General features: G+C 39.3%; 1 protein-coding gene and 1 pseudogene across 4 annotated transcripts; one reads left to right on the top strand and one right to left on the bottom strand.

Moving 5' to 3' along the window:
- Positions 1-8,983: 8,983 nt before the first annotated feature.
- LOC113612274 (protein SMG5 pseudogene) lies at positions 8,984-12,089 on the bottom strand (annotated as a pseudogene).
- A 5,220-nt stretch (positions 12,090-17,309) lies between these two features.
- LOC113612314 (zinc finger protein OZF-like) lies at positions 17,310-49,585 on the top strand. Of its 4 annotated transcripts, XM_027092118.1 has the most exons (6): positions 17,310-17,418; positions 20,403-20,600; positions 21,744-21,802; positions 23,766-23,892; positions 42,271-42,363; positions 47,130-49,585. In XM_027092118.1, exons 3-6 carry the CDS (start codon positions 21,788-21,790, stop codon positions 48,215-48,217), a joined length of 1,323 nt encoding a protein of 440 aa, XP_026947919.1. In that variant the 5' UTR covers positions 17,310-17,418; positions 20,403-20,600; positions 21,744-21,787; the 3' UTR covers positions 48,218-49,585. The 4 variants fall into 4 exon arrangements, with proteins under 4 accessions (XP_026947919.1, XP_026947918.1, XP_026947916.1 ...); XM_027092117.1 differs by lacking the exon at positions 17,310-17,418 and having other exon boundaries at positions 20,403-20,528; XM_027092115.1 differs by lacking the exon at positions 17,310-17,418 and having other exon boundaries at positions 20,403-20,528; positions 23,741-23,892.
- Positions 49,586-72,089: the final 22,504 nt, after the last annotated feature.

Here is a 72,089-nt window from a genome sequence, read left to right as displayed (position 1 = left end):
ATTGCATTTAACCAGTACTCTTAGAAATATATTTTACATGTGTCTGTAAACACTGATTTACATTTAATAGAGTGTGGGGAACTTGCAATAACACTGGTCTCAAATTCACATTCAAGTAGCTCTATTAGGAACAGCTATTATACATTTATCTTTAATACTATTTTACAAGCATATTAGCTTAGTGAACACATACATTTCTTGAAGAAATACTGTTCCAAAGTTCTCATGCATATATAACTCTTAGAAACCCTTTTTACATGTTTACATAATTTACAAGTTTTACATAATTTACTGTGTTGAACATATCCATTCTGTGAAATAACTTATCAAATTTGAATGCAAGAAGCACTTAGAAACATATTGTTTACATGTGTCTTTAATCACTGTTTTACATGATCTGCCATGCAGCTATTTCATGAAATAATATAATAAAATTTCAATGCAATTAGCACTGTTAAAAATCTATACATTTGCCTAGAATCACTGTTTTACATGCATTACATCCTTTTTTTGAAATAACACTTCTTAACATTGCATGCAAAAAGCACTCTAGCAATATCTTTTGTACACCATTAATCAGGGAAGGGCAAATAAAAACCACAATGATAAACCACCACACCTCTCAATTTATCATGAAGGTAAACTTCTTACTAACAACTTTTTTAATGTGCATAAACAGTGATTTAAATGGAGAACAGTGTTGTTGTGTTTTTTAATTTTTATTGGAGTACAGTTCATTTACAATGTTGTGTTAGTTTCTGCTGTATGACAAAGAGAATCTGTTATACCTATACATATATCCACTCTGTTTTAGATTCTCTTCCCATATAGGTCATTACAGAGTACTGAGTAGAGCTTCCTGTGCTATACAGTAGGTCGTTATTAGTCATCTATTTTCTGTATAGTAGTGTGTATATGTCAATCCCAATCTCCCAAATTTATCCCTCCCCCCCTTACCCCCGGTAACCATAAGTTTGTTTTCTACATCTGTAACTCTATTCTTGTTTTATAGATAAGTTTATTTTTACCCTTTTTTTAGATTCCATATGTAAGCGATACCATATGTTGTTTGTCTTTTTCTCTGTCTAACTTACTTCACACAGTATGACAATCTCTAGGTCCATCCATGTGAGAACAATGTTCTTAACACAGCTACTCCTTGAAGGAACACTGATCTCAAATCTGCATGCAAGTAGCACTCTTAGAAACATCTTTTATAATTTCTCTCTCAACACAGTTTACAAGCATTACAGTGTGGTGAACTCATCTGTCCTGTCCTGGAAATAACACTGTTTTCAAGTATGGACACCAAGTAGCATTCTCGAACCTCTTTTAAACTTTTTTTTAGCTTTGTTTTTATGTAGTACAGTATGATGAACACATCTCTTCCTAAAATAAGACTCATCTCAATTTTCCATGCAAGTAGCACTATTATATACAATTCTTACACTTGTTTTAAAACATGATTTACATGGATAACATTGTTGTGAATGCATTTATACCTAGATAACACCATTTTCAACTTCCCATGCAAATAGTACTTTTAGAAACATCTTTTATACATGTATCTTTAAACACTGCTTTGCAAGCAGTACATTGTGGTGAACGTATCTATCCCTTGATAGAACACTGTTCTCAACTTCACAAGTAAGGGGCACTCTTAGAAACATCTTTTATACCTGTGTCTATAAAACCATTTTACATCTATTACACGTGGTAAATACATCTATTTCTTGAAATAACTCTATCAACTAGAGGTGAAATAGCACTCTTAGATACATCTTTTATACATGGCTCTTTAAACACACTCTTTTATAATCATTACAAATGGGGAACACAGTCATTCACTGAAGTAACATTATTCTCAACTTCTCACAGAGGAAATACTGTAAGAAGCATCTTTTGTAAATGTGCACTTAAACAATGCACATATAGGCAGTCCAGTGTGGCAAACACATTCATTCACTGAAATAACCTTTCTCACACCTTCTCGACAAAGTGGCCCTTTTAGAAACATGTTTATAACATTTGTCTCTAATGTTTACCATGCAGACCAATGTGGCAAATATTCATTGAAATAATGCTGTTCTAAAATTTGCACACTAGTAATGTTACATGAAATTTTTTCACACGTGTCTTTAATAGTGATTTAAATACAGACAATTGGATGGACAATCATTCACTGAAATATTTTTTCAAATTCACATGAAAGTAGTACTGTGAAACATTTATATATATGTGTATTTAAACAGCAATTTATATATGGAGTGAGCTGATGAACACATTTATTCTTTAAAATAATACAGTCCTCATAGGAGCTCATATGAGCTTTGTTAGAAATATTTGTTTAAATATATCTACAGGTCTTCCCTGGTGATGCAGTGGTTAAGAATCCGTCTGCCAATGCAGGGGACACAGATTCGATCCCTGGTCCAGGAAGATCCCACATACAGTGGAGCAACTAAGCCCGTGCACTACAATTACTGATCCTGAGCTCTAGAGCCCGCGTGCCACAACGACTGAGCCCGCATGCCACAACTACTGAAGCCTGCGTGCCTAGAGCCTGTGCTGCACAATGAGAAGCCCGTGCACAGCAACGAAGACCCAGTGCAGCCAAAGATAAAATAAATAAATAAAATTCTAAAAAAATGCTATGTCATGTTAAAAGAAATATATATGTGTGTATATATATATATATATATATATATATACACACACACAAAGCTTCTTTCCAACCCAGGTGTGGCTTCTTCAATGGACCAAGCTGCAACATAGTATTGATTTGACAGAGCCTCTGCTTCAATGATGTCTGTCTCACAGTGGCTCCAATAATCTCTATACAGCAAAATAAAGCCAAACTCTGGAAACAAACAAACAAACAAAAACAAAAAACCCCCCTTCTTTCCATATAGAACAGTGTGGTGAACAATTCCTTCACTGAGAAAAATTGTTCACTATTTTTTGCAGATTATTGAGATTTAATTGCCAAATAACATTGTGTACTTTAAGGTGTACAATGTGGAGATTTGATACATGTGTATATTGTGAAATGATTACCACAATAAGTTTAGTTAACATATCTATCACCTCACATAGTTATCTCTGTATAGTCATCTCTGTTTTCCATGATGATAACTTGTAACCTCTACCCTCTTAGTATATTTCAAGTATATAGTATTGTTAACTATAGTCACATTGCTGTATATTACACCCTAGAACTTATTCATCTAAAAATTGGAAGTTTGTTCCCTTTGACCATCTTAGCCTCTCCAACCCATATTCCTTACCTTTCCCTGCCAAATACCACCTACTCTCTGTTTCTATGACTTAAGGTTTCTTAGATTTCATCATAAGTTAAGTGCTACAATATGCATCTTTCTCTGTCTGACTTATTTCACTTAGCATAATGCCCTCAAGGTACATCAATGTTGTTGCAAATGGCAGACATTTATATGGTTGAAATATATTCCATTATATATATATATACATATATATATATATATATACACACACATAATTTTCTTTATTCATTTATTGATCAGTGGACACTTAGGTTATTTTCATAATTTGACTACTGTAAATAATGCTTAAAGAACATGGAGGAGCAGACATCTCTTTGAGAGAGTGACTTCATTTGTTAAGAATGGACACCCAGAGAGGAACTGCTAGATCATATGGTAATTCTATTTTTAATTTTTAGGGGAAACTTCATACTATTTTCCAGTGGGTGCACCAATTTACTTTCCGACCAGCAGTGTACAAAAGTTCCCTTTTCTCCACATCGTTGCCAACACTTGTTACCTCCTGTCATTTTTATAATAGCCATTCTAACCAGGTGTGAGGTGATATTTCTTTGAGGTTTTGATTTTCATTTCAGTGATGATTACTGACATTGAGCAACTTTTCATGTATCTTTTGGCCATTTGTATGTCTTCTTTGTGAAAAAAAAGTCTATCCAGGTCTTTTATCCATTTTTTAACCAGATTATTTATTTATTATCATTATCACTGTTATTATTTGATATTGAGCTGTATGAGTTTCTTATATATATTAGAATTAACCCCTTATTAGATGTGGCTTGCAAATATTTGCACCCATTCTGTCAGTTGCCTTTCATTTTCTTACTTCCTTTGTTGTGTGTAGAAGCTGTGCAGAAGTTTGATGTAGTTCCACTTGTTTATTTTGGCTATTGTGTTTGTGCTTTGGTGTTGTACACATAAAATCATGGCCAAGACCAATGGCAAGAAGCTTTTCCCTGTGTTTTCTCTGAGGAGTTTTATGGTTTCAGGTCTTACATTTAAGTCTTAATCCATTTGAAGTTAATTTTTGAGTGATTTAAGAAAAGGATCCAGTGTCATTATTTTGCATGCAAATATCCACTTTTTCAAATACTATGTACTGAAGAGACTATCTTTTCCCCATTATATGTTCACAGTTCCCTTCTCAAATATTAGTAAGCCATATACACATGAGATTTTTTCCTGTGCTCTCAATTCTGTTTCATTATCTACATGTGCATTTTTATGCCAGTACCATTCTGTTTTGATTAGTATTGCATTTTAATAGAGTTTGAAATCAGAAAGTGTGAAGCCTCCAGCTTTTTAAAAATTATTTCTCTGGATTACTTTGTCTATTGGGGGTCTGTTGTGGTTCCAGATTAATTTTAGCAATTTTATATTTCTGTGAAAAATGTAATTGACTCTTTGATAGGGGTTGCACTGAATCTATAGATGCCTTTGTATTGTAGGGACAGTATAACAATAACAATTCTTAGGAATGGATAAAGAAGATGGGGCACATATATACAATGGAATATTACTCAGCCATAAAAAGAAATGAGATTGAGTTATTTGTAGTGAGGTGGATGGACCTAGAGTCTGACATACACAGTGAAGTAAGTCAGAAAGAGAAAAACAAATACCGTATGCTAACACATATATATGGAATCTAAAAAAAAAAAAAAAAAGGTTCTGAAGAACCTAGGGGCAGTATAGGAATAAAGACGCAGACGTAGAGCATGGACTTGAGGACATTGGGAGGGGGAAGGGTAAGTTGGGACGAAGTGAAAGAGTGACATGGACTTATAAATGCTACCAAATGTAAAATAGATAGCTAGTGGGAAGCAGATGCATAGCACAGGGAGATCAGCTCGGTGCTTTGTGACCATCTAGAGGGGTGGGATAGGGAGGGTGGGGGGGGAGACGCAAGAGGGAGGAGATATGGGGATATATGTATATGTATAGCTGATTCACTTTGTTATAAAGCAGAAACTAACACACCATTGTAAAGCAATTATACTCCAATAAAGATGTTAAAAAACCAATTCTTCCAATACATGAATGTATCTTTCTGTTTATTTATGACTTCTTCAGTTTCTTTCATCAAAGTCTTATAGTTCTCAGAGTACAGATTTTTGCCACCTTGGTTAAGTTTATTCCTAAGTATATTATTATTTTTGATGCTACTGTAATGGGATTATTTTCTTTATTTCTTTTTCAGATAGTTTTTTCCTAGTGTAATGAAATGCAGCTACATTGTTTTCTATATTCTGTATCTTGTTACTTCATTAAATTTGTTTATTAGTTCTAAATGTTTTTTGCATAGGAGTATTTAGGATATTCTACATATATAATAATATGTCATCTGCAAAAGCCAATTTTACTTCTTCCCTTCCAGTTTGGATGCCTGTTCCTTCTTTTTCTCTTCTAATTGCTCTGGCCAGAACTACCAATACATTGTTGAGAGGACAGGTGTAAGTGGCATCCTTCTCTTTTCCAGGGGAAAAGATTTCAAACTTTTTCTGTGGAGTAAGATGTTAGCAGTGGGTTTGTCATATATGACCTTTATTATTTTGTGGGATATTCCTTCTATGTCCACTTGTTGAGAGTTTTTATCATGAAATAATTTTTAATTTTGTCCAATTCTTTTTCTGAATTTATTGAGATGATAATATGATTTTTAACTTTCCATTAAAGTGGTGTATCACATTTATTAATTTGTATATTTTGTACCTTCCTTGCATCCAGGGATAAATCCTACTTTATCAGGGTGCGTGTTCCTTTTATTGTGTGACTGATTTGGATTACTAGTATTTTGTTGATGATTTGCATCTATATTCATCAGGAATATTGGTTTGTGATTTTTGTTTCTAGCCATGTCCTTATCAGGTTTTGGAAGCAGGGTAATTCTGACCTCAAAAAAAATGAGTTTGGGAATGTTTTCTCCTCTACAATATTTTGGAAGAATTTGGAAAGACTGGCACTACTTCTTCTTTAAATGCTTTGTAGAATTCACCTGGAAAGCCATCTGCTCCTGGGCTTTTCTGGTTGGGAGGTTTTTTTTTTGTTTTTTTTTTTTTTGCGGTACGTGGGCCTCTCACTGCCGTGGCCTCTCCCGTTGCAGAGCACAGGCTCCGGACGCGCAGGCCCAGCGGCCATGGCTCACGGGCCCAGGCGCTCCGCGTCATGTGGGATCTTCCCGGACCGGGGTAGGAAACCGTGTCCCCTGCATCGGCAGGGGGACTCCCAACCACCGCGCCACCAGGGAAGCCCGGGAGGTTTTTGAATAGTGAGTCATTCTCACTACTCATTATAGGTCTGGTCAAATTTTCTCTTTCATCCTAATTCAGTCTTGGTAGCTTGTATGTTTCTTGGAATTTATCCATTTCTTCTAGGTAATCCTATTTATTAGCATATAAATGCCTATAGTAGTCTCCTATAATCCTTTGTATTTCTGTGGTGTCAGTTACAAAGTCTGCTCGTATTCCTGGTGTTAGTTTAGCTGAAGTTTTGTTGATTTTCCTTATTTTTTTTAAACTAGCTCTTCATTTGTTGATTTGTCTATTGTTTATCTGATTTTCACTTATTTTTGCTCTGATCTTCATAATTTTCTTCTGCTAAACTTGGGTTTGAGTGTTTTCTTTTTTCTAATTCCTTGAGGTAAAAAGTTACATTGTTTACTTGAGATCTCTTTTTATCCTTAATGTAGGCATTTTTCACTATAAACTTCTCTGTTAGGAGCACTTTTGCTGAATTTCATTAGTTTTGCCATGTTGTATTTCTGTTTTTATGTATGTCAGAGTGTTTTTTACGTCTCTTTTTATTATTTTTTGATCCATTGGTTATTCAGGAGTATGTGTTTTAAAAATTTATACATATGTGCACATTTCCAGGTTTCCTCCTATTATTGATCTCTAGTTTCATATCATTGTGGTAAAAAAAAATAGTACTTAACATGATTTAAATATTTTAATTTTGCTAAGACTTGCTTTGTAACCTATCATATGCTTTTTCCTGGAGAACATTTCATGTATCCTTGAGAAAATGTCTATTCTGTCGGTGCTGGAAAGAATGCTCTGTGTATACCTGTTAGGTCCATTTAGTCTAAGTAGAGCATAAGTGTGCTCTTTCTTTATTGATTTTCTGTATGGATCATATATCTGTTGTCGAAAATGCGGTAATGAAATTCATACTATTATTGTATTGCTGTCCAATTTCTCCCTTCAGATCTGTTAGTATTGACTTAATATATTTAGGTGTGCCAATGTCAGTTGTATAAAATTTACAAGTGTTAAATCCCTTGCTGAATTGACCCTTCAATATTATATAATGACTTTCTGTGTCTCATGTTAAATTTTAGGCATAAAGTCTATTTTTTCTGTTATAAGTATAGCTACCCTTGCTCATTTTTGTTTTTGTGGTTTTGTTTTTGTTTTAGGTTTCAGGTGGGGGTGGGTCTTTATTCAGTGATGCTTTAGTCTCAGTCTCTGCCAGGGACTGGAAATGGGGGTGATCACACTGCCCCCAGGTTGTCCCAGACTTACCGTCTCAGAGGAAAGAGGCAGGATGCCTGCTGTCCTCTGAGAACAGCCTGGGAAGCTAGGCTAGCACTGGGGCTGGGGGGAACAGCAGAGCTGAGATCCCCACCTTCAACCCCCAGTCCGAGCTCTATGTGCAGCCTGAGGGGGAGGGGCTGAGGCAATCCTGGCCAAAGCCTCCCACACACAGCCCTGCTCTTGCTGTTCCACTCATGATCTCTGCTCCCACATTCACCTCGACGCTCCAAAAGCTAGACCCGTGCTCAGCTCCTCCAGGCCTTTAGTCCTGGGGAAGGACAAAAGTAGGGAAGCCTATCAGGGCAGAGGGCCCCTGGCCGGGCAGCTTCAAGGGATGTCTCCTTTCTGCTGCCCATCGGAACATAGGCCCCTCCCTAGAGAGTAAGGGAGGTGATGGCCTCAAACATCGCCCCCCCCCCCTCCTCTTACTGGCATCCCGCTCTGTCCCAGCACAGCAACCCAGAGTACAAAGTGCAGTGACCATGGGGCTGGTGGGCACAGGAGCCCTCACTGGCATACAGGCCTGACTGCCTGAAGCCGTCATGGGCCTGCTCCCTGCACTAGAAGCCAGATGAAGGGAGACAGAAATGAGAAGTGGGGTAGTGGATGTGCAGCCCCTGCAGCAAGATGGATCTAAGCTCTGCCCTGCTATTGGTGCAGGCAGCTCCAGGCCCCTCTTTCTTAAGAGTCCCCAAGGCTCCAGAGCTGCCCAGCTTTTGCAAAGGGAGATGAGAGGGGGATGGGTGGGCCTCGAGGAGAGGAAGGGTCTGCAGAGAACCACCCAGACATCTGGTGTTACCCCTCTACCCGCAAGGCCAGAGGGCCCAAACTCCTGGCACCAACCACCCTATGCCTTGGGTGAGGAAGAAGGGCCCCTTCTGCTGTCCCTTCCCCCCAGCAGTCCAGGAACTACTCCAATGAAACAAAGACACCCGTGCCTACCACCTGCCCCTGGGGAAAGCAGGGGGGCTGAGGCAGGAAGGCTGGCTAGGGGCCCACAGGCCTCTCCTGCTCCAAGCACTTTCCTTGCTTTCCTGACGTTATCTTGGGAACAGGGGAACCCCCACCCTCCCAGCTGGCTCCTGGGCCCTTCCTGCAGCCTGTGTGCAGCTGGGCTTCCTTCCTGTGTACAATGTGTGAGTCTGCGTGTGGTGGGGTGACTACATGTGGTGGTCCTGGCTGCCAGGGAGGGCAGGAGAGATGTGGAGTCAGCCCGCTGCAGGGCCTGGGGGTCGGTCTCAGCCAATCTCCTTCCACTGCTTGTAAAAGTCCAGAGCATTCTTAATATCCACACTGGCATGTGCAGTGGCCTGCAAGGCTGCCTGCATAGGGCCTGAGAGCATGCTGGGGTTGTCCAGTGGAAGGCCTGTGATGATGGTCACCAGGCCACTCGGGTCCTCCTCACCTGCCCTCTGGGCCAGAGTCAGCTGTTTGCAGCTGTCCAGGATCTTATAGAGCACCCAGGCATCTGCATCCTGCCTCTTCAGCTTATGCCACTTGAAGCTCTTCCCCACCTCTTTCTGGCAGCCAATGTTCCTGTTCCCTTTTTTAAACTCTGCCTCCAGGTATTGGATTCCATCCTGGGCCCCTGGGTGTTCCTTCTTCAGCAAATCTAGGCCATCGATCACTGTCATTGGGATGATGACAATGAAGAGGCCACTGGTGGCCAGCTGGCAGATGATAGGGTGGTGGTGGCAGAGGGCTTGGGTGTTGGGGACGAGGGAGGGAGACATTGCTGACCAGGCCTTGGGCTGCTGCAGGCTCCCTTCCAGCTGAGAGACCTCAAGCTGAAGTCATAGCTGGGCCATGTCTCTCATTAGCCCATTCCGCTGCGCTTCCTCCTGTGCCATGAGGAACTGGGCCCGGGCCTGCTGCAGCAGGCTCTCTTGCTCAGACTGGGAGATGCTGACAAAGATGCTGACCTCTGGGTTGAACAGTAGGATGTTGCCATGCAGGCGGGCAATGAAGTGGCCGAAGCTGTGGATGCAGCAGATGTGCACGACTGTCTCCTCTAAGCTGCTGAGCAAGAGCTGATCTGTGTCAAAGTTAAAGCATCTGAGCAGCCTGGAGGGGAGGCAGATTGTGAAGTGCCATGTCCTCTGGGAGCAGCAGGCTAGACGGGAGGTCAGGCAGTTCACAACCTTCAAGAAGATCCTGGACCTTGGGACACAGGACCAGGCCAGACTCTTGGAGTTCTCCAGCAGCTGGCAACAGATTCAGCAACACAGACAGGCAGTTCCACAGACTTAGAGAGCTCTACGCACATACAATGATGAGGCTGCGGTTGGTTTGCAGCCAGTCCAGGAAGACTTTCACAGCAGGAAGCTGGCCTTTGGCCATGAGGACTTGCAGCTTCTCCTGGATGCTGCGCTCATTCCAACAGGCGCGCCCACTGTTGGACTCACTTCCCTCCGACTCACAGCCCTCTTCAGAGGCTGGCTCTGAGGGCTTGTCCACATCCCCTCTGACACAGGGCCTGGGGCTGGCCAATGTGGGAGCTTTGGTGGTGGGCTGGAGGAGCAGGTTGCTGAAGGTGGGGGCCAGTTGGAAGCAGCGTTTAGTCTGCAACATCTGGGTGGACATCGCTTGTAGATTGCTGGCAATGCTGGCCTTGCTGGGGTCCAGTGGGCCATTGAAGGATTCAGGAGCCTCTGACCTGGCCCAAGGTGGCTCCAGGGCTGGGGACCATGTCCCTTCCTCATCCTCCTTATCTTCCAGGTCTGATCTGGACTCTTGGCTCTTCATTTCTGAATCTGTCTTGGCATCAAAGGCCGTTCCCCCACCTTCAAGACTCTTGTCAGAGCCACTGTCCAAGCCCTCGCTGGCCTGGACTGAGTCATGGCTCAAGTCCTAGTCAAAGCCTTCACTCATGTCACTGTCATCACCAGCTGTGGGTGGGCGGCAGACGCAGGAGAGGTGGGAGAACTTCTGGTTCTTTCTGGCTTCGCCCTCTTGAGGTGCTGCAGGAAGAGGCTCAAGACCCTCCTTCTCCAAGGGTCCCTTGGACTCTGGTTCATATGTGCCATCGCTCTGGAATGCCGGGACAGGAGTCTCGCCCTCTTCCAGCTCAGCTTGCTGCCCTATGTGGACATGACTGACGAGGTAGGAGAAGAGGGCCAGGGTGAAGGCAATAGCTGCACTCTACTGCTTGGATCTGCTCTCTTCAAGCTGTGCACACACATGAGGCAGATGACGACCATTTGAAAGATGAGAAGGTCTGGGAGGAAATCATATCCACTCTCATCCTCACTGGCCAGGCTGGGGTTGGGTGGGGAGGGCAGGTAGAAGAGACAGAGGCGGAAGTCCTTCAGGACTGACTGGCAAAGTGACATCAGCTTTGAGTCCAGGGAGCTACTTTTGGGCTGCAGGAGGCTTTGCAGATACATAAAGTTCACCAGCAACCTCTTAATATCTTTATATCGCTTCTTGTTGGGAGAGCGTTTCCTAGTCTCGCACTTCTTCAGCTGTGGTACATTTTGGCTGCCTTGTCACACAGCCGCTTGAGATTCCCATAGGCCCCCTCAAAGGACACTTCCGACTAGGTGCAGCACAGGTAGCAATACATGGCTTCCACATTATAGTACTTGCTGCCTGCAGGGGTGCCCAGCTGGATGAAGGCGTTCCAATCTGGGGAGCCACTGACAGGGCTTGGTAGTAAAATCTCTCAGCTAGCAGCTCAGAGTTTATGCCAGCTAATTCATTCTGATATCATGACAAATCCCCCAGGTACACTAGCCATTGGTGGCATGCCGTCTGTGCTCAATCCATCTACTTCCCTGAGGCAGACACTGGCTTCCTGCATCCTATGAGGGGGGTTGGTGACATGGGTCCAGTCGATGCAGCATTGCAGTTCTAGCTGGTAGTGGGACTGGATATAGAGAAGGAGATGCTGGTAGAAGCCAATCCCAGCGACCAGGTGTGTCCTGTAGGCACATTCTAAGGTGCTCCGGCTGTGGATATGCTTTTGGTTAGACTTGATGAGCTGGATAACTTCGTAGCATACCTTTCTCCACAGCAGCTCCTTAGCCTTCCTCCCATAGTCCACCGGGTGCTTGACGCAGAGGTCACGCAGCTTGCTCCTCGGGCTAATGTTCTCTGGTTTGAACACTTCTTGATAAGCGGTTTTGTTGCAAAGGATGAGGTCAAGTCGATGCACAGCCTTTACCACAGCCCGGATAAAGCTGCTTAGTGTTGGGGACCTTTGCTTCACGGGCTCGCTGCTCTCCCGTTTGGCGGGGGGTGAGCCTTGGCTCATGGTGCCTGGGCCCGAGGATGGCTCCCGGTCACAGGCCCCCGCTACACCTACCACTATCTCCACCACTGCCGTCTTTCTGGCCGCGGCAGCAGCCGGCCCTGCTCCGCCGCCATCGAAGGGAGATGGCTGCCCGCGACTGCCTACCCTTGCTCGTTTTTGGTTTTCATTTTTATGGAATATATTTTTTCCATCTCCTCATTTTTATTTGTCATGAAAGCTGAAAAAAAATCTCTTTAGGTGGAATACAGTTAGTCTTTTTAAAAATTCGTTCAATCACTCTGTCCTTTAATTGGAAATGTTAATCTATTTACATTTAGAGTATTTATTTATATGTAAGAACTTACTAATGAAATCTTGTTAATTTTTTCTGGCTGTTTTGTAGTCTTCCTGTTCCTTTCCTTGTCTCTTGATGTCTTTCTTTGTGAACTGATGATTTCCTGTAGAGGAATGTTTGGTTTTCTTTCGTTTTTCTCTTGTGTATCTACTGTAGGTCTTTGCTTTGTGGTGACTGTGAAGCTGATAAGCCATGAACAGCTTATATATATAACAGTCTATTTTAGGCTGCAACAACCTAACTATTCACATACAAAATTCTACCCTTTTACTCCCTTCCCCCAACAGTTTATGATTTGAGGTCACAGTTGATGTATTTTTATATTGTTTATCTATAGCAAATTAGTGTGTAAGTGTAGTTATTTTTAATGCTTCTGTCCTTTAACATTTGTATGATTAATTAACACACCATCATATTTATGCATTGTTGTAATCCTATTTCACTGTATACTTGCCTTACCAATATGTTTTGTATTTTTTGTTTTAATGTTCTTAGTGTTTTTTCATTTAACCTTGAGGAACTCCCTTTGGCAGTGTAAGCAGTGTAGGTCTGCCAGTTGTGTACTCCATTAGATTTTCCTTGTTTGAGAGTCTTTATCACTCCATTTCTGAAAGACAACTTTTCAGGTAAACTATTTTTGGTTGATTTTTTTTTTCTTTCAGCATGTTGAATTTATCATCCCACTCTCTCATACCCTGCGAAGTTTATTTTGAGGTATCTGCTGATAGTTTTACGGGGGGGTGGTTTCCACTGCATGTGATGCTTTTTTTTCCCTTGTTGCTTTTAAAACTTTCTCTTTACCTTTGATTTTAGGCAGTTTTATCACAATGCTTGTTGGAAAAGATCCCTCTGGGTTGGATCTGTTTGGGGACTTACGAGCTTTGTAAACTTGGATGTCCAAATCTCTCTGCAGAGATGGAAAGTTCTCAGCCATTATTTCCTTAAATATACTTTCTACCCCTTTCTTTGTCTCATCCTCTGGGACCACAGTTATGCATAGATTATTACTTGTAATGGTTTCCTATAGTTCACAAAGGCTTTCTTCGCTTTTTGGGGGGGTTCTTTTTGTAAGCTAACATATGATGTATCATACAAAATGTTCAATATGCACTTGAAGAAAAGTGTGTGTTCTGGGCTTTCTGGGTGGAGCGTCCTGTATATATCTTTTAGGTCTAATTGTTTTATATTGTTCAAATTTTCTATTTCCTTATTAATCCTTGGGCTGGTTGTTCTACTATTGAATATGGGATATTGAAATCTTGCTCTCTAACTGTGGACGTGTCTATATCTCCCTTCAATTTTGTCGACACTTGCCTTGTATACTTTGGAGCTCTGAGGTTTGTTGTGCACATATCTATAGTTATTGTATATTCTCAGTGAAATATTTCTTTTACCGATACATAATGTTCTTATTTTTCTCTTTCACCAGTTTTAGATTTAACATCTATTTTGTCTGATATTAATATATAGCCATGCAGCTCTTTTGGTTACTATTTGCATAGGATATCTTTTCCATCCTTTCACTTTTAACTTATGTGTGTCCTTAGATCTAAAGTGAGTCTGCTGTATATAGTATATCCTTTTTGTAAACATCAACTGTGCAAAACTATGCCTTGTGCTTCAGAATTTTAATCCACTTATATTTAATTACTGTTAAGAAATAATTCTTTTGTTATTTTTCCATAAATAAAGTAATTATTTGTTTTCTGTAATTCTTATGGCTTTTTGTGGTAACTCATTTTGTCTATGACTACCTTCCCTTGTGTTTAGTTAATTATTTGTAGTCACATGTGTCAGCTGCCTTCTAACTCCTTTTACAGATATTTTCTTTGTGGCTACCATAAGGGTTACATATAACATCCTAAAGTTATAGTTCTCTATTTTGAATTGAAACAATATAAATGTAACTGCACACAAAACTACCCCTTTATAATTCCATCTCCCTGCACTTTATGTTACTGATGTCATAAGTTACATCTTTATATTTTCTGTACTCATTAGCACAGTTTTATAATGACATTCATGCATTTTTTTTTAAATCCTGTAGAAAATAAAAAGTAAAGTTATAAACAAAATTATAATTTTTAAAAATTTTCTCATGGGTATACCTTTACTGGAGATTGTTATATGTTCATATGTTCATATGTTTCAAATTACTCCCTAGTGTCCTTTCATTATAATCTGGAGGAGTCCCATCAGCATTTTTTAGGGTAGTCTAGTGATCATGAGTTCCCTCAGTTTTTGTTTAACAGGGAATATGTTAATATCTTACACATTTATAAAGACATTTTTTTCTGGATATAAAACTCTCAATTAGATATAAAATTATCAGTTGATAAGATTTTTTTCCCCTTTCAATACTTTCTATATAGCATCCAATGCCTTCTGGCCTCCAAGATTTCTGCTGAGAAATTCGTTGATAATCTTAATGAGGATGGATACCTTGTTCGTGACAAGTCACTTTTTTCCTACTACTTTCAAGATTATCTCTTTTTCTTTGTCTTTCAACAGTTTAATTTTAATGTATCTCAGTGTGGGCCTCTTTGGGTTTATCCTCTTGGTAGATGATTGAGTTTCTTGAATTTGTACATACCTCCTTTTCTCTAATTTGGGAGATTTTTGGCCCTCATCCTTCAAGTAATCTCTCTGCTCTTTTCTCTCTTCTTCATCTGGGACTCACATAATGCATACATAGGTACACTTGATGTTTTAAATAACTTGATGTTTTAAATAACTAATTTTTTAATGAGTCTCACTCTAGCTTCTCCTTGGAGCTATGTAATTTATTATATGGGTCCACCAATAATCTAGTTCTCCAGAGAATGCAAATCTAAGATCTGCAGGTCTTAAAAAATTAACCTTAGTAAAGCAGTTTGGTCACTGAATTCAGCTCTCTTCAGAAAGGATTAATTTCCTCCACGCACCTCCTGCATAATGATCAGGATGAAAAGAATATGGGGTTATATGGACCTATTTTGAAATTTAGGTTCTGCCCTGATAATTCTAGTTTAGGTTACCCCCTTCTTTTACTTGAAAGCTCCCTGAGGGTGCAACACTCTTATAGTCTTGAGTGGTTATACACATATATGGAGGTGACTAAATCCTATGTCAGGTTCTTTCCCTGAAGTTTGTCAGAATACTCAGATAAAATGATTATTTTAATTGTTATTTTTTACAGAGGGATGTCTAATCTGTGATTTGGTTTCACCCTACTTTCTAACTAATAATTTTCAGGAAAAAGGGCCCCTGAGAGTAGCTGTGATTAAATTCAAAAAGCAAATACAAATGAAACACAAATTCTTTAAAAAATAAAATCAAGAGGTATTTTTTTTTAAATTTTATTTATTTATTTATGGCTGTGTTGGGTCTTCGTTTCTGTGTGAGGGCTTTCTCTAGTTGTGGCAAGCGGGGGCCACTCTTCATCGCGGTGCGCAGGCCTCTCACTATCACAGCCTCTCTTGTTGAGGAGCACAGGCTCCAGACGCGCAGGCTCAGTAGTTGTGGCTCACGGACCTAGTTGCTCTGCAGCATGTGGGATCCTCCCAGACCAGTGCTCGAACCCATGTCCCCTGCATTGGCAGGCAGATTCTCAACCACTGCGCCACCAGGGAAGCCCCAAGAGGTATTTTTAAAAAACTTTATTTTTTCATCATTTTGAAAGATTTTGCTGTTCTCCCCAACTGCCAAGTTGACAGGTTTTTTTTTTAGTCCCTTCCTTTCTTTCTTTTCTTTCTTTTTTCTTCTTGCTTTGTTTCTGACAAGAAATTTGTCATCTTTATCTTAGCTTCCTTGTACAGATTATTTTTTTCTCCAGCTGCTTTTATTTTTTAAAGCTTTTTTAAAAAATTAATTTATTTTATTTTATTTATTTTTGGCTGCGTTGGGTCTTTGTGGCTGTGCACGGCCTTTCTCTAGCTGTGGCAAGGAGGGGCTACTCTTCATTGCGGTGCACAGGCTTCTCGTTGTGGTGGCTTCTTTTGCTGCAGAGCACAGGCTCTAGGCGCATGGGCTTCAGTAGCTGCAGCACCGTGGGCTCAGTAGTTGTGGCTCACGGGCTCTACAGCGCAGGCTCAGTAGTTGTGGCACACAGGCTTAGTTGCTCCGCGGCATGTGGGATCTTCCTGGACTGGGGATCAAGCCCATGTCCCCTGCATTGGCAGGTGGATTCTTAACCTCTGTGCCACCAGGGGAGCCTCCAGCTGCTTTTAATATTTTATATTTATCACTGGTTTTGAGCAATTTGATTATGATATACTTTGGTGTAGCTTTATGTTTCTTATGCTTGACATAAACTTCATGGATGTATGGATTTACAGTTTGAAAAGTTTTCAAGTATTATTTCTCTAAATTTTCTCTCCCATATCCCTCACACTCCTACAGGAACTCCAATTGCATATTTACCTGGTCACTTGAAGTTTTTCTACCATTTGCTGTTTATTGTTAATTTTTTTCTCTTTTTTTTTCTTATGTCTTTTCCCTAGAAATTCATAATGTGCTGTTGATCCCATCAACTGTATTTTTATATCAAGCATTGTAGTTTTCATCTACATCTAGAAGTTCAGTTTGAATCTTTTATCTCCCATGCCTCTACTTAACTTTTTGAATGTACAGAATACAGTGACAATAACTGTTTTAAAACCCTTCTCCTAATTCTAACACCCGTATATGATTAGCAACAATTTTAATTGGTTTATTTTGCTCAGCATGGATCCCATTTTCTTGAATCTTTACAAATCTGATCATTTTTAATTGGATTAGAGACTCGTTGGGTGGTGGATATTTTGTAGTCAAAAAAATATTCTTGAGCTTGGTTCTGAGATGTATTTATGTTATTTGTAAACGGTTTGATCTTTTTGTGTTTTGCCATTAAGGTTTGTTAAGTGAGATGAGAGCAAGGCTCTTCTTTGGACTATCTTGTCCTGAACAAAGGGCCAGCCATGACCAAGCACCTCAACCTAAGGGAGCAGCACCAATTTGGTCAGGACTTTCTCCCAGGTTAGTGCCATACTCTCTTGCTCGCTTGCTGTGACTCCAACTAATAGACTAATCCTGAACAGAAAACCAAGAGCAGAGTAAACGGATTTTTATTTCTTTTTCCCTACTGTCAACACAGCATCTAGAATAATAGGTGTCACACAGCAGGTTTTATGAATACACAGAAAAGATATTTCATATATAATATATATAATATATGAGATGAGATGTATATGTACTTTATCTCCGTTAGTAATCTTTACTTAAATTCAATTATGACTTATTTAATAAAGCTCCATCAGCCTTTTTGTGCTTATTACTTTTAATTCATTAGAGAGGTGTATTAGTTTGCTAGGTCTGCCATAACAAAATGGTGCAGACTAAGGGCTCAAGCAACAGAAATATATTTTCTTACAGTTAGAGAGTCTAGAAGTTCATAATCAAGGTGTCCTTAATTTTGGTGTCTTCTGTGGAATCTCTCCTTGGCTTGCAGGTGGTTGTCTCCTTTTTTAAATTGAAATATATTTGACATATAACATTATGTAAATTTAAGTTGTAAAACATGTTGATTTGATAGGTTTATGTATTGTAGTATGATTGCTGTTGTAGGGACAATCAGCACCTTGATCATGTTACATGATTATCTTTTTTTTTTTTTTTTTTGGTGATTGGAATAATTAAGATCTAGTCTCTTAGCAAGTTTGACGATTACAATACAATATTGTTGTTTGTATTCACTATATTGTGCTTTAGATCTCTGGGACTTTTTCAGTGTTGCCCTCTTATTGTGTCTTCATATGGTCTTTCTTCTGTAGGTATGCATTCCTTGTGTATCCAAAGCTTCTTATAAGAACACCAGTTGGATTGGATTAGAGCTTACCTTAACAGCCTCATTTTAACTTAATTACTTCTCTGAAGGCCCTAACTCTGAATATAGTTACATAGTAGGGTACTCAGGCTTAGGGCTTCAACATATTAATTTGGAAGATGGGTACAATTCAGCCCATAATAGAGGACAAATTATGATAAAATTGAAAATGAGTAACTTGTCATTTTGTGCATGAAAATCCAAGACTATTAATATTAAAATTAGTTAAAAAATAAATTAGAGGATGAAGGAGAAAATATTGTTAATATATCAAAACAAACATCTCTCCTATGTGCAAATAAATACTTGTTATACCATATGTGAGAGTGTTTTATTTACTGTAATAGGATTCAAATTGAAAGAACTTAATAAATGTTTACCTATATGTAAGTCTATATGAAGAAAAGTATTAACCTGCATAAGAGAGTTAAAGAAGAGAGAGGATATATAGTGGGCAGGATTATATTAGTGGCAGACAGGATAATGTCACTATTTCACTTTTGTAAAGATATCTTTTCTTGCAGGCATGCAGGGTGCAGCCCAGCAATGTAGTTCTAAATAGTTTGACCTGATGATATGATTACATTTTAATTAAGGGTCAAAATAAGCTGTAAATAAGTAGAAAAAAGGAAAGCTTCTATCTGAAAAATGTATTTGTGTGGTGTACTGCACTGAATAAAGTTGAGGCTAATTAACATTGGTTATATTTGGGAAGGAGATGGAGAGTGGGAACTTCCTCCAATTATCCCATCAAGCACTACTCTTTTGATGAAACTGATCTTGTGTTTTTGTATAATTGAAAACAAAATGTTCAAATATATTTATATACATTAAAGAACACAGGAAATACTCCATAAAATGTTGAAAGAATAATGATTTTTCAACAGCCTTGCTCAGGTCAGAATTGGTGGTGTATGAAAAAAATACTTGCAAAGTATATTGAGTATTTTGCTAGGCCTATGTCATGAGGAGGGCCATCTAATTTGCATAAAACAAACATGGTTGGGCTATCAGTGCATTATACTGTCATATTTAGATTTAGTGTTAGAAGGTCAGGCATTTTTACCTAGAAAATCATTGCCAAATGCAAGTTCATGTACCTGATGCACAGTAAGGCCAAACAGACCAAAACATTGATGTTTGGAGCAGGTAAAGATTTACTGCAGTGGTCAAGCAAGGAGAATGAACAGGTGGCTCATGCTCAAAAGACCTGAACTCCTAGATGATTTTGAGGAAAGAGTTTTATAGGCATATTTGGGGTCGGAGCCTGCATGGTATCTACTTTGCTTGGTGATGAGGTGACTGGGTGCTCTTCAGGAATATTGTGCTCAACCTGAAGTTACCATCCTCCTGCAGAGAGGGGGCTTTAGATCCTGCAGCAAAACTCAAAGATATTTTATGTATAATCCCTTGAAGAGGAACCAGGTCCCTGTTTTATAGCTGCAGTATTGTTTCTTGACTGCTTCTCTTTGCTTCTGCACTCCCTCCGTTCCCTGGTTAGTAACTGTTTGAATCTGTCCTTTGGAACTCAGCGATGGTCTAGGAGCTGAAACCTTTTTCCTACAAAGATGCAAGGGACAGGGAAGGGCTTTTGTATCCAGAAGAGCCCTGTAGCGTCCTACTTGGTTTCAAAATTGCAGTAAATGAAAAAGAAGTCTGTTCCATTATGACTAAACCAGTGAACTCGCTTTTGAGAAAATACGCTATTTGTCTTTCACAAAGGACGCCCCCTTGATGCCAAGTAGGTTAATTAATGCAGAGACGGAAAATTCTATTCCATTAGGAGGATATTTTCTCGGGACTATCAGGATCTACCAATCTGGAGAATCTGGTATCAGTCATGACCTTTACCTGCTTGCCTTGGTACACCCACATAGGCCAGGTATGGAGATAGTTCAAGAACCACAGTGCGGAGAAACACCCAATCCGGGGTCTCGGAGAACCCAGGACCACGGAACAAGCATTTCCCCCGTATTTCTACTCTGCTGCAATAAATGGATTGCTCTGTTCAAGACACCCCAGGGCGCGGGGAGCGACGGGAAATGTAGTCTTTCTCCCTCCACAGCCCTCCTGGTTTCTGGGGCTTCCTCTGCGCCTGTGCAACATAGGCCCCGCCTCATCTCTTCCGCCCTCGCAGGCCTCGTGGTGTGAAGAACCTGGAGCTTCGGCCCTCGCAGGTGCGGGATCTGCACGGTGGAGACGGGAACTTCGCGTGGCCCGGAGCTTTGCTGAGAGCGGCGTTCTCGTGGCGGGGGCGGAAGTGGTACGTCTCGGGCCTTCTGGTCCAGGCGGGACTGCAGTGCCCGGGTCTGGCCTGGACGTCGGCCCTGGGAAGGTGGGTGGGGCGATCCCGGTTCGGGCCTTGTGGTCTCGGGGGCAGGTGCCGCTGAGACCCGTTAGGAGCGGGGACGGTGCGTGTGGGGATGGAAAGCCCGGCCCCGCCTGCATCTGACGGGGGGACGCCGGGGCGGACAGTGGGAGGGAAGGCGCGGTGGTCACGCTGGCCGTGAGCGGGCCAGAAAGCGCGGGCGGAGAGTGTGCTGGGCAGCCCTGCTCTGGAGCGTGAGAGACCCGGTCAGTTACAGCCGTGTCACCGGTACTGTGGGCGGGAGAAGTAACCTGGGGACGAGTCAGGTCTGCAAAGGAGGCTATGAATAATGCCTGCTTCCTGGCGTTGTTCTTAGAATTCGATGTGGTGTCATTTGGAAAAAGAGGCAAGTGCCAGGTACTAACCGCCGAAAAAGTGACAGTAGATGTTGTTCAGAAGACACTTCGTTCTTTTCCTTGGGTGGTTTACAGAAGCCTCCCAATTATCTCGTGATAGCGGTATGAGCATCTGCATTAAACACACGTTAAGCAAAAAGCAGATCTGAGTCTCAGGGTGGTGAGGTGGTCCTGAGTTTGAGAGCGCCTGTGACTTCTCCAGGCCCACCCGGAATGTGACAGAGCCAGGAGTCGAACAGTCGTTCATACCGTTCAGTCATCAGAAGAAACTTATCAAGAGTCCCTTTTGAGAAAATGCAGCCCACTTCAATAATGTTTTTAAAAATTGTCTTAAAGCTTGCCATCCTTTTTACTGGGCTTCCTGTGGATTTTCTAACTCCAGGGGTAAACAATATTGCTAGGAAAACAAAGTAAGGATGCAGGCAGTGTCTTTTCTTCTACTGTTAATTTTAATGAAACGTGTCGTTCTTTGGTGTATTTTAGTATGTTAGTTTTTTGTTTGTATTGTTTAAATTAGTAAAAAAAATTATTTTTACCAACTGAGAAGTGGTAGGTTTAAGCCCCATGATCATTTCAAACTGGAAGATGGACAAGTGGTGCTTCCACAGGGTACTTCCCTTGCCTTTTCAAGGGCCAACGTGAGTCCTTAGGGAGGCTGCCCCTCAGCTGGGCTGCTGAGGTGATTGGGAGGTGAATGTAGGAACCATAAGGCAGGCCAGGTGTTCTGACCTTTTCCTCTTTCTGTCCCCCCCAACTGAATCTTCACCGTCCTCTACACTCTCCCAAGACCTACTGAAAATGAACATATCTGAGGTGAGCGCTTTATTCATCCCCCTGTTAGTGGTATGATAGATTCAACTCTTGATTTCAGATTGCTCTCAGATTCTGTTACACATCTTTTATCAGTGTAAGTTATTTCCCTTTTATAATCAGTTTTACTTGGGTCATGAATGTACCCTGAATTATATCGAATACCTTTTTGTATCTATTGGAGTAAAGCTACAGCTTATTTTTTTTAATCTCCAAATATTAGAGGTAGAAAGTAGCTTAAATGGATTTTAGAATGTTAACTTACTCTTGAATTCTTGTATAGACCCTACTTGGTAGTGGGTGTGAGCCTTTTTTGTTTTAAATTTGTAACTGACATCTTTTTGCTATTATCATATTTGAACTTTTATTCTGTATTCACACACTACATTAGCCTATAATTTTGTTTTCTTATGTCCCTGACTAACTGCGGTATCTTGGTTATATTAGTCTTCGGGGCTCTTTCTGCTTTTTTCTCCTCTCCTCTCCTTTCCCTTCCCCCTTCCTTCTTTTATCCTTTCTCTCTCTCTCTCTCTCTCTCTCTCTGTCTCTCTCTGTGTCTATTTCATATGAGAAAATCATCTGTTATAGACTTCCTGAAACTCACCTCTAAAACTGGACTTTGTGAGTACATCTGCTTTTTGTGTGTTGATGTAGATTACTGAGTCACTTTATTTAAACAGTCATGGATCTAGTCTGGTTTTCTATTTTTTTTATTATTTTCAGAGAAAATTGTACATTTTTGTCTGTTTTTGCAATGTATTTTCATGACCTTGTTGATAGTTTTCTCTTATATTTGTTGTTACATCAATAATTTCTGTTTTCATATATTTAAATTTTCTACTTAACACAGGGAATGCTGATCAGAAAACAACCAAACGTGTTAACGGATCGGCCCTGTCATAAATCTAGAATTTCAGAGCCTGCTGTTGGGCTTGGAAATTTGTACTGTTAGTATATTCTAAATACTGAGTTGAGGGAGCATGCACTCAACCATTTTGCTGGTTCCAACTTCAGTACACCAGCTGTCAATTTCTTTTTTAGATAGGTGATATATTCACGTGACTCTAAAATCTAAACAGAAAGCATATTCATTAAGGTCTTGATCAGTTTGAATTAATTATTTTTTGTGGTGCAAAGTATGAATCAAGGTTATTGTTATTATTTTTCTAATGGAGTTTTTTAGTCTAACATGATTTGTGTCAGAATATACTTTCTCCATTGAATTGCCCAGACACCTAAATTAAATAATTGTGTGTGTGCATTATGTTTGTATATATCATTTTTATACTTTTTCTTTTGATCTCTGTGTTTCATTTTCATTAATATCACATACTTTCTTTGTCTTAAGCTCTATGGTATGTCTTGAAATCAAGTAATACCAGTCCTCTGACTTTGTTCTTTTTCAAAACTGTTTTCATATTCTAGATTGTTTGCTTTCTATGTAAATATTAGAATTAACTTGTGATTCTAAAAATCCTGGTAAGCTTTTGATTATGATTTCATTGAATCTATAGATTTCTTTGTGGAGAACTGACAATCTCCATCATACTATATCTCCTAATCTATGAATTCAATATTCATCTCTGTTTACTAGGTTGGTTAGAGAATTTTGAGCTGAGAAAAGACATGACCTGACTTATAATTTAATAATAACTCTGAGAGTGGGCCCTAGTGAGATAGTGGTGGAAATAAATGATATAGCAGGACTTTCAGTAATCCTTTCAAGAAATGGTGATGTTAGCAGTTGTACTTTGAAGTGATCAAATTTTGGATGGAATTTAAAGGCAGAGCCAAAACTCTGAAAATGCCTGCTTCCCTAGGACATCACAGATAATGTGTGTACTGTCAGATATTTTTGATTTTTCATAATGTGAAAAAATTTCAGTTTTCATCTTACATTCCAAAGGTATTATCCATGTCACCTAATTTTGAATTCTTCAGATTGATGAGAAATGTGCTTTCACAGACATCAGTGTCATTCAAGGACGTGACTGTGGAGTTTACCCTGGAGGAGTGGCAGTGTATGAGCTCTGCTGAGAGGACCCTGTACAGAGATGTGATGCTGGAGAACTACAGCCACCTTGTCTCATTGGGTGAGCCTACTTTATCATGCGACTGCCTACAGTGTATTTGATTTTCTGTTTCTTCTCCTGTTTTTTTTAAAAAATCATCTATATTGAGGTATAATTAACAGAAAATAAAACTCAACAAGTTTCTATGTATAATTCAGTGACTTTTGAAAAATGTGTACGGCTATACCACCAAAATCATACAGGTATTTCTATCATGTGAAAATTTTCCTTATGGCCTTTCTCAGTCAGTCCTCTCTTCCCACCCATTTTATGATAATCACTGATCCTCTTTCTATTTCAATACTTTTGCCTTTTTTGAAAGTTCATATAAATGGAATCACACTTTATATCCTGTCTGTATGGCTTCTTTCCCTTAGCATAATTCTTTGGAGATTCATGGATATTGTTGTGTGTGTCTGTATTTATTCTTTATAGTGATGAGTAATGTTTCGTTCTTTGGCGTGTATTTTCAGTTGTTGATAAGACATGAGGTCCTCTTTGCTTTGGTGCTATGATAAGCAAAGGTGCTATGAATATTTAAGTCCAAGTCTGTGTGTGGCTATGTTTTCATACCTTTGTGTAAAGACCCTAGTTGTTGTTTCCTGGGTCTTATGTATACCTACAGGAAAACCTGGTTTTATCGTGCTTTACTTTATTAGGCTTCTCAGCTGTTACTTTTTGTTACAAATGGAAAGTTTGTGGCAGCCCCTTGGGTCCAGCCACGTCTATTGCTGCCAGTTTTCAAACAGCGTTTGCTCACTTTGTGTCTCTGTGTCATGTTTTGGTAATTCTCACAACATTTCAAACTCTTTCATTATTATACTTGTTATGGTGATCTGTTGTAATTGTTTTGGGGCACCATGAATTGCACCCGTATGAGATGGCAAACTTCATTGATAAATATGTGTGTGTCTTGACTGCTCCGCTGACTGGCCATTCCCCCATCTCTCTCTTTCTCTTCAGGCCTCCTATTTCCTGAGACATAATAATATTGAAATTAGGCCAATTAATAACCCTGCAATGGCTTGTAAGTGTTCAAATGAAAGGAAGAGTTACATGCCACTTACTTTAAATTAAAAAATAGAAATTATTAGTAAGGAAGGCATGTTGAAAGCCGAGATATTCTGAAAGCTAGGCTGATCGCACCAGTTAGCCAAGTTGTGAATGCAAAAGAAAAGTTCTTGAAGGAAAATTAAAGTGATAACTCGAGTGAACAACATGAATGATAAGAAAGTGAAACAGCTTGATTACTGATATGGAAAATATTTTAGTGTCTTGGATAAAAGGTCAAACAACATTCCCTTAAGCCAAAGTGTAATCCAGGGCAAGGTCCTAACTCTCTTCAATTCTGTAAAGGCTGAGAGAGGCAAGCAACCTGCAGAAGAGTTTGAATCTATTATAGGTTGGTTCATGAGGGTTAAGGAAAGAAGCCATCTCTATCAGATGAACGTGCAAGGGGGAGCAGCAAGTGCTGATGGAAAAGCTGCAGCAAGTTATCCAGAAGATCTAGTTAAGATGATTAATGAAGGTGGCTACATGACACAACAGAGTTTTAATGTAGATGAAATACTCTTCTATTGGAAAAAATGCCGTCTAGGACTTTCATACGTAGAGAGGAGAAGTCAATGCCTGGCTTCAAAGCTTCAAGGACTCTCTTGTTGCGAGCTAATGCAGCTGGTGACTTTAATTTAAATCCAGGGCTCATTTACCATTCCAGAAATTCTAGGGGCCTTAGGAATTATGCTGAATTTACTTTGCCTGTGCTCTGGAAATGGAACAATGAAGCCTGGATGACAGCACATATGTTGACAACATGATTTACTGAGTATTTTAAGCCTATTGTTAGACCTACTGCTCAGAAAAAAGATTTCTTTCAAAACATGCTCATTGGTTATGCACCTGGTCATTCAAGAGCTCTGATGGAGATGTACAATGTGATTAGTATATTTATGCTTGCTAACACAACATCCATTCTGCAGCCCATGTGTTGAGTTGTTTTGACTTTCAAGTCTTATTATTTAAAAAATATATTTTGTAAAGCTATGGCTGCCATAGGTAATGATTCCTCTGTGGGTCTGGGCAGAGTCAATTGAGAACCTTCTGGAAAGGATTGACCATTCTAGATGACATTAAGAACATTTGTGATTCATGGGAGGAGTTTACAATATCAGCCTGAACAGGAGTTTGGAAGAAGTTGATTTCAGTCATTATGGATGACTTTGAGGGGTTCCAAACTTGAGTGTAGGAAGTGACTGCAGATGGGTGGAAGAAGCAGAAGAATCAGAATTAGAAGCAGATCCTGAAGATGTGACTGAGCTACTGCAATCCCATGATAAAAATTTAATGGATGAGGAGTTGCTTCTTGAAGGGGCAAAGAAAGTGGTTTCTTGAGATGAAATCTACTGGTGAAGACACTCTGAAGATCCTTCAAAGGACAACAAAGGATTTAGAATATTACACATTTAGTTAATAAAGTAGTAGCAGGGTTTGAGAGGATTGACTAGTTTTGAAAGAAGTTTTACTGTCTGTAAAATGCTGTCAATTCGCTTTGCATATTACGGAGAAATAATTTATGAAAGGAAGAGTCAATTGATGTGACAAACTTCATTGTTGTCTTGTTTTAAGAAACTGCCACAGCCACCCCAGCCTTCAGTAACCACCACCATTATTAGTCAGCAGCATCAACACTGAGGCAAACCCTCCACCAGCAAGATTACCATGCACTGAAGGCTCAGTGATGGTTAGCATTTTTTAGCAATAAAGTGTTATTTTAAATTAAGATATGTACATTGTTTTTTAAGACATAATGCTGTTGCAAACTTACTAGTCTACTCTGTGTGTAAACACAGATTTTCTATGTATTGGGAAACCAAACAATTTGTGCGACTCACTTTATTGTGATATTCACTGTATTGCTGTGATCTGCAACCACACCTGCAGTGTCTCTGACATATGCCTGTATATGAAGAAGAAAACAATAACTGCCAAATGTTTTTAAAGTGCATGTGTCATTTACGTGGGCATTAGTAACTTATAGTAATTCTAGTTGCTCCAAATATTCACCATCATTTTGTGATGTAAACCCGATGAGTTTTTATCCTTTTAGTGGGGGTCTGTTGTATCTACTTGGGTTTCATTTATCATTTCTCTTTGACTAATGACGATGAACAACTTTTGTATGCTATTTGTTCATTCACATAGCTTTTAAAAAAGTAAGTTCAGATCCTTAGCCCATTTGTTTTGTTGAGTTTTTCAGCTTATAATTCAGTTGAAAGAGTTCTTTATACAATCTTGATAGAAGACTTTTATAAGATACACATGTTGAAAATTTTTTCTCCTAATCTGTGGTTGATCTTTTTAGTTGTGAAACAGTTGGGCAAAAGGTTTTCATGTTGATGAAGTCCAATCTATCATTTCCTTTACTTTCCTATTCTATTCCCCCCACCCCCTGTTTCATAATTTGCCTAACAAAGGTCATTCAGATTTTCTCCTCTGTTTTTTTCTAGAAATATCCTTGGTTTAGATTTTACATTTAAGTCTTTGACTTTTTCCGGTTAATCTGTGTAAATGGTGTGAAATATAGATTGTGATTCATTTTTGCAGCTAAAGGTCTGCTTGGCTCACTGGTTATCCTTTTCCTATTCAGTTGCCTTGGCACCTTTTGAAATAAATTGTACATATATGCATAGGCTTCTCTCAATATCATTCTGGTTTATTGATCTAAATACCTATCTTAATAGGTATGCACTATTTGACTAGTGCACTAGTCATGCACTATTTTGATTTATCTGTCTGTGCAGTAAGTTTTTACATCAGAAGGAATAAGTCCTCTTAACTTTTTCTTTTGGCTATTACAGTTTGTTTTTCTTTCCCTATAAATTTTAAAAAATTTTATTTTTTCTGGAAACCCTAGTGGTGTTTTATAAGGATTGTGTTGAATGTTTAGAAGATTTGGGGGAAAATTTACATCTAATAATATTGAATTTTCTGATGTGTGAACAATGTCCTTACTTTTCCTTAGCATTTAATGTTCCTTTGCAGTGTGTTACAGTTTTCACTTATGTGTCTTCAGCCTTTTTTGTGAGATGTATCCTTAAATCTTTTGATGCTATCTGTAATGATACTTTTAAAAACTTCAATTTCCAATTTTTTTTTGGATTTAAGTAGAAATATAATTCATGTTCATTGATGTTGTTTATCTCTGTTTTGCTAACTTCACTTGTTACTTCTACTAGATGTCTTGAAGATTTCTTAGACTATTATATATATTAAATAATATGATTTGTAAATAAAGATATTTTTCTAATCTCTATGCATTTTAATTTCTTTTTTGAACAGGCCAGGATTTAATGTGAAGAATTTATTTATTATTTACAACTAAGTATGATGTTAGTCATAGGCCTTAAATAGTTGCTCATTGTCACCTATTTCTTTTCTTTCTATTCCTAGTGCTGTAAAATTAATATCATTTCTTCCTTAAAAGTTCATACTAGAATTCATTACAGAAGCAATCTGGACCTGGAATTTTCTTTGTTGGAATTTTTTTTCTAATAACAACTTGATTGAGGTAGAATTCGTGTACCAAAAGTTCACCCTTTTAATTTACACAATTCAGTATATGTATATATATATATATATATATATATATCTCGTGTGTGTGTGTGTGTGTGTGTGTGTGTGGTACGCGGGCCTCTCACTGTTGTGGCCTCTCCCGTTGCAGAGCACAGGCTCCAGACGCACAGGCTCAGCGGCCATGGCTCACAGGCCTAGCCACTCCATGGCATGTGGGATCTTCCCAGACTGAGGCAGGAACCCGTGTCCCCTGCATCGGCAGGTGGACTTCAACCACTGCGCCACCAGGGAAGCCCCACAATTCAGTATTTTTTAATATGTTCACAGAGATATGGAACTATCACCACTATTTAGTTTTAGTATATTTTCATCACCCCTAGAAGAAACCCTAATCTACTAATCTACTCTGTGTCTATAGAGATTTGCCTATTTTGGAGGTTTCATATAAGTAGAATCACAAAATATATAGCTTTTTCTGAGCGGCTTCTTCTACTTAACATGATCTTTTTTTTTTTTATTTTGCGGTACGCGGGCCTCTCCCATTGTGGAGCACAGGCTCTGGACGCGCAGGCCCAGCGGCCATGGCTCACGGGCCCAGCCGCTCCACGGCACGTGGGACCCTCCCAGACCGGGGCACGAACCCGTGTCCCCTGCATCAGCAGGCGGACTCTCAACCACTGCGCCACCAGGGAAGCCCAGCATGATCTTTTTAAGGTTCATCAGTGTTATAATATGTATCCGTAATCAAATTCAATTTCTGGTTAAGTAATATTTGATTTTATGGCTATATCACATTTTTTTTTCCGTTGGTGGGCTTTGGGTTGTTTCCATTTTGACTGTTAATGAATAATGCTGCTAGACCAGTTGTGTTTTTGTGTGCATAGTTTTCCATTCTACTTTGTATATACTTAGCGTAGAATTACTGGGTGATATGGTAACTCTGTTTTAACAATTTTAGGAACTGCTAAAAGAACTTCTCAAAGCAGTGGTACTTCTTTTACCACCCCACCAGCAATGAATGAGGGTTCCTGTTTTTCCACATGTACCTGCATAATTGTTACTGTCTGTTTTTTTTTTTTAGCCCTCCTAAAAAAGTGGAGTGTGAAGTGGGATTTCATTATAGTTATGAGTTGTATCTCTCTAATTTTGAGCATTTTAATGTGTTAATTGCTTATTAGCTGTTTGTGTATATTCCTTGGAGAAATGTCTGTTCACATCCCATTCTCCATTTATAAGTTGGGTTATTTGTCTTCATTGTTGACTTTTAAGATTTTTTAATATAATCTGGATACAAGTCTCTTTATCAGTTATATGTTTTGTAAATATTTTCTTCCATTCTGTGAGTTGTCTTTTCACTTTCTACATGGAGCTCTTTGAATCGCAGAAGTTTTTTATTTTGATAATATCCAGCTGGCCTATTTTCTCTTTTCCTCTTTTTGTCAAATCTCAGAAAACTTTGCCTAACTCAAAGTCAAAAACATTTACTCCTATTTTTTTCTGTATATTTTATAATTTTTTTCTCTACATTCAGGTCTGTTACTCATTTTGAGTTAATTTTTATAGATGGTATGTGTTACAACTTTATTCTTTTGCATGTGAATAGTGAAGTGTTTTCCAACATCATTTGTTGAAAAGACTATATTTTTCTGATTGAATTGTAGCCCCCTTGTTGAAATTCAGTTGTCCATAGATGTAAGGGTTTATTTCTGTCCTCTCACTTCTATTCCATTGGTCTCTATTTTTATTTTTATAATGTTTATTCTCACACCAGTACTACCTTAATAGTATAGTATGATATTGTGATTTATAATAAGAAAGAAGATTTGGTCTTCATCCCTGTTCCTGGCACAGAGTTCTAAATCCCTTGAGATTTCCTAAATGTAAGAGAGACTGAGGTGTCTTTTGTTATTAGTAACAAGCCCCTTTCAACCATGCCGTAGTTCATGTTAATGAGGTAGCATTTGGAAACCCCCTGAGGATGTAGGCTTGTTGCCAGGAATACCAATCAAGTGATTTGAGGGTTGGGACATTCAGGCCCACCCCCAGACCTCCAGGGCTTGACTTAATTACTAACAACAGTTATTCCTACAAATGAAATCTCCATAAAAATTTCTGAACTCTAGGGTTCAGAGAGCTTTGTTGTTGCTGAACACTTGTAGGTGGTGGGAGGCTGATGCTCCTGGACAGGGCATGGAAGCTTTGCCCTATGCAGCTTTTTTGTCTGGCTGTTTCTGAGTTGTATGCTTTGTAATAAACCTGGCAATCTATTAATAGTAAGCAAACTGTTTTCCTGAGTTCTGTGAGCCATTCTAGCAAATTAAACCTGAGGACCAGGATGTGGGAACCTCCCATTTATAGCTAGCTGGTCAGAAGCACAGGTAGCAACCTGGACTTGTAATTGACGTCTAAAGTGTGAGGAGAGGCAATCTTGCCAGACTGAACCCCTAGCCTGTGGGATCTGATGCAAACTCCAAGTAGATATGTCAGAACTGAATTGAATGTAGGACACCTTGCTCGTATTGCAGTTGCCTGGTAGTGGGAAAAACCTCTACACATTCAGTGACCAGCAGTGAAGTAGTATTGAGAATACATAAGTATTTTGTGAGTAGAGACAGTAATATAGATGAGAAACAGGAGTGTTTTCTATAACAGAGTAATTGAAATTGAATAGTGTGAGCCCTCCAAGTTTTTTCTTTATCAAGGTTGTTTTAGCTATTCTGGGTAACTTGCATTTCCATAATTTTAGGATTGGTTTGTCAATTTCTGTAAAAGAGTAGAGCTGAGATTTTGAGAGGGTTTGACTGTAGCTCAACTCCTGGAGTATTGCCATCTTGACAACTTTAATTCTTCTGATCCATGAACATTGAGATTATCTGTCTTTCCATTTATTTAGGCCTTTTAAAATTTATTGCAATGATATTTTGTTGCTTTAAATGGGCAAGGTTTATACTTTTGTTAAAGCTATTCTAAGTATTTTATTCTGTTTGATGCTATTGTAAATGGAATTGTTTTCTTTATTTCATATTTGGATTGCTCATTGCTAGTACATAGAAATACAGCTGAGGTTTGCATATTTATCTTGTATTCTGCAACCTTGATGAACCTGGTTATTAACTTTCAGAAGTTTATTTATTTATTTCTGGATACCTTAGGATTTTCTATACTGATTTGGTTTACCTTGCCCTTCCTTTCTTTGCTGTTTTATGATAAAATTTAAGCTCATGAATTGAGACTTGGTTTTGCTTTATTATTTTTATTTATTTATTTTTAATTAATTATTTTTGGCTGCGTTGGGTCTTCGTTGCCACATGCAGCGTTTCTCTAGTTGCAGTAAGCGGGGCCTACTCTTCGTTGTGTTGTGTGGGCTTCTCGTTGTGGTGCGCGGGCTTCTCATTGAGGTGGCTTCTCTTGTTGCGGAGCACGGGCTCTAGGCGCGCAGGCTTCAGTAGTTGCGGCATGTGGGCCCAGTAGTTGTGGATCGCAGGCTCAGTAGTTGTGGCACATGGGCTTAGTTGCTCTGCAGTGTGTGGGATCTGCCTGGATCAGGGCTCGAACCCGTGTCCCCTGCATTGACAGGCGAATTCTTAACCACTGCGCCACCCGGTTTTGCTTTTTTAATGTAAGCATAAGGCTCTCTATTTTCCTTTGAAAACTGCTTTAGCTGCATCACACAAGTTTTGATGTTGTGTTTTTATTTTCATTTAATCCAAGATATTTTTTAAAATGTCCAGTGATTTCTTGTTTGATCCATTGGTTTTGTAGAATTTGTTTACTTTCCAACTATTTGTTTCATAATTTCTTATTGTTATAATTTTTATATCCTTTGTTTGTGTGTCACTCTGGATAATATTTCATGCATGGTTCAGTCTTATTGAATGTATTGAAATTTGTCTTAGGGCCTAGCATATGATCCTGGGGAATGTTCCATATGTGACTGAAAAGAGTACTTTTTCTTGATGGAGATTAGTTCCAGTGGGCTGATCATGTTGCTGAAGGCTTTTATATCCTTTTAATATCTTATCTACTTGTTTTATTAAATATTGAGAAAGGAATGTGAGTATCTAAGTATAATTTGTGTGTTATCTTTTTTAACAAGATTTGCTTCAGGCATTTTGAAGCTCTGTTTTTAAGTGGCAAAGCACTTAGGATTGTTACATCCTCCTGATGAATTTTCCCTTTTAGCATTTTGCATTGTTTATTTTTATTCCTGGTAGTATTTCTTTTCCTGAATTTTGTTTGGTACTGTATAGTCAGTCAGACTATCATTTGCTTATTGTGTGCTTCGTGTGATATATAGTTTTTCTGTCCTTTTATTTCTAACCTGTGTCTTTACATTCACAGTCAGTTTCTAAGAGAGAGTAGGTTTGTTTTACTTTTTATTCGCTCTGACAATTTTTGTGTTTTAGCAAAATGTTCATATCACTTATATTTAATGCTATCTTTGTGGTTGAATTTGAAACCTTCTTGCTGTTTACCTTCTAGTTTTTTGTCTTTTTTTACCCCCTCTTTCCTACCTTCTCTGTGATTAACTCGTTCCCCCCCCCCCCCCCCTTGTTTTTTTTTCTTTGGCTGTGCTGTGTGGCATGCAGGATCTCAGTTCCCTGACCAGGGATTGAACCTGGGCCCTCAGCAGTGAAAGAACAAGTCCTAAGCACTGGACCACCAGGGAATTCCCTTAACTACTTATTTTTAATGAATCTCCTTTAAACACTTTTTGGCTTCTGAGATATACTTGTTTGTATTTTTAGTGGTTTCTAAATATACATCTCTGAAGTGTCAGTCTGCCTTCAAATATCTTGTTACTTCAACTTTGTTATTACAGAATATTTTCCTTTTCTGTCTTTCATCCTTTGTGTTCTTGTTGTCATTTATTTTACTTCTACATATCTTATAATCCACATAATACATTGTTTTCTTCTTATAAAATGTTATTTGCACTTTAAGATATTTTTAAAACAAGAACAATGTGTTTTATTTATATATTATCCATTTACTTTTCTCTTTATTTCTTTTGTGTAGATTCATATTTACACTTGGTATAATTTTTTAAAATCCAGATGACTTAACTTTTCTTTTAGATCTGGTCAGCTGGCAATGGGTTTTATTTATTCATTTGTCTAAAAGTGTCATTATATTTTTGGATGAGTACTAGCACTTTGAATTTGCTCAGGATTCCAGACACTGGTTTGGGGAGACAAGAGGAACCTAACTTGATTGGGGCAGGTGAAAGTTAATACTTAATTTTAGGTCCTTTATTTAGCAGAGAAAGTTAGTAAGAATAATGTACTGAATTTGTAAGATAAGCATGAACAGTTTGAAAATCTCATGTTTGGGCATACTGACTTTTTTTTAAAAGCTGCCATTTAGAATAAGTCACAGGGGAACAGAAATGTTTGCCATTCTAATATTAATATTAGACTTTAATATTAGACTTTTGAATCATCTGGGAAAATTTGTTAGAAATGCAGATTCTCATGTCACCCCAGAACATTAGACATTCTAATATTAATATTAGACTCTAATATTAGACTTTTGAATCATCTGGGAAAATTTGTTAGAAATGCAGATTCTCATATGTCACCGCAGAACCACAACTTAAGAACCACTAGAGTAATAGAATGCTCAGTTGGCCGGGTGCCCTTTGAAATTAATGAGGAATTCCTGAAGGCACTGAATATGGCAGGTCTATTAGGACCATATGGCCCTTTGACTTGGGAGTCCCAGTGACCTTCTCAGAGTGCCTTTGAGGTCAAAAGCTGCCATAACGGCACTAAGGTATTAGCCTTTTGCACCATTCACAAGCAAACAATGCAGTTTCCAAATAAGTATATGATTGGAACATAACAAAATGAGTGCAAAAGCACATGAGAACCTACATGTCTTATTAAAGAGATCTATGTCAGTTTTTATATCTGATGTAAATATTGGTAATCCTTATAACAAAACCCTTTGGAGTCTTTTAGTGTTTTTCTCCCCTCCGGGGAGTATATTGTCCTGCCTTGAAGTTCAGTTCTGGACTTTTGTTTTAACACTGTTTTCTCAACATGTTCATGTTTTTCTCTATCTTCTTTAACCTGTGGAGTGTATTAGAATAGCAGCTTTGAGGTCCTTGGAAGCAAATTTAATCTCAGATGACATTTTTTCTTCTGTCCCATTGATTGACTTGTTTCCTGGTCATGAATCATGTTTTCCTTCTTTTCATACTTGGTCATTTTTTTTAAATTTAATTTTAATTTTATACTGGGGTATAGTTGATTTATAATGTTGTAGTAGTTTCAAGGTACAGCAGAGTGATTTAGTTTTAAATATTCATATAAGCATTCTTTTTCAGATTCTTTTTCCATATAGATTATTATAGAATATTGAGTAGAGTTCCCTGTACCATAAAGTATATCCTTGTTTATTTGATATATAGTAGTGTGTATATGTTAATCCCAAACTCCTAACTATTCCCTCCCCCGCCTTTCCCCTTTGGTAACCATAAATTTGTTTTCAAATTTATGAGTGTGTTTCTGTTTTGTAAATAAGTTCACTTACATCATTTTTTTAGATTCCACATGTAAGGATATCATGTAATATTTATCTTTCTCTGTCTGACTTCACTTAGTGTGATAATCTCTAGGTCCATCTGCAAATGGCATTATTTTATTCTTTTTGCTACAAATGTTACAAATGGCATTAGTTTATTCTTTTTTATGGCTGAGTAATATTCCACGGTAGATATGCACTGCATCTTTATCCATTCCTCTGTTGATGGACACTTAGGTTGCTTCCTTGTCTTGGCTACTGTAAATAGTGCTGCAGTGAACACTGGGATGCATGTATCTTTTTAAATTATGGTTTTCTCCGGTTATATGCCCAAGAGTGGGATTGCTGGGTCATATGGTAGTTGTATTTTTAGGTTTTCAAGAAACCTCCACACTGTTCTCCATAGTGCTTTTACCAAATTACATTACCACTGACAATGGAGGAGGGTTCCCTTTTCTCCACACCCTCTCCAGCATTTATTGTTCATGGACTTTTTGATGATGGCCAGTCTGACTGGTGTGAGGTGATACATCATTGTAGTTTTGATTTGCATTTCTCTAATAATTAGAGATGTTGAGCATCTTTTCCTGTGCTTTTTGGCCATCTGTATGTCTTCTTTGGAGAGATGTCTATTTACATCTTTTGCCCATTTATTGATTGTTCTGTTTTGTGGGTTTTTTTGATATTGAGCTGCATGAGCTGTTTGTATATTTTGGAGATTAATCCTTTGTCAGTTGGTTTCTTTGCAAATATTTTATCTCATTCTGTAGGTTGTCATTTTGTTTTGTTTATGGTTTCCTGTGCTGTGCAAAAGGTTTTAAGTTTAATTAGGTCCCATTTGTTTATTTTTGTTTTTATTTTTATTACTCTAGGAGGTGGATCTAAATAGATGTTGCTGCAATTTATGCCAAAGAGTGTCTGCCTGTGTTTTCCTCTAAGAGTTTTATAGTATCTGGCCTTACATTTAGGTCTTTAATCTGTTTTGAGTTTATTTTTGTCTGTGGTGTTAGAGAATGTTCTAGTGTCATTCTTTTTACATGTTGCTGTCCAGTTTTCCCAGCACCATTTATTGAAGAGGTTGTCTTTTGTCCATTGTATGTTCTGGCCTCCATTGTTTTAGATTAATTGACCATAGTTGTGTGGGTTTATTTCTGGGCTTTCTGTCCTGTTCCATTTATCTATATTTCTGTTTTTGTGCCAGTACCATACTGTTTTGATGACTGTAGCTTTGTAGGATAGTCTGAAGTCAGGGAGCCCGATTCCTCCAGCTCTGTTTTTCTTTCTCAGAATTGCTTTGGCTATTCAGGGTCTTTTTTGTCTCCACACAAATTTTCAATTTTTTTCTTTTAGTTCTGTGAAAAATGCCATTGATAATTTGATACGGATTGCATTGGATCTGTAGATTGCATTGGGTAGAATAGTCATTTTGATAATATTGTTTCTTCCAATCCAACAGCATGTTATATATTCCCATCTGTTTGTGTCATCTTCAGTTTCTTTCATCAGCGTCTTATAGTTTTCAGAGTACAGGTCTTTTGCTTCCTTAGGTAGGTTTATTCCTAGGTATTTTATTCTTTTTGATGTGATGGTAAATGGGATTGTTTCCTTAACTTCTCTTTCTGATCTTTCATTGTTAGTGTATAGGAATGCAAGAGATTTCTGTGCATCAATTTTGTATCCTGCAACCTTTCCAAATTCACTGATTAGCTCTGGTAGTTTTCTTTTAGCATCTTTAGGATTTTCTATGTATAATATCGTGTCATTTTTGAACAGTGACAGTTTTACTTCTTCTTTTCCAATTTGGATTCCTTTTGTTTCTTTTTCTTCTCTGATTGCAATGGCTAGGACTTCCAAAACTGTAAAAGTGAATAAAAGTGGCAAGACTGGAGATCCTTGTCTTGTTCATGATCTTAGAGGAAGTGCTTTCAACTTTTCATGGTTGAGAATGATGTTAGCTGTGGGCTTGTCATATATGGCCTTTATTATGTTGAGGTAGGTTTCCTCTATGCCCACATTTGGAGAGTTTTTATAATAAATGGGTGCTGAATTTTGTCGAAAGCTTTTCTGCTTCTGTTGAGATGATGATACAGTTTTTATTCTTCCGTTTGTTAATGTGGTGTGTCATACTGATTGATTTGTGCATATTGAAGAATTCTTGCATCCCTGGGATAAATCCCACTTGGTCATTGTGTATGATCCTTTTAATGTATTGTTGAATTCGTTTTTTTAGTATTTTGTTGAGTATTTTTGCATCTATGTTCATCAGTGATATTGGCCTGTAATTTTCTTTTTTTGTGGTGTCTTTGTCTCATTTTGGTATCAGGGTGATGGTGGCCTCATAGAACAAGTTTGGGAGTATTCCCTCCTCTGCAATTTTTGGAAGAGTTCCGGAAGGATAGGTGTTAACTCTTCCCTAAATGTTGATGGAATTCGCCTGTGAAGCCATCTGGTCCTGGACTTTTGTTTCTTGGAAATTTTTTAACCACAGTTTCAATTTCAGTACTTGTGATTGGTCTGTTTATATTTTCTGTTTCTTCCTGGTTCAGTCTTGGCAGATTGTACCTTTCTAAGAATTTGTCCATTACTTCTAGGTTGTCCATTTTATTGGCATATAGTTGCTTGTAGTAGTCTCTTATAGATCCTTTGTGTTTCTATGGTGTGAGTTGTAACTCCTTTTTCTTTTCTAATTTTATTGGTTTGAGCCCTCTTCCTTTTTTTCTTGATGAGTCTGGCTAAAGGTTTACCAATTTTTTATCTTTTCAAAGAACCAGCTTTTAGTTTCATTGACCTTTTCTATTGTTTTCCCAATCTCTCTTTCATTTATTTCTGCTCTAATCTTTATTATTTCTTTCCTTATGCTACCTTTGGAATTTGTTTTTTCTTTCTCTAGTTGCTTTTGGTGTAATATTAGGTTGTTAATATTTGAGATTTTTCTTCTTTCCTGTGGTAAGGTTGTATTGCTATGAACTTCCCCCTTAGAACTGCTTTTGCTGCCTCCCACGTTTCAGATCGTCATGTTTTCATTTTCATTTGTGTCGAAGTATTTTTTTATTTCCTCTTTGATTTCTTCAGTGATCCATTGGTTGTTTAGTAATATATTGTTTATCCTCCATGTGTTTGTGTTTTTTACAGTTTTTTTCCTTGTAGTGGATTTCTAATCTCATAGCACTGTGGTTGGAGGAGATGCTTGCTATGATGTAAATCTTCTTAAATTTACAGAGGCTTGATTTGTGACCCAAGATGTGATCTATCCTGGAGATTGTTCTGTGTGCCCTTGAGAAGAATGTGTATTCTGCTGTGAGATGGAAATGTCTTATAAATATCAACTAAGTCATTTAAGACTTGTGTTTCCTTAGTGATTTTCTGTGTGGTTGATCTGTCCTTTGAAGGTGGGGTTTAATAATAGTGGCATTGAAATCTCCCACTATTATGTGTTACTGTTGATTTCTCCTTTTATGGCTGTTAGTATTTGCCTTATATATCAAGTTGCTCCTATGTTAGGGCATATATATTTATAATTTTTATATCTTCTTCTTGGATTAATCCCTTGATCATTATTCAGTGTCCTTATTTGTCTTTTGTAACAGTCTTTATTTTAAAGACTATTTTGTCTGATAAGAAGATTGGTACTCCAGCTTTCTTTTGATTTCCATTTGCTTGGAATATGTTTTTCCATTCCTTCACTTTCAGTCTGTATGTGTCCCTAGGTCTGAAGTGGGTTTTTTGTAGACAGCATATATATGGGTCTTGTTTTTGTATCCATTCAGCCAGCCTATAAGTCTTTTGGGTGGAGCATATCTATATGTATGTTCTTATTGCCATTTTGTTAATTGTTTTGAATTTGTGTTTGTGGGGCTTTTTTCTTCCCTTCCTCTTTTCTCTTTGGTGATTTGATGACTATCTTTAGAGTTGTGTTTGCCTTGCTTTGTCTTCTTTTGTGTGTGTGTCTCTATTGTAGATTTTCAGTTTATGGTTACCATGAGGTTTTGATATAGAAGTCTGTATATAAACAAGATTGTTTTAAGCTGCTGGTCTCTTAATTTCAAATGCATTTCCAATATCCTACATTTGTACCATCCTCTTCTCACAGTTGCTGGCTTTGATATCATTTCTGTGTGGATGATTTCCTACCTTTACTGTTTGCCTTTACCAGTGAACTTTTCCATTAATAATTTTCTTGTTTCTTGTTTCTAGTTGTGACTTTTTCTTTCCATCTGGAGAAGTTCCTTTAGCATTTGTTGTAAAGGTAGTTTGGCGGTGCTGAATTCTCTCAGGTTTTGCTTGTCTGTAAAGCTTTTGATTTCTCCATTGAATCTGAACGAGAGCCTTGCTGGGTAGAGGATTCTTGGTTGTAGATTCTTCCCTTTCATCGCTTTCAGTATATCATACCACTCCCTTCTGGCCTGCAGAGTTTCTGCTGAAAAATCAGCTCATAACTTTATGGGAATTTTGTTGTATGTTATTTGTTGCTTATCCTTGTTGCTGTTAATACTTTCTCGTTGTCTTTAATTTTTGTCAATTTGATTAATGTGTGTCTCAGTGTGTTCCTCCTTGGGTTTTTCCTGACTGGGCCTCTGCAGTTCCTGCACTTGGGTGACTGTTTCCTTTCCCATGTTAGGGAAATCTTCAGTTATTATCTCTTCAAATATTTTCTCAGGCCCTTTCTCTCTCTCTTCTTCTGGAACCCCTATAATGCGAATATTGGTGCATATAATGTTGTCCCAGAGGTCTCTTAGACTGTTCTCATTTCTTTGCATTCTTTTTTCTTTATCTGTTCTGCAGCAGTGATTTCCAACAATCTGTCTTCCAGCTCACTTATTTGTTAGTCTGCCTCATTTTTCCTGCTATTGATTCCTTCTCATGTATTTATATTTCAGTTATTGTATTGTTCAACTCCCTTCTCAAAGCTTCTAGTGCATTATTAAACATTTCTTCTATCTTCTTCATCTGTGCCTCATTCTTTTCCCAAGATCTTGGATCATCTTTATTATCATTACTCTGTATTCTTTTTCAGTTACGTTGGCTATCTCTATTTCACTTAGTTGTTATTCTGTGGTTTTATCTTGTTCCTTCGTCTGGGCCATACTTCTCTGCTGTCTTATTTTATCTAACTTTCTGTGTTTGTGGTCTCCATTCCTCAGTTTGCAGGACTGTAGTTCCTTTTGCTTCTGGTGTCTGCCCCCTGGTCGGTGAGGTTGGTCCAGAGACTTGTGTAGGCTTCCTGGTTGGAGAGACTGGTGCCTGCCCACTGGTGGGTGGAGCTGGGTCTTGTCCCTCTGGTGGTCAGGGCCTTGTCAGGGGGTTTGTTTAGAGGCAGCTGTGGGGTTAGGAAGACTGTAGGCAGCCTGTCTGCTGGTGGGTGAGGCTGTGTTCCCACCTTGTTGGTTGTTTGGCCTGAGGCATCCCTGCACTGGAGCCTGTAGGCTGTTGGTTGGGGCCAGCTGTCGGTGCCAAGATGATGATCTCCCGAAGAGCTCATGGTGATGATTATTTCTTGAGGCCTCCGCCAGCAGTGTACTTGCCCCCACAGACAACCACGGCCAACCCCCGCTTCTCCAAGAAACCCTCCAAGACCCACAGCTATGTCTGGCACAGGCTCCTGTGGAGTCACTGCTTTGCCCTGGTTCCTAGTGCACATGAAAAACCTTGTGTGTGTCCTCCAAGAATGGAATCTCTGTTTCCTCCAGTCCTTTGGAGCTCCTGCACTCAAGCCCCACTAGTGTTCAAAGCCAAATGCTCTGGCAGTGCCTCCTCCTGATGCCAGACCCACAGACTTGGGAGCCTGACGTGGGGCTCAGAATTCTCACTCCTGTGGGAAACCCTCTGCGATATAATTATTTTCCAGTTTGTAGGCCACCTACCCAGTGAGCATGGGATTTGATTATATCGCAGAAGCTCCCCTCCTACCGTCTCGTTTTGGCTTCTTCTTTGTCTTTGGGTGTAGAATATCTTGTTTGGTAGGTTCAAGTCTTTTTTGTCAATGGTTGATTGCAGTTGTGATTTTGATGTTTTCATGAGAGGAGGTGAGCTCAAGTTCTTCTACTCCGCCATCTTGTCTCCTGCTCCCCGCCCTCTACTTAGTCATTTTTGATAGTGTGCTACATATTGTGACTTTTGCATTGTTGACTGCTAGATTTTGTGATATTTGTTTAAATTCTTTGGGTCATTTTTTGGGGGAGTAGTAAATTAGTTGAGAATAATTTTAATCCTTTCAGTGTTTGCTTCTAATGTAATTTTTTTTTTTTTTTTTTTTTTGCGGTACGTGGGCCTCTCACTGTTGTGGCCTCTCCCGTTGCGGAGCACAGGCTCCGGAGGCGCAGACTCAGCGGCCATGGCTCACAGGCCTAGCCGCTCCGCGGCACGTGGGATCTTCCCGGACCGGGGCACTAACCCGTGTCCCCTGCATCAGCAGGTGGACTCTCAACCACTGTGCCACCAGGGAAGCCCCTAATGTAATTTAATTCAAGTAAATCATTTAAATTAACTCAGTATTTGCTTGTTATTTCAGGTCTAGAGCATTCTTTAAGACTAACTTGGTCACAGTAGTAGGACAATAATACTCTTGGATACAGAGCATCTAATACCTCACATAGTAGAAGATCTTTCCACTCTTTCCAAACCTCCTGTCTCTGTGTATGCTTGGGAATTTTTCCACCTATTGTGTTTGGGTTCTTTTTCTGCATTGTTGGAAGCTTTCTTATATGAATGTACAAATTTTACTCAAGGTGACCTTTCTGTTAGAGCTTCCTGCCTCTCTCTCAGCGTACCTCTTTCCTCTGAAATATTTTACTCCAGAAATTCTAATTGTTTTGGCTTTCCTGAACTCTGAACTTTGCATTCTGTAGTTCAGCAGGCTGTGATTTGGTGTCTTCTTTCTGTACCATAACCTAGAAATTCTGTTTCTTTCCGTTCTCTCAGAGGTCCTTGTTTTCCAGTGCCATTGTCTCATGTGTAACCCCTAAAGGTCATTATTTTATTGATTTTGTATGGTTTCCAGTTGATTGGCATGTACCATTATTCCTCTTACACCATGATGGTCATGATTGGAAGTTCCTGTGCAGAGCCTTATTTAAACCTCTATACATGTAGACTCAGTGTTATGTATCCTTATGATTCAGGGCTTTAATGAGATCAATTCCTTTTTAGATTCAGAAAAAACTATATTGTAGTTTCCTCTCCAAAGGAAAGGTCAAATGAGCACCATCACTTTGCTACTCCTATAACTGTTCCTTCCTTCACATTCATGTGCATTAAAGCCAGTTCAGCTGATCTAAATGCCATATTATTTCCCATTTACAGGGTGTTATTTTACAAAACCGGATGTAATCATCAAGTTGGAGCAAGATGATCCATTGTTATTAGAGGAAGAATTTCTAAACAAGAGCCATGCAGGTGAGTTGAGTACTTTAGACACAACTCCAGGGGAAGTTAGATCCAAAATGGTCAGTTAGAGGTGGACATTGTGAAATAGTTTAAACACTTTTCTTTGTGAGGACTTATATCTTGAAGTGTGTAAAGAGTATACCAAATATGATGTAAATGAGTGTGTAAGAAAAGGGATGGAATATTAGCACATTGATTTTCTCATCTTACAAATAGTAAGCTTCAAGATACAGTACAAACCCAAATACATAGATGATTATTCTAAATATAAATGATATAAACATTTCCATTCAAACATGCAATTTAGCAGTCATTCACATGGGGAATTTTCTTCAGTTTTCTGCATTGTTACTTTAGAAGTCAAGAGTCAGTAAATCATGTATTTGGTCCTGGTTTCTCTGTTGTTTCTGTGGCCTCTTTAATATCTCTACACTAGACCATTTCATATTGATTACAGCACCTTTATGACATGTTTTAATAATGAGCTGATCAAATTTCAAAAAATACTTATGAGATTTTTTTTGGCATGATATTAAACCTTGAATTTAACTTTGAAAAATTGAATTCAGCCTTGACTGAGATTAGTGAATCCTGAATTATTTTTATATGTTTTCTTAATTTACCACTTTATATTTTTGATTTTCCAAATTAATTTTAGGTATGTCTCAAATACAGTCTAATAGCATTTTCTTTTAATAGTTTACATTAGCCCATTCATATTGATCGGCAATTACTTCTAAATGCTGTTTCTGTGTATAATGTTACAGAAGCTCTTCAATAATAGCCCTGCTTTCTTTTCTTTTTAGAATAAGTATGTTTTTCTCCTAATAACGTAGTTAGGTTGTACTTTGGCTTAAGGTGTGACCATAAAAATTTATAATCTCATGCAATTGCTTAATGATCCATTTATTTAGACAATGTCTAGTAATCACCTGATGTGTAAACAGTTATGAAATTAAAATGCTTACTTTCTCTTCCTTCCCATATTTTAACACCCAACTTTAGTTTCTTTTATAATCTCTCTTAGTTTTTACCTCTTCAGTATCATTGTGACCGTTACTTGATTTGTCAGCTGTAAGTTATGTATTTGGCTTCCTAGCTTTTCAAGATGTGAAAAACATCAGGATTACATCTCATTACTTTTGTTACATCTTACTTTTCCGATATTGAATATATTTTTTCTAAACGTCCAAATTCTTAAGACCTCTAAAAGAGAGTTGTAAAACAGCACAGAAATGAGAGTAATTAATTACTATAAATTTTATGAGTGATGTGACGTGTAATGATGCAGAAACTTGTGCTTAAGAAAGACCTGATGTTTTTCTGATCCAGTCATATTCTGTTTCTTTATGAGAATGATAATTCCATGGGTGGTCACTCTGTACTATTTCTTATCATGGACAGAATAGTTGTATGTATATTTATGCTAAGTTTCATATTTTTATAACCATGAGGAGACAAATCAAACAGTGGGAAATGATATTTGTTATAAATATACCTCAGAAAGAATTTATTTCTATAATACATAAGGAATTCAGCTCTTAAGACAGATATCTCCTTAGTATGGCCTTCCATGACTATCGTATTTTAAATGTCACTCCTGTGTCAAATAGTCTTATTTCCTCCTTTTTTCTGTTTCATTTTTCTCCCAACCACTCAACTCCTAATATACCATTGTGAAGTATGAATTTTTCCCTCTGTCTCTTTCCACTGGAATATAAGCTCTCTGAGAGCAGATATTTAAAATATTTTATTTTCTGATTCAGTACCTGAGACAAAAACTTGGGACTCAAATGTATGTTAAATATTAAACTACTAAAATTGTTAGTAAAAAGGTAAGCAACCCATTTAAAAAAGAGTCAAAGTCCATAAAGAGGCATTTCTCAAAGAAGGGGATGAATGGCATAGATGAAAAAAGCTTACTCTGGGAAGCACAAATTCAGATCAGATCACACTGTAGTATGATGTTCTTCCCACTCAATTTTCAAACATGGAGAAGTTTTATGATTCCAAGAGTATGATGATATGCAGGGAATCATCAGCAAGGCAGGAGCGGTATTAATTGGTATTTGGGAAAACAGATTAGCATTTTCTTTAAATTTTAACATACATGTTCCCCATGACTCAGTAGTTTCACTCCCAGGTTTATCTTCTAGAGTTTCCTGTACATTTTCACTGGGAAACAAAGTAAGATACTTTTCATACAACATTTGTAAAAAGGCCAATTTTGGAAGGAACCTCAATACTAATTTACATGTGAACTTAAAGTTAAATCATTATATAATAATACAATGGAATATTACACACTGCAGGACAACCATGGTCTAAAATGAAAATTATGCATATGAAATCAAGCAGCAAAAGTCTATTGGTAGAAAAATGCCATATAAATAATGGTCAGAAACAAAAAACTGAATAGTATCTTGTTATTTGGAACAGAATGTTAAAACATACACACATACAAAAATTAAGATGTACTTAAAATGAATGTGTGTGGGTAAATTATTTGGTGTATTATAATGCACCAGAAAAGAATATTCCCTACTTTATTCCTGCCTCTTCTGGGACATTATATATAATTAATATTGTGTAGTTACATTGGTTTGACCATAAGGTTGGAGAGAGGTATTTCATACTTATTGACGCAGCAGTCAAATTTCTTTGACTAAGCCAGTGTAACTGAGAGTGGTCTGGGTAGCTCTGAAACATACTGCATTTAAAAATATATATATATATATATATATATATATATATATATATGTGTGTGTGTGTGTGTGTGTATATATATATATATTTTTTTTTTGGCTGCATTGGGTCTTTGTTGCTGTGCACAGGCTTTCTCTAGTTGCAGTGGGCAGGGGCTACACTTCATTGTGGTGCACGGGCTTCTCTTGTTGCGGAGCACAGGCTCTAGGCACATGGGCTTCAGTAGTTGTGGCTCACGGCCTCTAGAGTGCAGGCTCAGTAGTTGTGGCGCACAGGCTTAGTTGCTCTGCAGCATGTGGGATCTTCCCGGACCAGGGCTCAAACCCTTTTCCCCTGCATTGGCAGGCAGATTCTTAACCACTTCACCACCAGCGAAGTTCCATACTGCATTTTTAAGGACTACTAATTTATATCATATGACAGAGGAGTGCAAAAATAATCAGAGAATGAGAGTTCTGTTTCAGATTTAGGAGCACAAAGCTGCATGAAATATATTTTATAGGCTCTAAGAAGGTATCAGTTGAAAGAGGAACCATTATTTTAGGGGTAGCTAAAAAACTATCAGCATGCCATTTATTTTAAGATGAATCCTGATTTAAGTGATAATAATTTGCTTAAAAATGTGTGTGCCTCAATGTGCACATGTGCTCTCCATCTGTTCATTGTTAAGATGAATGGTATAGGCAGTACTTATTGTGAGAGTGTAAATTAGTGTTGGGGAGCTCTAAGAAGGTATTTTCTTGGTCAAGTTTAGAGAATAGTATTGCCTCAAAAGATATCTAGATTAATCTTTAATCCTTAAATTGGGATATAGAGTTACTTAGAGAAAGGATTGTGAGTAGAAGGTAAATGTTGAAACTGAAAAATATTATTGTAGATAAGGAACCACTGATAGGAGACAAAATAGCCTGGCCAGGCTAGATTGGAAAATATGGAGTTGTGAAATGGTAGCTAGAATATCTAATGTGCCTGGAGTTGTTAAAAAAAAAAAGTTGTTTTCCAGAATGATGCCACTTAACTCCTGTTTTCTGTTGTATTTAAAGTAGTGTGTTCAGTGCCACCTTAGGTTTTAGCATAGGGCTGGCATTTTACATCAAAGGTTAAAATAGCCTAGGTAAGATGAGTCACACATATGAAAGAAACTTTTATGTGAAATGAATAAAAAGGTTATTTCTAAATAGGCTTTTGGAAACAGGTTGAAACATGCTATTTAAGGATCTCAGCTAATAGAAACTAAGTATGTTGAGAAGTAGGTGGGGTGCTTATATAGAGATTAGTCATGGTTAAGACTAGTTTCGAGAGAGTGAGTAATCATAGTGAAAGTGGAAACTTATGATTTGATGTTCAAGAGAGGTTTGTTGTTGAACAACCCTGGTATAGTAAACTAAGGCATTAGAGCCAGCATATAGAAGTGAATTCATTCTAGGTCAAACTATGGTTTTACCTCTCATCACTTTTACACTTCTTGTACATTTGTATTTCTGTGAATAACTCCAGGAGGATTTGAGCTTGAGCTATAGAATTGTTTCTATAATCAGGAGAAAATTAGTGCAATTATAAATTTATTTTAGTGTTCATGTGTTTAGAATAGAAAAGGGGGGACTCCAGCCGGAAGCTTGTAGACTTCCCACTGTAATCTCTAGTTGGAAGTATAAGGACCTGGACATTGTTATTCTTCCTCAGTCCAATCCCTTCTTTGATCTATCATTTGAAAACCCTTGTTAACTGATTTTTCTTACAATTCTACCTACTGCTCATAATCAGTCATCCCAGTCTCTCATTTTCAGATTTCCTGAGTGAACCACTTTTGAGAGTCCTATTATCTATTTACCATTCATTTCCTTATTTTTAAAATGCCAACTATATAGTAATAATCATCATAATTTTGTTGTCCTTTTTTCTCAAGGAGTATAGGAATAGTATAAACATTTGGAATGTTTATTTCAGGGAGACTTGGTGCCTAGAAAGCAAATAATTAAATACAATATAGCACATATATATAAAGGCTGCATCCTATAAGAAATGTGTTTAATGTTCATAAGACATTTTAATTTTCTTTATTTTATAAGACAGCAAACTTGATAACCTCTTAGAGAAAAGTCTGGCAAATCAAGGAAAATACTTGCAAGAAGACTTTTTTGCTCAACTTCAGAATAAAGACAAAGTTGAGAAAACTTTCCTCCAGGAGTTACACTGCAGAGAACATCAAAGCACTCACTCAGAAATAAAGACCTTTGAAATTGGAGGAAACTTAAGCCCTGATGCAGCCCTTACCATTCCCCAGAAGTGTGACACAAAAGGGAGCTTCCGTCATGATACCATATTTTGGCAAACCTCGCCTGCTCAGTCTACCTTTAGTGTACATCAGAGAACTCAAATAAGGGTGAAACCCTATGGATGTAAAGAATGTGGAAAATCCTTCTCTAGGAAGTATTACCTTATTGGACATCAGAGAACTCATACGGGGGAGAGACCTTATGCATGTAATGAATGTGAGAAAACTTTTACCCACACGTCACACCTCAGAGATCATCAGAGAACTCATACAGGGGAGAAACCGTACGAATGTAGTGAGTGCGGGAAAGCTTTTAGCCATAAGTCAACCATAAAAAGACATCAGAGAAGTCACACAGGTGAGAAACCCTATGAGTGTAATAAATGTGGAAAAGTCTTCTATACAAAGTTTCACCTCACTGAGCATCAGAGTAGTCACACAGGGGCAAAACGCTATGAATGTAGTGAGTGTGGAAAATCTATCTGTAGGAAGTCGTACCTCGTTGTGCATCAGCGAATTCACACAGGGGAGAAACCCTATGAATGTAATGAGTGTGGAATATTTTTCTATAGGAAGTCATACCTCACTGGACATCAGAGAACTCATAGTGGGGAGAGACCTTATGCATGTAATGAATGTGAGAAAACTTTTACCCACATGTCAAACCTCAGAGAACATCAGAGAACTCATACAGGGGAGAAACCTTATGAATGTAGTGAGTGTGGGAAAGCTTTTAGCCATAAGTCAACCCTAAAAAGACATCAGAGAAATCACACAGGGGAGAAACCCTATGAGTGTAGTAAATGTGGAAAATGTCTCTCTAGGAAGTCTCACCTCACTCGGCATCAAAATTCACACAGAACAGAAACCTTAACAGTGTAGTAAGTGTGGAAAATCCTTCTGTGAAAATTCTCATCTACCTCTGCATCAGCGAATTCACGGAGGAGAAACCCAATGAATGGGTTGAATGTGAGAAAGCTTTAACTATGCCAGTGCTAAAGATTTCAGAGAACTCACACTGGGGAGAAATCCTATTAGTAATGAACGTGAGAAAGTTTTCCCCTATAAACTGAACCTCAGAGTACATCAGACAGTCCCCACGTGGGAGAAACCTTATCAACGGAGTAAACTTTAGAAAACTTAAAGCAGCAACCCAGGCCTAAGAACACATCAGAGAAGTCACACGGGGAAATCCCATTAACATGATGAATATGGGAAAGCTTTTAGCCAGAAGTCAGTCTTAGGACACATCAGACTGAGAAACTCTATGAATGTAATGGATATGGGGAAACTTTGACTGGAAGTACAGCATCAGAGAACTCAGGGGAAGATCAATGAATATAATAAACCTGGAAATTTTCTCTTGGAGAAATCAACCATCAATCAACAAAACTCACAGAGAAATCCCTCATGTGCATTGTGTATGGATAGTGTTTGAACCAGATTTCAGCCCTCATTGGACATTAGAGGACTCACACAAGAGGTAAATCCTTGAAATTAATCACTTATGAACAGTCTTTCCACCAGACTCAGTGGGTGTTCGAAATTTACACAGGAAAAACATCCTGTGAAGGTAATGGATGAGGAAAACTTTTCTCCCCAAAGACCACCTTCAATTTAATTGTACTGGAATCCAACATGAGGGTAGTGGGAATTATGCACTTTTTATGTAAAAACTATCATTATGTAAACATGTTAGAGGATACATTTGGATAGTTAAAATACCTCATGTTCCTGTTTTCTCTTACTGTCTTCTGGCCAGTGTATAAAAGATATACAATTGTTACTGAATTGCCTCTTCAGGAAAGAAGCCAAACAATGTTTTCTGCAAGACTTTTATTGTCTCAGGGTCACCAGTGCATTTAGTGTGAACATTATATTCATTATGCAAAAGTCATATGCACAGTCGTTGGGAGAACAAATCTGATTCAATTGAGTTGCTGTGAACAGTGGTACTCACTATTTACCCTGTAAACAGAAAAAGAAGTTGTATTTCCATTCTCTTTTAGTTCAAAATATTTTAAAATTATCTGGGACTCTTTTGATCTAAATGTTATTTAGAAGTGTGTTGTTCAGTCTGCAAATGTTTTGATTATTTCTGGCTGTTTTTTTAATTAATTCTAGCTTCATTGTCTTTTGAATTGTGCATTGTGACCCACAATGTTGTCTATCTCAATCAAAGTGCCATCTGAGCTTAAAAATGTGTATTCTGCTGTTGTAGAATAAAGTATTCTATAAACGTTGATTAGATCCCATTGATTGATGGTGCTGCTCAGTTCAACTGTGTCCTTGTTTCGACTGATGAATCCATTAAGTACAAATGGAAGTTTGTTGAAATCTCAAACTATAATTGTTTTCAGTTCTTTTTTAAAAAAATTATTTATTTTTGGTTGCGTTGGGTCTTTATTGCTGCGCGTGGACTTTCTCTTGTTGCGGCAAGCGGGGGCTACTCAGCATTGCGGTGCTCGGGCTTCTCACTGCTGTGGCTTCTCTTGTTGCAAAGCAGGCTTAGTAGTTGTGGCGCATGGGCTTAGTCACTCTGCGGCATGTGGGATCTTCCTGGACCAGGGCTCAAACCCATGTCCTCTGCACTGGCAGGCAGATTCTTAACCACTGTGCCACCAGGGAAGTCCCAGTTCTTGCCTCCTATTTTGATCTGTTTTTAAACACATACTCTTAAGGCTTGTTCTATCTTCTGCTGAATCTACCCCTTTACCATTATGTAATGCTTCTCTTTATGCCTGATAATTTTCCTTTTGTTAATTCAGCTTTGTCTGAAAGTAATAAAGCTACTGTAGTTTACTTTTGTTTTTTTTTTTAATGGCTTTTAAAATTTTATTTATTTATTTATTTGGCTTAGTTGCGGCATGCCAGACCCTTTGTTGCGGTGCATGTTTTCTTCGTTGCGGCTCACAGGCTTCTCTGTAGTTGTGGCACACAGGCTCCAGAGTATGCGGGCTCAGTAGTTGCGGTGCGCAGGCTTAGTTGCCCTGTGGCATGTGAGACCGTAGTTCCCCAACCGGGGATCGAACCATGTGCCCTGCATTGGAAGGTGGAATTTTAACCACTGGACCACCAGGAATTCCCTTCATCCCTTTACTTTTAATGTATCTTTTTACATTCAAAGGGGTTTTCTATAGATAGCATATATTTGGGTCTTTTTTTAATCCACTCTGAGATTGTTTTTTCATTGGTATATTTAGATAATTCACATATATCTGCCGTTTTAAAATATTTATTCATTGTACTTTTTCATTCTTCTCTTTTTCTGCCTTGTGTAAATTTTTTTTTTTTTTTTTTGCGGTATGTGGGCCTCTCACTGCTGTGGCCTCTCCCGTTGCGGAGCACAGGCTCCGGACACGCAGGCTCAGCAGCCATGGTTCACGGGCCCAGCCGCTCCGTGGCATGTGGCATCTTCCTGGACCAGGGCATGAACCAGTGTCCCCTGCATCGGCAGGCGGACTCTCAACCACTGCACCACCAGGGAAGCCCTGCCTTGTGTAATTTTAACTGTGCATTTTATGTGATTGCATTTTCTTTCCTCTTGATATACCAATTATCATTTTTAAAGCTTTAGTGGTTGCCCCAGAGTACACTATACACTTAAAGGTAATTCAGGTAGCTTTCAAATAATACTCTATATGCTGGAAGTTTGAACAGCATATTCCTAGATAGTTTTATTTATATATGGCTTGGTATCCGATGGCTTCCTGGATCTGTGGTGGGAGTCTGTCACTAATTTTGAAAAACTCAGCCATTATTATTTAAAATATTTCATTTGTTTTTGCCTTCTTCTTCTGGTATCCTCATTATACATATGTTGCTTCCTTTGTAATTGTCCACACATCCCTTGGGTGTTCTGTCTGGTTTTTTTCCTTTTATTCCTCTTGCATTTCAATTTGCTGTTTCCATCTTGAAGTTCATTGATTGTTCCTCTGCTGTGTCCAGGCTACTTGGGAGCCCATCAAAGGTATTTTCATTTCTGCTGTAGTGTTCTTTTTTTTTTATAAATTTACTTTTTATTTATTTATTTTTGGCTGCATTGGGTCTTCGTTGCTGCGCACGGGCTTTCTCTAGTTGCGGTGAGCAGGGGCTACTCCTTGTTGCAGTGTGTGGGCTTCTCATCACGGTGGCTTCTCTTGTTGCAGAGCACGGGCTCTAGGCATGTGGGCTTCAGTAGTTGTGGCTCGTGGACTCTAGAGTGCAGGCTCAGTAGTTGTGGCACACTGGCTTAGTTGCTCTGTGGCATGTAGGATCTTCCTGGACCAGGGATTGAGCCTGTGTCCCTTGCTTTGGCAGGCGGATTCCCAACCACTGAGCCACCAGGGAAATCCCTGCTGTAGTGTTTTTAACTACTAACTTTTCCTTTAGGATCTTTCCTAGAGGTTTTTTAATATATAGGTTTTTTATTTTTATTTATTTATTTATTTATTTTTGGCTGCGTCGGGTCTCAGTTGCGGCACGTGGGATCTTTCATTTCAGCGCATGGGCTCTTTGTTGTGGTGTGCGGGCTTCTCTCTAGTTGTGGCATGTGGGTTTTCTCTTCTCTAGTTGTGGAGCATAGGCTCCAGGGCGCATGGGCTCTGTAGTTGTGGCGCGGGGGTTCCATAACGCGTGGGCGCTCTAGTTTTCGGCATGTGGGCTCTAGTTGAGGTGCATGAGCTCAGTAGTTGTGGCACACAGGCTTAGTTGCCCTGCGGCATGTGGGATCTTAGTTCCCCGACCAAGGATCGAACCCTCGTCCCCTGGTTGGAAGGAGGATTCTTTACCACTGGACCACCAGGGAAGTCCCTTTCCTACAGTTTTAATCTCTGTTCTCCTAATGTCCATTTGTATTTGCGTGTCATCTTTTTTTTTGCAATAGAGCAATTTAGCCTATTAATCATATTTTAAAATTCCAGTCTGATAATTCCAAAATCTGTCAAATTTAAGTCTGGTTCTCTTGCTTGCTTTGTCTCTACATGCTGTATTTTTTCTTGTCTTGTAATACATTGTAATTTTTGGCTGAAAGCCAGACATAATTTATTGGGACTTCAGTGGGAGGGTTAATGTTTATCTTGGTAAGATTTATGCTGCCTGTTCACTGCATGTTCACTGTTTGCTATACCTGTAGGTGTCTAAATCAATTTCCTCTAATATGCTTGTTTTTCTGTTCTTGATTGTCTTTGAGTTTCCCTAGAATTTCCTCCTCAGAGTCTAAATCTTGCAGTTCTTTCAGCTGTAATCCTCTTTTATGCAAGAATCCTGTTAATGAGTTGATAGGTGTGGGGGGAGGGGAAGCAGTCTATGATTACCTATCAGTCTTTTACTTGACCTGTGCCCCTGGGATGTATCCTTCTCAAGTGCTTCTCAGCTTTTTGTTTCCTGTAGGTGTGAGAAACAGGGAGGCTTGGCCTTGAGTGTTTTCCTTCCCCTACATGAGTTAGATTAACTCAGAGTAATTTCTCTTAAGAACAGGCACAGAACAGTATGCTCTGGATATATTAAAAATGGCTCCTTTTCCCCCTCCCTGCTGGAAACACGAGGGGATTTTTCTCTGACTGTCATCAGGAGAACTTGGTGGGGCTCCTTGAGGTAAAACTCATGAACGTCTGGCACTTCCCCTAAGAATAGGCTCACGGGAGTTTCTAAATCTCAAGCTAGTCCATAGTCAGGCTCCAGCAGTTTGATTATATTTACCTACCAGTTTCTGGCTCTAGCAGCTTCTTCTCTTGGCAAGCTGTGTTTCTCTGTATTCACCTCTTTTGGGGCAATTGTTTTCCCAGTGACCTTGTTGCAGCAAGGGGGACCCCTTCTAGGGCCTGAGAGCGGGCTCTTGTCTAGCACTCGGGAATGAATTGTCCGAGGAGACGCACATGCTGACAAAGCAAGAGACTTTATTGGGAAGGGGCACCTGGGTGAAGCGCAGGGGGGTAAGGGAACCCAGGTGAACTGCTCTGCCATGTGGCTCGCAGTCTCGGGTTTTATGGCGATAGGATTATTTTCCGGGTTGTCTCTGGCCAAACATTCTGACTCAGGGCCCTTCCTGGTGACGTGTGCATCGCTTAGCCCAGATGGATTCCAGTGAGGCGGATTCTGGGAGGTTGGTAGGACATAATGGACTGGAGTCTCCTCTCTCCTTTTGACCTTTCCCTAATTCTTCTGGTTGGTGGTAGCTTGTTAGCTCCATGTTCCTTACCAGGATCTCCTGTCATAAAATAACTCATGCAAATGGTTACTGTGGTGCCTGGCTAGGGTGGGCAGTTTTAATCACTGTCTCCCCTAACAACCTCAATTGTCTGATAGATCCAAGAAGTGTAGTTGTTCACTTTATTTGTTAGATTTTCTTCATTGTTGTGAAGATGGGACTGACAATTTCAAGGCTCTTCACATGTTGGAGTGGAAACATGAACATACCGTCTCCATGGTTTCTGATAAGGCTGCTAGGCTTGAATTATCCCTGCTCTGATGCACTTCCTCAAGGCAAAACTGAGGAGCTGTTCCAACTGCCTCTCCTTCCCAGGTAAAATGTCTGCATCACTGCTCTGGAACTGGGTTCAGGCAGTATCCTGCTTCTCCTGGAATGACATGCATGCTCTGCAAACATGCTGGATAGGGGTTGTAATGGCTAGTCTTCTTGGATTGCCCTTCCCTGTGTGGATACTCCACCCCGTGAGCGACTGTGAGGTTTATCAGGACTCAAATAATTTTGACTTAACTGTACCTGGAGTAGAGCTTCCATCCCATGTGTACCGTCTGGGTGGGGATATTCACTGCCGTGTCTGCAAGAAAGAGCTTCTGCAGCCCCAGGCGGGCAGAAATGAGAAATTCCGTGTCCTGCCCCTCCTGAGGTAAAAATGCAAAATTCTGAAATGGGGGAATGGAACCCATTTGCTGGTTTGAATCTGCTCAGATTAGCATGCCCACAGCAGAGATCTGTGGGGTGGGAGAAGGGGAAAGTAATGCATTCATATTTCAGACTCTGGCTGTTCTTAGTAAAATTTAGATTTTCTCAAATCTGTGTTTTTCCCTTTACAATATGCACTACAGACAATATCCAGAAACTTTTAATAATATTTTAAAGACAATTTTCTCCAGTTAAATCGGCTCTTTTGCTGTTGTTGTTGGGTTTTTTTGTTTGTTTGTTTTTTATGTGAGTCGATGATCCACCACACCTCTGTGCTTAGCCTCAGAAAACCCTCTGGCTGCTTTAAAATTTTTCTTCTCATGTTTAGGTTTTGAAGTTTTTCTGTTGTGTACCTACATATTTTCTTCGTATTTATGGTGCTTTGATTTTGAGATTCTTGGATACAAAAAGTAATTTTGTCACCAAATTTTAGAAATTTTCAAGAATTATTTCTTCAGATATTTTACCATTTTTCTCTATGTCTTAACCACACACATTCGATCACTAGTATTTTCTCACAGATCATTGATACAGTGTTCACTTGTTTCTCAGCCTATTTCTCTTTCTGATCTTTAGTTTAGATAATTTCTATGGATCAAGAATGTGCCCCCATAACAAAAAGCAATTGCCTGGTTGTGCATGACTGAAAATACTGGCGTGACATATTTTGTTCATTATTACTTGTCTTTGACTGAATTAGTGCCAGTTGCGTACTAAGTACTCTGTCACTAGCAGCCCAGAAGTCTAAAGACATTGCTTTTTTTTTTTTTTTTTTTGCGGTACGCAGGCCTCCCACTGTTGTGGCCTCTCCCGTTGCGGAGCAACAGGCTCCGGACGCGCAGGCTCAGCGGCCATGGCTCACGGGCCCAGCTGCTCCGCGGCATGTGGGATCTTCCCAGACCGGGGCACGAACCCGTGTCCCCTGCATCGGCAGGCGGACTCTCAACCACTGCGCCACCAGGGAAGCCCAAGACATTGCATATTTTAAAAGATCATTGTGGCTGTTTTGCAGAAAATGTATTAAAGATGCTAACATTAGGGCTTCCCTGGTGGCGCAGTGGTTGAGAGTCCGCCTGCCGATGCAGGGGACACGGGTTCGTGCCTTGGCCCGGGAGGATCCCACATGCCGCGGAGCAGCTGGGCCCGTGAGCCATGGCCGCTGAGCCTGCGCGTCCGGAGCCTGTTGCTCCGCAACGGGAGAGGCCGCGGCAGTGAGAGTCCCGCGTACCGCAAAAAAAAAAAAAGATGCTAACATTAGAGGCAAGTGGACCATTTGGAGGTGGCTGGAATAAACTCAGGAGAGAAACTGTGATGCCCACAGGTTTGATGTGTATTCTCAGGTTAATCCAGCTAATAGGCCTTAACTCTGTATCTTCTGGGGCAGATGTTTGTCTGCCCCCGAAGAATAAGCAGGGATTGGGTCCTGGACAGCCAATGAACTGAATCTGTTAAAACTTCCTATTTTATCTTCCATGTAAATTTGATGATAGTAACACCACCACCACCTACCTAACACTTGTAAAACACTTGCAATGGCACATTGCCACTCATTTTATATAGATTAACGTCTTCACACTTCATAATAGCCCCATGAGGCTGTCAATATATTATACACATTTTTCAGATGAACATACAGTGATTTAAGTGAGGTTAAGTGTCCTACCCAATATCCCATAGGAGACCTGAGACTTGAGCACATGGAGTCTGGAAACAAGTCCATGCCCTCAAAGGTGTGTCGTGTACCAACACTGGATAAGTCAGAGCATACTAATTGGGACTCCATCATACAAATTACAAAGGCAGACAATATATGGATTATAGAATTAAGATTTGCACAGTCAGTTCTAGATAGGTATTTCACTGAAACACATTAGAAGTACAAAAAAAAAAAACCCATGAAATTTCCCTTTAGAAAGTTTTGGGTAACCTAGATGACTCTCCATTTGACCCTGCTTCTCCCCTTCTGCACCCTAATTCCTGCTCTTATACTTTAAATTTGCAAAGAAAGGGCTTCCCTGGTGGTGCAGTGGTTGAGAGTCCACCTGCCGATGCAGGGAACACGGGTTTGTGCCCCGGTGCAGGAAGATCCCACAGGCCGTGGAGCGGCTGGGCCCGTGAGCCATGGCCGCTGAGCCTGCGCGTCCGGAGCCTGTGCTCCGCAACAGGAGAGGCCACAGCAGTGAGAGGCCCGCATACCACAAAAAAAAAAAAAAAAATTTTGCCAAGAAAGAGTGAACTCACAGAACCATAGACACACCCCCACCCCCAGACCCTAATAAAGACAGAACCCCAGGTCTGTGCTCCATGCCTATATATCTAACTCACTGTGTGGCCCTCAGGTATGCCCTGTACCCTCCAGGACCTGTTGTTCTTCAGAGCTCTGGAATGATTTCTTGCTCAGGTGCATTCTATGATTATGATAACCACAGGCTGGTCCAGCCACAACATTGGCTCTGGTAGGAGGTGTCTGTGGTTTCTCACCACCAGTAGTACATCCTAGGTGAGTGCCTCAGGGATTCCTACTCAATAACCTCACTATTAATAGAATGAGACCAGTACATCCTGCTGGCGTAGCCAGCAGGATTGCATGATTGTACTTGCAGTTAACCAAGGGGAGTTCCCTTTATCAGTGACTGGCTAACCCAGCTGGGTAACACCCTTTGAGAAGGCAGCAACCACTTACTGGAGGTCCATGACACTGCTTTGTGTTTTTGCATATTCCTCTGCCATGTGTTGTCAGCAGTACCCATCCCCAAGTGTCACAACTGCCATAATAATTCAACAGTTTTCCCAGAGCTGCATGGTCAAGGCCATATGATCTAATAAAATGATTAGACCACTAATTATAAAGGTCTTAATTAACTGTTAATATAATCAACTATCTTCCACACCTCACGCCAAGGAGAGCTAAGGAGGGGGGATTGAATCATAAGGCTATTATCACTGCCCAAGGTGGAGCTCTGGTCAAAGGCACAAGGAAAGGGTATTCCCATAGGTAAGGTGGAGGGAAGCTTACCCCTGAAACCACTGAGGCAGTAGCATGCCAGGACTATTGTGTCCTAACCTAGATGAGTGAAATATCCTTGCAACAGAAACTCATGGCACCAAGAAAGGGGAAATTCAACCAAGACTTGCTTTCTCTAACTGGCTGCCTCACTTCCTGCTGTAACTCTTTGTCCCCCAACCTAACGGGATACTGTGGGTGTCGGGATGTGATTTCTTTTGTGTCATGATTCATCTTGTGTGAAATCATAGGACTTAGGTATATTAATTAATTTTAAATGGAGTCATAGTGGCAAATGTGAACCTACATATTGGTTGTTTTGAAATGTTCGGTATATGACTGTGGATGTCTTAGTGTGATGAATTAAGAGTGTTACTTTAAGCATAAAGACAGACATATGGATCAATGGAACAGAAAAGAGAGCTTAGAAATAAACCCACACACATATGGTCAATTAATCTTCAGCAAAGGAGGCAAGAATATACAGTGGAGGAAAGAGTCTCTTTAGCAGGTCGTGCTGCGAAAGCTGGCCAGCTGCATGTAAATCAGTGAAGTTAGAACACACTCTTACACCATACACAAAAATAAACTCAAGATGGCTTAAAGACTTAACTATAAGACATGACACCACAAAACTCCTGGAACAGAACATAGACAAAACATTCTCTGACATAAATTGTGACAATGTTTTCCTAGGTCACTCTACCAAGGCAATAGAAATAAAAGAAAAAATAAACAAATGGGGCCTAATCAAACTTACAAGCTTTTGCACAGCAAAGGAAACCATAAACAGAACAAAAAGACAACCTATGGACTGGGAGGAAATATTTGCAAATGATGCAACTGACAGGGGCTTAATTTCCAAAATATACAAACAGCTCATACAACTCAATAACAAAAACACAAACAACCCAGTCAAAAAGTGGGCAGAAGACCTAAATAGAAATTTCTCCAAAGAAGACATACAGATGGCCAATAGCACACAAAAAGATGCTCATCATCCCTAATTATCAGAGAAATGCAAATCAAAAGTAAAATGAGGTACCACCTCACACTGGTCAGAATGGCCATCATTAAAAGTTTGCAAATAACAAATGTTGGAGGGAGTATGGAGAAAACGTAACCCTCCTACACTGTTGGTGGACGTGTACGTTAGTGTAGCCACTATGGAAGACAGTATGGAGGTTCCTCAAAAAGCTAAAAATAGAATTGCTGTATCATCTAGCAATCCTACTCCTGGGCATATACCCAGACAAAACACTAATTCTACAAGATACATGCACCCCTATGTTCATAGCAGCACTATTTACAATAGCCAAGACATGGAAAAAACCTATATAAGTGTCCATCTATAGATGAATAGATAAAAAAGATGTTGTATATATATACAACAAATACTACCCAGCCATAAAAAAAGAATGAAATAATGCCATTTGCAACCACATGGATGGACCTGGAGATTATCATACTAAGTGAAGTAAATCAAAAAGAGAAAGACAAATACCATATGATATTACTTACATATGGAATGTCAAATATGACATATACGCAAAAGAAGCAGACTCATAGATAAAGAGAACAGACACGGTTGCCAAGGGTAGGGACGGATTGGGAGTTTGGGATTAGCAGATGCAAACTATTATCTATAGAATAGATAAACAACAAGGACCTACTGTATAGCACAGGGAACTATATTCATTATCCTATAATGAACCATAATGGAAAGGAATATGTGTATATATGTACAACTGAATCACTCTGATGTACACCAGAAACTAACACAACACTGTAAGTCAACTATACTTGAATTAAAAAAAAAAAGTGTAGGTAAGGTATTCGATGACATCCAAGGAAATACTTCACCAGAACAGAAGGAGCAACTAATGAGAGAGGAGTCCCCCTGGGGTGTAACCACTATACCCTACCAGCAGGCTCCTTCAAATGAGACCACTGAACTCAGCAACTTGAAGGCACTTTGCTGGAGGACCGACTCCACCCTGCTGAGAGCTGTTCCCGACTGATGCTGCTGGAGCCTCTGTGGGAGCAGAAGGCAACTTCCCACTCTTGCTTGTCTCAAGACCTGTTGCTGGACCAGAGAGATTGCTGCTGGTGCTGACACATTTCTTTCTTAGACTTCTCCTTGGTGTGGTTCGTTATCCCCTTTGAACGTTAACTATTTTGACTAATCTGTGATGTGTGCTAATTTTGTGCAATAAACCAAGTGACTTGTTGAATATTGGCTAGTTTCATGTATCTTAATCTTGTGATTCTTACCTGGCCTTACTGCTGGGCCCTGTAACAAAACAGTGGGTCCAGTCCCTAACACGGTGTTGCAAAAAAACTTAATGGACAACTGCAAGTGTTCTGAGCATCTTGTGCCAGTGCCTTCTGAAACTCCGGAGGAGATTCAGTAACTCCTCCATAGATGTAAAATCCCTATAGGAACTTCCTGGGTGTGGCTTGGGAGCACAGCAGGCCAGGGCTTTGTTATTACTCTCCAGAGGCCTCGGGGCTTTTTCCGAAGACCCTGTGTGTAAGACACTAGTGGAGGCAGACCCTAATTCTTGGGTGCTTCACTGGGACACCCAGGAAGGGGAGTCAGCCACTTACTAAGAGGGCTTACAAGAAGTCCTCCACGAAATTTCCAATACCAACACATAAGGTTCAGGTAACAGGAGAAAAACTCAAAGTCAAACTGAGATCTGAAATTATATCTTCAATTGAAAACTTAAAACTTTGGTGCAGCAGAGGGGAGAGAAGGGAGCTGATTGACTGTTGCGGGTTTTTGGAATGGGCCCTGGAGTGTTACTCTCAGCTGCTGAAATGTACCAACTAGCCAGTACCTCTTAAAGACCTTAAAGATCCATCTGGGCTGTGTGCTCATTTCCTCTGAGATACCACAACCTAAGCCCTCTTGGCTTTCCCCGAATGAGGGCAGAACCAAAACACACACCTCATGAGATACCCCTGCCACCAAGGAAAAAGCTGATAAGGTTATTAAGGCCTCTGGTGACGGGGAGGGGGAGGACAAGAGAAGACAAGAACCCCTAATAGTCGTACCAACCCTCCCTCTCCTCACCTGGGTGTTTATTGCCTGGCACCATGCCCACCTTTCATCATGGTGATTACTGCTAAGTTCAGTGAATAGAAAACATTAGATGAGGCCCATCTTGTGCTGCACAAAATTGGCATGATCCAATAGGTGTACCATTTCTATGACTATAGTGACTCAAATGAACGCCTCTCTGTTTCTAACCCTAAAGAGGGCCCATTTAACTCTTTAGTCCAGAGGATTTTTACAAGGCACTCCCCCTAAATACACAGTGGCACTATTCCATTTTATTGAGACTTTTGAAACCATTCAAAAGGCACCGAAGGACATGAACCCGGTCGTTAGACGTGGAGGAGAGATTTGCACCCAGACACCCAAATACTTGAGGCTTATGCCCCTCTGCCCCACTGCCCTAGAGAGACGGCCCTAAAGCAAATTTCCCTCAATTGAAAAGGCTCCCCATTTCCTCCCCAATGAATTCCCATCCTAATTTTGCTCCTCAAGGGAATACATAGCAGACCTCTGCTGGGAGTCATGGCCACTTGATCTCTGAACAGCCAGTCTCAAAATTTCAGTCTATAGAACTAGCATTCTCACACTGCAGCCCCTTTCTACCATCCATCCTCTTGCCACAAAACCCCCTCAGTCCTTAATGCTCCCTCTGTGTTCTTCCCTAACCTCCAGGACTTCCAGCCACCTAAGCCCCTATCCTGGATAATTGGTGGCTCCTGAGGGCTTTTCCCATCCGCTGGGGACAGTCGCTCCTGTTACCATTCTGGTGGACAGTTGGGACAGTAAAAATATGCAGGGTTTTTTTGGCCCTATTGGAAACAATGTTACTATTATTCCAGGTAGTCCCTCTAAATTCCCAGTGTGGGAGCCCTACTACTTGCAGGGAATTGCTGGTAAAACCGTCAGATCCATTCGGATGTAACTGTTGGGACCACTCACATCAAATGGCTTCCTCTTATGGTGGCCCCCTTGGTTCTTTATTTATTGGCATGGATGCACTTACATGAATCTATGCCACATGGAGGAAGCCCAGTTTGCTGGCCTTCCTGCTGGGAGTGGCCAGCTGGCTGCCAATGACTCTTCTTCCTCAGGTCAACATGGTGAGCACCCCCAATACTGACTTAAACAGGGCCCTGAAGTCCTGTGCCCTGTTATTACAGAAATGGGAGTCATTAAGCCCCCAACCTCCCCTTTCAATAGCAGTGTTTATCTGGTACTTAAGCTAGCCACTGATGAGTGGTGCCTCACCATGGACTAGCTAAGCCCCAGTTCTCAGGTTTTCCCAATTAAGACACCAGTTTCTAGTATTATAGAAAGATTGGGGAGATACAAGCGGCCCAAGGAGTGTCCTTTGCCTTCATTGACCTAGTTAATATATCTGTTCCCATCTCAAAGGAATCCCAGATCCAATTTGCTTTCACTTTTCAATGGGTTAAACACATTGCTATGGCTCTCAATGGCATATTTAAACAATACTGCAATTGCACGGACCTCTGCTCCTGGGATTTAGATAAATTGCAATTGGAAAATTGCATCTTTTTTTTTTTTTTTTTTTTTGCGGTGCCCGGGCCTCTCACTACTGTGGCCTCTCCTGTTGAGGAGCACAGGCTCCGGACGCGCAGGCTCGGCGGCCATGGCTCACGAGCCCAGCCGCTCCACGGCATGTGGGATCCTCCCGGACAGAACCCATGTCCCCTACATCGGCAGGCGTACCCCCAACCACTGCGCCACCAGGGAAGCCCGGAAAATTGCATATTTGAGGCATTATTTTGATGGCATTATGCTGAGTTGTCCGTCTGAGGAAATGATATGGGCAGAGTTGCACACCCTTACACACCACCTACACCAGTGTGACTGGGAAAATGCCCCTCAGGACATCTAATGCCCAGTGTTACCTTCACGTTCCTGAGCATCACCTGGGACTTGAAGGGCTGAGAAGTTCCCCCAACTGCCAAATATCCATTGCTCACTGTTGAATTACCCACTACGCTCAGACAGGCACAACACATTCAGGCTTCAGGCCTTTTCAGGTTCTGGAGGCAACACATTCCTTATCTCTCACTGGTTATTTGCCCTATCTATGCAACCACATGCAAATTTGCCACCTTCCATTAGGCAGAGGCCCAGCAGTGTGCTTTGGAAACTGCCCAACAGAAAGTCCAACAAGCCTTACCTTCAGCGCCACCTACTCCACATTCTGAGTATAGTCTGTGGCCACGCCTGACTATGCTTCCTGGGGTCTCTGCACCAAACCTGAGTCTATTGAGTTTCTTTTGGGTTTGGGGGATACAGGAAGGGCTAAACTTGACATCAAAAGCCTTTCCATATTGCAGGAGAATGTACCTTTCCCACACTGCAAGAGGTATCCCATGGCTTTCTTGTCAAAAGCAACTGCAGTCAGCTGTTAATCGATATTCAAGTAGCTCATCCAGAACGAATCCCATCGAAGCCCATCAGATATCGGTGCTCTGTATGGCTATAGCCATTCTTACTGCATTATGCAGTCTGGATAATTGAGTTACTGGTAGATCCCGTGGGGCCTAACCATCACTCAGGGACAATATTAGAATAATACTTCTGTCCACAACTGCACCACAGGGTGGATAAACGGGGAATATTGGAGAGCTGTGTTGGAAGGGTTTAGGCTAGCATGACACCACATCTGAGCAGCAGAGGGATTGAATCCCTTGACAGGAAATGGGTTCTCTGGAGGTGATGTCTAAATGATACCCACCAATTCTTTATATCAAATATTGTTACAAACTAATTGGCCCTGTGAGTGACCATACACAAAACCCATCTGGTTACAGGGACTGTGCTCCCATGATTTGTCCATCACCCTCACGGGTCAGTCCCAAGAACGCCTAAATAGTATCCAGAAGATCTTCTTTAGCCTGGGTTGTAAATGTGCTCAGAATCTTTGTGTGCCTTGTATGCACTGCACATGGAATGAAAGGGCAGCCACCTGTTCCTTTGGGGAATGTGTCCCTGATGACGCCAGGGAGGTGTTAATAATTTGTTCCAGTAGCTGGAGGCACCAAATATGAAAGTCAGTCTTCAGGAAAGCTTCCAAGCTGTATCAGGCTAGTCTGTCCCAGCCCATGACCGATATCCCAACCGGATAGCCCCATTGGAGGGTCACTTGCCCCCTGGGTGGCACCATTCTAGAGGACCTTACCCCTGAGTGAGGTGAACTCAGAATTGGAGAGGACATCATCTCAGATGATTTGCCCCAGCCCAAGAGGTCACTGCTGGAGATGACTATGCCCCATACAGTAGAGAGGACACACCAGGGGCATATCACTGTGTCAGAGACCTTGACACTTGCCCAGATTGCTCTGCTCCCCAGTTTACTGTGACGTCTCTGAAATACTGCAACAGGGTCTAAGCGTTTGTGAGAAGAGTGGTTTAAATACATTGCCTTAATAGAATCAGGGGACACACTGGAGTATTATTTTCCTGAATTTGCCTGGTGTTTGCCTGCTGACCCTTCCTAATACCAACAGGTTTGTCAGACTGTGAGTACATCCTCTGTCAAGTGCAGGGCAGCCTTGCCTCCTATCTTCCCTATCGTGGCAGTCAAAACTATGCATTCAGCATCATATAGCTTCCCTGCCTAGAAATATTACACATATAGACTCTTTGCCCTACCTGCTCTCCTTGATCTTCCAATTTTCTGTGCTTACATAGGAATTCCCAGCCATGACTTCTGCGGGCCGCCACCATCCCCTACCAGGACTACCCCTGACACTTTCATAACCACGTCCACTACACTTCCTCCTATATTGGCAAGATGCTTCACAAACACCAGCAATTTTTTTGGCCAATATGCTGAGAGGGCTGCCCATACTTTGAAGTCAGAAATTGCTAGGCCTATCGTTTGGCCTCCAATCACTTGTACTCTACCTTAAATGCTTACCCTGCTGACATATTCAATTTCAGTCGACTCCACTTAACAATAATGTCTTTGCCCTGGGCTTCCCTTCACTTAGATGCCTCATCCATTTTCTACTCCAACAGCTCCTCCAAGGGTCATTTTGAGGTAGCCTTCAAGCCACCTTGGTGATTTTGTGTCCAGAAGCAAACAAATCTTGGTCCACGTACCCTGTGAATCACACCACTCCTATAGCACAGATAACCATGAATGGGCTCAAATTCCTGCTTTTCTCACTGACAAGCCCAATGAATATTTTACAGTAAAAACGGCCAACTTTGGATTCTACTCTATGCGACAGTGTAAGATACTCACCCAGTACATTACTCTCTTTCCCAGCCCTCCTCTGATTGACTTTCCCTGGGCTACACACTAAGTGCATCATTGTTTCTCTCGTCCTGCCTGTGGAGGTATAAACCACGGGACACAAAAATCACTGAGTTTCTTACTCTGCTTGGCTTCTACTGACAAAAAGCCATTTTCATTGCTTTAGTCCTGGGCATTTCAGTTCTACTAGGACTTACTAGCCTGGGCACCAGTGCACTGGCCCTTGCCACACAAAATTGGGTATTTAGTGCCAAGAAATAATTATTGGCAATCTTAACCCAACATATACAAAGCCTCCATGACCCCTGTCCCTTGTGTAACAGTCATGAGTCACTTGCTCCAGTGGTTTCAGAAAACCACCTGGCCTTAGTTTATCTTCTTGCCAAGGAAAGAGCAGTTTATGCGCTCCCTGCTGCATGTTCATCACTAACTCAGGACAAGTTAAAACCTACTGATACAAGATGGCCCAAGATGTTAAAATATTCAGTAATACTGTCCAAATCTTTGAACATATTCCCTGGGCCTCCAAGATCACTGATGTATTTTCATGGCCGGACCTTTCAAGTTTGGGACAAAGGCTACTGACTGAATATCCAACCATTGTTTGTATAATTATTATAGGATTTGTTATCATAACTGAAATCAGATGCATATTTTCTTGGAACCTACCCCTGACTTTTAACGCATCTGCTACCCTGGCTGTTAGTGTCCTCACCATTAAATCTGATGCCTAGGTATATTAGGGTGGATTGTAGTGTAAGTGCCTGACATTAAGCTTTTGATTGCCCTGGCATCAATTTCAAAGACATACATTTCAAATAAAGGTATTGCCAACTGTGTGACACAGCTGTTAGCAAAAGAACTAAAGAAGGAACCAGACTGCCTCACTCATAAAATTTCCCTTCTAGAAAGTTCTGGGTAACCTTATAACCGACCCCTTGGGTCACTTCTTCTTTCCCATACCCTAATTCTCACAGCCTATGCTTTAAATTCACCCAAAAATTGTGAACCCATGAAACCATAGACACCCCACCCATCTAATCCTAATAAACGGAGAGCCCCAGGTGTGTACTCTCTCCCTCTGTCCCTCCCTCCCTCTCTCCCCACAACTTCACTGAGTGGCCCCATGTATGCCATGTACTCTCAAGGACCTGTGAGTAATAAATCTTATTCTTCAAATTTCCCTGATGGTTTCTTGCTGAGCTGCATCCTGTAATCATGAGAATCACAAGGGCTGGCCTAGTCAACATTTTCCCTAGTGGTGATGGTGGGAAATGTCTGTGGGGTTCACTTTGAGTCAATACAGTAAATGTACTTGCCCAGGCATTCCTGTCAGAGAACAAAGGTATCAATAGGCTGAGTCAATACAACCTATTACAACAGAGATTATTTTTTAATGTAAGAAAGCTTCTGGAGGGAATGTAAAGACATATTACACATTTGAAACAACCTTGTGAATGACATCCTTCTCATCAGAAAAAGGTAACCCAGTATTCTATATCAAGGGAATTGTATTTCAAAACTGAGGTTGACATAAAGACATTTTCAGAAAAATGACAACTGAGATGTTTTGTTACAGCGGATATGCCCTGGAAGAAATGATAAATTGTTCAGGCTGTAGTAAATTCATATCAGATGCAAACTTGTATCCATGGGAAGAAATTGAAGAGCACCAGAAAAGGTAAGTTTACCATTATGTATAAAATACTGCTCCCTCTTTTCCTTCTCTCAGTCTGTTGTTTTTTTTTTTTTTCTTCTTTGAAACATAACGGCATGAAATATGTCAGATAACAGGGGTTCAATTGCTAAAGAAGATTCACAATGACTATACTTAGAAATCTACAGTTTAGTGAACGAAAAGTATACAACATAGTTACACATCTAAGTAATGATATGAACCACATTGAAAACTGTGTCATAGCAAGGGGTCTATAGAGGCCAAATCTGGGCTCTAATTATCTTACTTCTGTAAGTGCTGTGACAGAATATACTTTGTATTAGATCAGAAGCCACCAACATATGCAATGACCCCTTGAAATCAGGGAGCCTCAAATGGAACGTTGGTTGAGATGTATTATTTTAAAATTTTGCTGATCATTGAGGCATATTATTGCTACATATTGAGCCTCAATGGTAGAGGCTTTCAGGAGACTCTCCAATACCATGTGCAATTATCTATGCTCCTGTTTTCAATACACAGTGTTTATGGTTGGTACAATACACTCTTAAATTCTATAGACCCAAAGCAAAACTCTTAATTAGTATGTTTCCCTCCTTGTTCAGAGTTCACTCTCATGCAAATATATTAGCAAAGCAACTCAGGCTCATTCCAGGCCTGGCAGAGTTGAATCTCTTTTGAGCTTGAGCAGCCCATTCTCCTTGCTTGGCTCCACATTGGGTGTGATAAACAGTGTACTTTCCTTCACTACACTGTCAGTGTTAGTAGATTGGTTTTACAGTGCATTGTGCAAGTGGACCCAAGTTTGTTTTGGTAACAATACCAAGTGACTTTTTTTTTTTATACAGTAGTATAAAATTAGAAATCAACAACTTGAGGAAAGCTGGAAAATTGTAAAAATTAAACACCACACTCCTGAATAACCAGTGTGTCAAATAAAATATCAAATGAAAAACCAAAGGATATTTGAAATAAAAAATAGAACACAACTTACCAAACCCCTGAGAGCTGCTATAGCAGTTCTGAGAGGGAAGCTTATAGCAATAAATGCATATACTAAGAAGTTAGAAAGATTGCAAATAAACAACCAAAGTTGCATGTTTAGAAAAGAAAATCAAGTTAAACCAAAGTAGCAGATGGAAGGACATAAGATCAGAGCAGAAATAAATAAAATAGAGTTCAGAATAACAATAGAAAAGATAATGAAACTAAGAGCTGATTTTTCTGAGATAACAAAATTGAAAAACCTTTAGCTAGACTAAGAAAAAATGTGAGAAAACTCAATGAAAGAAGAGAAATAATAACTGACACTACAGAATTACATAGGATGGTAGAAGATTATTATGAATAATTATACAGCAACAAATTTAATAACCTAAAAGAAATGGTTAACTTCCTAGAATCATACAACCTACCAAACTGAACCAGGGAGAAACAGCAAGTCTGAACAGACAAAGAAAAAGTAATGAGATTAAATCAGTAATCAAAATTCTCCCAACAGAAAATCCCAGATCAATGGAATATACTGTGTAAAGGCACATGTATAAAAGAAGTTAGAGTGCCTGTGGTATACGTAAATAAAGAACCATCTTCTTTCAGTGAAATAATTAGTTCATCACACTGTGGCACATAGAAAAAAAACTTGCTAAGACACATGTATAAAAGAAGATTACAAACAAGGCAGTTGTACTTGTAAAAATGACAGTTATTCTAGTGCAAGACTGAGTTCAACATTCTGTGGAGCATGAAAACACATTATGAATTTACATGTATAGAGTTTTTCCTAATAAAGCTAGCTGTATATTTGAAATAATGACAGTGTTATTAGAGTGAAAAAACGTGGTCACCATACTGGGGAGTGTAGTATAATGTATGTAAAAACCTGTGCATAAAACATATCTTAGAGGGACTTCCTTGGTGGCACAGTGGTTAAGAATGCCCCTGCCAAAGCAGGGGGCACAGATCTGATCCCTGGTCTGGGAAGATCCCACATGCTGCAGAGCAACTAAGTCCGTGTGCCACAACTACTGAGCCTGCACTCCAGAGCCCACGAGCCACACCTACTGAAGCCCGCACACCTAGAGCCCATGCTCCACACCAAGAGAAGCCACCACAATGAGAAGACCACGCACCGCAATGAAGAGTAGCCCCCTCTCACCACAGCTAGAGAAAGCCCATGTGCAGCAACGAAGACCCAACACAGCCAAAAATAAATAAATAAATAATTTATTTTAAAAAACATATCTTAGAATGCTTGTTGTATATGTGAATAAGATCTGTGTATTTTAGTGAGAGAATATGATTACAGTACTGTGGTGCATTGAATACACTATGAAAAGTCACATGTATAGAAAACCTTTCAAGAAAGCTAGTTGTATATGTAAATAAAGGACAGCGTTATTTCAATGAAAAAATGTGTTCACCAAATACAATATGTGTTATATATTCTAAACGAACATGTATAAAAGATGGTCCTAAGAGAATTTGTTGCATTTCTGTAGTGTTCTTTCAATGAAAGAATGTGTTCAGTAAACTGTGGTACATTAAATTCACTATAATGAAAGATATACAGACACGTTTTACAGAATGGTAATTGTATGTGTGAATAAGGATAGTGTTATTTTACTGAATGAATAATTCACCACAAAGTGGTACATGGAAAACATTATGTGAAAGCAGGTTTGGAAACCATGTTTCTTTGAATGCTAATGTTTATGCATATGAAGGGGGTGTAAATTCAGTGATAGAATGTGTTCACCACTATTAATAATGTAATACATTATGGTAAAACTCATGTATAAAATTGTTTCAAAGAATGCTAATTTTCTAAATGAATATGATAAAGTTATTTCAGTGAAGGAAAGAATGACTACAATGTGGTCTTAAGGTTACTCTAATTAAGATACATATATAAAGGATGCTTCCAGTTACTGTGGTTGTACTTCTGAATATGTCAGTGTTAAGTGGAAGAATGTGATCACTGGAAGAATGGTCATGGAATATATTGTGAAAATCACATGTATAAATGATTACCCTAAAATGTTAGTTTTATATGTGAATATATAAAATGATAGCATTTTTTTCCTCAGTGAAAAAATATGTTCAGCATACTGTTGTTGGAATATGCTATGTAAAAATACCTGTATAAAATAAGTTTCAAAAAATTCTAGTTGTATATATGAATGAGAGTATTAGTGTGTTGAAAACATCTCACTAAAGATGTTTTCAACACACTGTGATATTTGCTATACACTATGTAAACACACATGTATAGGAGATGTTTCAAAGAAAGTTATTTATATATATGAAAGAGCAGAGTGACATTTCACTGACATAATGTATTCACCAAACTGTAATGCATGGAATCCATTATTTAAAGAAACGTTTCAAAAAAAGATGTTCCTCATAAAGCTAGTTGTTTATGGGAAAAAGAACAGTGTATTACCACGAAAATTAGTTCAAAGTAATGATATATTAGAAACACTAAGGGTCATATGAAAACACTATGAAGAAATAATATGCCAACAAATTAGGCAATATAGAAAAAATAGATAAATATTTAAAAACATATAGCTTAACAATTATGAATCATGAAAAATAAAAATATGAACTACTAGATCAAGTATAGTAAGGAGATTGAATCACTGTGGTGCACATAATATATAAAGTCACATGTATAAGAGATGTTTCTAAGAATGCTAAGTATATGTGTGACTAATTAAAGCAACGTTTTGATGAAAAACATGTACAGCAAAGTATGGTGCATGATATGAATATAATGCTCAAACATATTATAAAAGATGTTTCTAAGTGTGCTAGTGTTTAGTAGCATCTAAGTAGTGTTATTTTAATGAAACAATGTGTTCAGCACAATGCTGCATATTATATACACTATCGACACATATAAAAGATGTGTGAGAATGCTAGTTGTATATGTGAACAAGTACCCTGTTATTTAGTGAAAGTGTAATTAACACATTACATTAAAGGAGTACACTATGTAAAGACACGTATATAAAAAATGTTTATAATGAAGAAAATTATACATGTGAATAAGCATTGTGTTATTTCAATGAAAGATAATTTCACCACAATGTGGTGAATGAAATACACTTAAAGAACCATGTAAATGACATGTTTCTAAGATTCATACACTTATTTTTTTCATCCAGGTATTGTTACTTCCTGGAAATTATGTTGTCACCACACCACACTGTTCTGCATGAAATATACTATGTAAAGACACATGTACAAAAGACGTTTCAAAGAATACTAGTTTTATACGTGAATAATAAGTGTTATAAGCAAAAGCTTTGTTGACCACACTGTGGTTCAAGTATAATATTATTTAAAGTCATGCATAAAAGATGTTTCAAAGAATGGCAGTTGTTTATGTGAATAAGAATGGTGCTGTTTTATTGAAACGATGTATTCCCCAAGTTGTTGTGTATGTAGTACTATATAAAGACACGTGTATAAAAGATGTTTCTAGGGCTCCCCTGGTGGCGCAGTGGTTGAGAATCTGCCTACCAATGCAGGGGACACAGGTTCGAGCCCTGGTCTGGGAAGATCTCACATGCCGTGGAGCAACTAGCCCTGTGAGCCACAACTACTGAGCCTGCGCGTCTGCAGCCTGTGCTCTGCAACAAGAGAGGCCGCGATAGTGAGAGGCCCGCGCACCATGATGAAGAGTGGCCCCCGCTTGCCGCAACTAGAGAAAGCTCTCGCACAGAAAAGAAGACCCAACACAGCCAAAAATAAATAAATAAATAAAAAATGCTGAATACATAACTACTTAAAAAAAAAAGATTTTTCTAGAAATGCTATCTATCTTTATCTTATTACAGTGAAAGAATGTGTTTACCAAACACTGGTGTATATATTCTCTGTTAAAGCACACATATAAAAATTGTTTCCATGTGCTAAATTTGATGCATCCAGGTAGTGTTATATGTTTTAAAGAATGTGTTTACCACATGGTGGTACACAGAATACACTGTAAGATCACATGTATAAATATTTTTCAAAGAATGCTTATTGTATATGGGAATACCACTGTGTATTATTACTTTAGATTCAAATATCTTTCATTCCATTTCAGAAACCTTTTCATTTCCCTCCTTTCAGAAGATATAATCACAAAAGGGAAAGGGAGAAGTTCCTGTGTACCTTTAGAAATCTTCATATAAAATTATACTTAATTTTGGGTCAAGAGTGGGCTGAGGGAGATAAAAACATAATTAAAAAATAATTAAAAACATAATTAAAATTGAGAATGGAAAAAGATCTTGGCTTTATTTTTTTTTAATTCTTTTTAAAAAGTAGATAGTTTAGATGCTTGGAAAATCTGAATTAGTGTTTTCTTCAAAAGAAACGTATAGGAATAACTCTTAAAATTGAAATTAATTGTAATTGTTTTGAGAAGTTCGATTTATAAATTACAAGTTTTTGTATTTTGTGTTTTTGTTTTTTTAAAATCTACAACAGTGATTTCTCACCCTTGGTGCTGTTGACATTTTAGTCTGGATAATTTTTGTTGTGGAGGCTGTCTTGTCCCTTTGTAGTATATTTAGCAGCATCCTGGCCTCTATCCACTAGATGTCATTAGCAAGTCCCTCCTTTCACATCCAGTGTGACAACCACAGAGAACAAATTCCTCCCGGATGCCCTGCATTATAGGATTGCTATAATGTAGTAGTACTGTAGTTACTATAGGTGTAACTTATATTGCTCTTTTCTTCTATTGTGAATGTCAGATTTGACTAAAAATTTAATATTCAACCTTTTTTTTTTCATGTACTTCATCACTCCTTTGCCTCTTGCAATCACCTATCTGTTCTCTGTAACTATAGGTTTGGGTT

This window comes from Aethalodelphis obliquidens, unplaced genomic scaffold (assembly GCF_003676395.1).
Source record: "Aethalodelphis obliquidens isolate GAN/ISIS:26980383/991018 unplaced genomic scaffold, ASM367639v1 scaffold74, whole genome shotgun sequence".
Classification (NCBI taxonomy): Eukaryota; Metazoa; Chordata; class Mammalia; order Artiodactyla; family Delphinidae; genus Aethalodelphis; species Aethalodelphis obliquidens.
The sequence above is the reverse complement of the archived record's forward strand: the minus strand, read 5'-3'. Positions and strand labels throughout refer to the sequence as shown.

Bases quoted from the DNA above. Each gene is read 5' to 3' on its own strand.
- LOC113612314 (XM_027092115.1), top strand. From the start codon at position 23,745: ATGAGAAATGTGCTTTCACAGACATCAGTGTCATTCAAGGACGTGACT. The intron at 23,893-42,270 runs GTGAGCCTACTT...TCCCATTTACAG, and splicing joins CAGCCACCTTGTCTCATTGG to GGTGTTATTTTACAAAACCG. The intron at 42,364-47,129 runs GTGAGTTGAGTA...TTATTTTATAAG, and splicing joins TCTAAACAAGAGCCATGCAG to ACAGCAAACTTGATAACCTC.